This window comes from Amia ocellicauda, chromosome 14 (assembly GCF_036373705.1).
Source record: "Amia ocellicauda isolate fAmiCal2 chromosome 14, fAmiCal2.hap1, whole genome shotgun sequence".
NCBI classification, from domain to species: domain Eukaryota; kingdom Metazoa; phylum Chordata; class Actinopteri; order Amiiformes; family Amiidae; genus Amia; species Amia ocellicauda.
The window spans coordinates 25,528,072-25,599,189 of record NC_089863.1 but is presented as its reverse complement, the minus strand read 5'-3'; the positions used below and the strand labels follow the sequence as shown (position 1 = coordinate 25,599,189).

The window sequence follows — 71,118 nt, the reverse complement described above, 5'->3', positions numbered from 1 at the left end:
TCAGCTCTGGATTTGTCTGTTTTTTTGGTCTACCCCTCCTGGATTGTACACCACAGTACATTACAGCACAGTATAGGACAGTGTAGTACAGCACAGTGTATAGTAAAATGTCTTTGGATGCAGTTTTTGGTTGGCCGACCGGAGACATCAATCTCTACTAAAATCTGATACTAAAATAGGCGGCTCAGCAGATACAATCTCGGCAGCACAGGCTATTCAAAGGGACTTTGATAATATTCAGTTGTGGGCCGACATCTGGCAGATGAAATTCAGTGTGGACAAGTGCAAGGTATTACATGCAGGTAACAAAAATGTCCACAACACATGAGAAAGTCTATGTGGACTCCTCACTTTCTCCATCCAAACAATGTGAGGAAGCAATAAAAAAGACAAACAGGATGTTAGGGTATATTGTCAAAAGTGCAGAATTGAGAACAAGGGCAGTGATGTTCAGACTGTACAATGCGCTAGTTAGAGCTCATCTGGATACTATGTGCAGTTCTGGGCTCCACACTTCAAGAAAGATATCGCTGCTCTAGAGGCAGTTCAGAGGAGAGCAACCAGACTTATTCCAGGTCTGAAGGGAAAGTCCTACTGAGAGACTGAGGAACTAAACCTTTTCACCCTGGAACAGAGGAGACTACGTGGGGACTTGATTCAAGTCTTCAAAATCATGAAAGGCATCGACCACATCAAACCAGAGGAGCTTTTCCAGATCAGCAGGGACACACGGACCCGGGGACACTAATGGAAATTGGGCTTCAAGGCATTCAAAACGGAAAACAGGAGACACTTCTTCACACAGAGAGGCGTCACAATCTGAACAAACTCCCCAGCGATGTGGCTGAAGCTGAAAGTTTGGGAACATTCAAAAACAGACTGGATAGGATCCTTGGATCACTTAGATATTAATGGACACCAAACGAGCACGATGGGGCAAATGGCCTCCTCTATTTTGTAAACTTTCTTAAGTTCTTATGTTCTTATGTTCTAATGGGTGCAAAAGCGAGCCACCAAGATCTCCCCCCGTGGTTAATTCCCCCCCGGCCCATCTTACCCCCGTGTCCTGATCACAAGCCTAATGAATCATCGGTTCACACTCGGTCTGGGACCTCCACAGCACCAACGCTCTCTCGCCCAGCAGACTAAGGGCTGACGGCTGACTCACTCACACAGATGAGTCACTGAGCCATGGTGCCATCTGTGGTCAGGCACCAGCTGCGGTGGTTTTGGTGTTGGTGGCAGGATCTCGGAGTGTCATAATTCAGGTGCTGGGAACTGACTGCTCTTCAATCAGATCAAATGCTTATTGAAGTAGTTCTCAATCCTGGTCCTGGAGGAGCCCCATCTCTGCTGGTTTTTGTTCCAACTGAGCTCTCAATTACTTAATTGAACCCTTAATTGAACTAATAATTTCCTAAATCAGAGCCTTTTAATTATTTTTATCAGTTGGGATTTTAAGTTAAATATAGAATTGTATAAGGACATTATTATCTTACTAAGGAACCAACTTGTTATCAGTTACACTATTTAAAGAGTCAAATGTAATTAAATGACTGCAATTAAGGGTCCAATTAAGTAATTAAAAGCTCAGTTGCAACAAAAACCATCAGGATAAGGGCTCCTCCAGGACCAAGGTTGAGAACCACTGGTTTATTGGATAAAATCTATATCTTTTTAAGAAAAGAGGCTTTAGTAGACATTTAAGATGGATTTAAGTATTGTGTGTCACAGATATGCATTTTTCTTTTGCTGAGATTATTAGTATAAAAGGATATGCAGAATATTTTCAATGATTTGTATGTATGTATTTTTTGATGGGGTATTAATTTATTCATTCATTCATTATCAATAACCAGCTTCACCCAGTACACAGTCTCAATTTTCTTCCAATTTACTCTGAGAAGTGTGTTTTGAATGTCTTGGAGACCAAAGGTGCTCTTTTAATGACAAAAGATGACAGTGACAATGACATACGAGCCCTCTGCCCATGTCTATCCTCCACTTGAACGTCACGGCTACGTCCCTCAACAATGGGGTCACCATCAATCACCAGTAGATGGCCAAGGGCAGGGCAGACTACAATATAGCAGCTCAAACTGTGCCTGTAAAACACTGGACTGCACACAAAAACCAGTGTGATTTCCACTGCATTTTGACACGTGGGCACTGTCTCTTTTCAGCCTCACCACAGCGCTGACACCCGGACAGTCACCATAGTGGGCAGATTCAGAGGGCTGTCATGTCATTGGCTTACCCACAACACCATGGGAAGAATGGCTCTGCTCGGCACCTTGCTCCAGGAAGAGATTTGAAAAAACAATAATCTATACTGTAGATGCACACTGGGTAACGCTGTGTGTGAGGAACACAAGATAAACAAGCCCAAAATAAACAAGCACATGTTCTTTTGTTCGATTGCCGACTGGGCTGCCTAATTTTTCCACCTTGTGTTGTTGGACTTGAGAGTAGTCTTCATTTAAATTTGTGAAATTAGGCCAGGGGAGCAGGGAGGTGAATTAACTGTGACTCTGTCAGGTGCCCAACGGTGGCTTTGTCTCTGGCTCTCCCAGTGTCTTTATTGCACCTGCTGCACATGTTACAACCTGACTGTTGCGTCTGCTGCTGATAACAGGGCGAAAGTGTCCCGTGTAGTCATTATTCCTATTATTCATTCATTTGGCAGAGCCTTTCTCCTGAATATCGTCCAGGGAGAGTGAGATTTGCAAATGATTCACGTTGTCCCATTGGGGTATCTGAACAGAGACGGGGAGCCACAGAGGGCTGCACTGAAACGAACGGAGAGGAAGGAAAAGCGCAACAGTGACCAAAGCTGGACTCAGGGCTGCAGGGTATTCACAAAGCTCTTCGAAAAACGTTTATAATGGCGCTCCCTCCCATCCACCGGGTCCACCCAGCTCTTCGACTGAATTCAGACGGGCCTGGGAGAGAGAAGACCTCCCCTTGACCAACAGGGGGTCTTAAAAGGTCTTTGAAGGACATCGCAAACGCATTTGACTCCAGTCTGACCATGGCCGACACAACAGGGACCCATCCACCATGGCAGGGTGACCCAGGGGACAGAAGCGTTGGGAGAAGATGCCCAGTCCATAACCGATCAAAAGAACAGGACAGGACTAACTAAAGGAGGAAGATGAGCACCGAAGTCCTGTCCTGCGCCGAGTTTCTATTCTGCCTGGCGTGAGAAACCCTGCCCTCGGGTTTTGAACTCTGGTGACTGGGCGAGGCGTGATGCCAGGCTGATACTGCTTTTCCTCCCGTGGGTCAGATTGGCTTTGCATGCCAGTGGTTTCCACTAAGCGCCCAACCCCAAAAAAATCAATGAGGTCTTTAGTTCAAAAAGAGTACAAACAAAAATTAAGCTCAGCTGGCTCACTGGAGGAAGACGGATTTAGCAACGTGACAGACAGGCTCGTGATATCCAGGGGGGCAGGCTTGTGGGCCCGTACCCAGGAGGACACCCTGAGACACACGGCCGCTCTTGTGCCATCGGATCTATGATCGCATACTTCCACGGACGCTCGTGGGTTTTGTGACATGTGACCTCCACAAACGTTGACCTCCATTTCCCAACCACTCTAAGCACATGCTCTTAAAAGCACGGGACTGGCTGTGGATTCGCATCAGTGGGGAGTCAGGGCCATAGAACAGCCTCAGGACCCTGGGCTCGATCCAAAACATTGTCAACTTTCGTCAATCACGACTCACAGACTTGTATCCCGTCGCAGTTTGTGTTCATTAGCGCCAGAAAGTGGCCCCTGACACATAAAATTAACCACGACTGGGTTGAAGTTGGTAATTTTTTGATTGGCGGGGAGGTTTGATACCAGATTTGAGGTGAAGCCCCCCAGCCATGTTCTCAGAATACTTTTAAGACTGTGCTGCCCCCCCTGAAAAGGTCAGAAGCAGGCAAGTTGGAATTGGGTTGATCGAACTGTTAAACTTGCACTTGATAAATAGGGGTGGAACAATCTTAAAAGTATTTTGAACAGCATTGCAAGTGCCTTTGACCTGAAAAACACCAAGCACAAAAAAAGGAGGGAACAGGAACCCAACAGCACGTAAGAGCTGGACATTGGGAAAGCAGAGTATTGCACTTTGGTGTGTCAACAAAACTGAAACAAAGGGAGGTGTGTGCCAAGTTTAAGAGAGTTCAAAAGAGTTGTGTCTTGTGTTTTGTTGTCAGTCAGCAAAAGCTAAAACCGCTTTCTTGTGACAAGATGGAAAACCGAGTGAATCAGTGGGATAACAGCGCAAGAACATTATCTCACTCTTCTGAGCACCAAACAAACGCTGAACGTGTCCAGATCTGTGCGTATTCAAATGACACATTCACAGCCAGGGTGTCCCCACCCCTCCACACTGCAGCGTAGTCTAGACTGGTGTAGCTCGGTGCAGCCCGTTCCCTAGCCTGGGTGACAGACGGGGGTGAAAAAGGACTATTATTATCATTTGATCTTCTAAGAGTCCTAAAGAATTGTTAAAAACTTACAAAAGAGCTCAAAAACACACCACAAAACACAATTACAGACCCATATCCCCTCTCTCTCATAACCTGGTGTATACCTGTATATTTAAATCCAACACAACATTTTCTGCCAACAATTCCAGGACTTCACTGCCCTGAAGCTAATTTTTTTTATTTATTTTTTTATTCCCAGATTAATTTGGGTTTGGGGGGGTCTATTATTCTTGGCTCTGCTCCGTGTGTTACTAGAATGTAAGTCTTTGAACATATCCATTGTATTATTATTATTATTATTATTATTATTATTATTATTATTATACATTGGAGATACAATTGCGGATCATATCCTTGTACTAATACTATTTTAAAGCAATGCATCATTTTGGGGATAATATTTGTGATTCATTGTGGTTGAAAGTGTGTTTAATTTATGAAAAACAAATGTATTAGCCTACATCACCAGAAGAGTTGCTTTGATCAGTCACTAGTACATCATCTTTTTCCCTCACACGTCCCTCTCACCACCTCACCCAAAGAAACTCCGTGACCTCACCCCCCCCCCCCCCCCACACACACACACACACACACACACGCTGCACTCGTCCACCGCAGTGAATAAGCCCTGCGCGGATCTGCCAATGGGGTCGGGAGGATTGTGCAGATCTGCGCAGACGTGCGGAAGTGATCTTTTGACGTCAGCGCCCAGCAGCCGTCCGTGGAACATTTCCAGCACGCGCGGCACGTCCTCCCCGTACGGCGTGACGCAACGGCGCGACGTGCGGCGAGACGCTGCGGTGGTCGGGTGTGTGTGCAGCGCTGCAAGAGCCTGGAAAAACTATTTAACATGGCCCTCAGTGCATGATAATCTTCACCATCACCATAATACTACTACTTTACTACTTTACTTCTAATACTATACTACTACTACTACTACTAATGGTGCTGCAGGAACACGACTCAGCAGGCGGCTCAGTGGTATAATTTTGAGAAATACAACGTCGTTTTGGATAGATGTTTTATTATGATGGCAACCGTATCTTTAGGCTCCTGTGGGGAATCCCCACTCGTGGCTGTAACCACATCATTTCCAATTACCCCCCCAACACAAAATAAAAATAAATAAAACCCAGAGCGTGTTGATAAGCGGGCTCGGCTACAAGGCAGCTGTTTCTTGTTTTGGTTGTTTGCAAAAAGAGGAAGACTGAGCCGTCGTGTGAAGGGAGCCCTTGTCGGCGCGCAACTCGTTACAATTTAATTTTGTGGAGCACATTTTAGGCAAATAAAGGACTGTGCATGCCCTCCTGAAAGGCAAGCGTACAGGACAGCTTTCAGAAGATTTCAGCACAGAAAAAACACAAACATCCTCCTTTCTGGCATGCACTCGCCGTGTCATCGGTTATTTTTTGCAATATGTGGATAAACATGTTTTTTTTCCCAGCAGCCAGCCAAGGCAAAACAAGGGTGGCGGTTTGCAACAGACAGATGGTGGTCATTACAGTAGGTCGTCTCTGCCATCATTCGTTTGCCAGGGCTGCCTTTGGTTTGACTAATAAAGCTGAATAAAGTACAGTGGTTGAATAACGTGCTGCTTAATAATAAAAATGGCTTCGGAAACCTGTCTGTCAGCGTAATTTGGGGCATTGTTGAAGCTCTGGCTACATGTGGGGGTCCCTTCCGCTTCATTAATCCTACCAGACACTGTTTTTTTGTTTTGTAGACTGAAACGAGCAAAAACAATTGCCAAAATGGTCTGTTTTTGTGTCGTATGGACAAAAACATCTGGGTTGCATCACTTCCAAAAAGCAGGGGTTTTCTACACAAGCCCACTAGCCCAACGAATAATTGGAGGGGTGAGTTTGGTAGGCAGCACTGTTTTTGTTTGCAACAGTATGCTTCAGGAACATAACGGTGAAGAAATGGCAAGCAAAAAAAAGCAAGGATGGCTGTTGAAAGTGCAGGGGTGTGGTGGGAGGGGGGGGAGTGTGAAAATACCAGGCAGAGTTAGGCTCAGTTACAGCACTGCACTGCTATTCGGTGTTTGAGGCGAAGGGTCGGTGACGTCAGAACCGGTTTCGAGGAACTAGTACTCTATCTCCAGATCGCCAGCCTCCAGCGAACGTGCAATAAACAACGTATAACACGTTAGAGTAAAAATAATAAACTTGAGCTGCGGGCAGAGCTGTCAGTTCAAGCTGAAGTGTCCGTTTCCTTCCTACAGGCCCGCCAGAAAGCAAACCTCACACTTGTGTGCAGGGAAGCGGTGTGGGGGGGGAAACGAAAGCATCTGTCTCCGTCTCGAGTTTTCGGGGCTTCAATGTAGCAGCGTTTTTGCCCACCCAGTCAGATTTCCATCTGCGCGTTCTATCAGTGCCGGACTCGTGTGCGCTGCGGCTTTCCTGTCTTGCGCAACGTCGACGACGGCACATTTTATTTGCGGCGAGTTTGGCCGCCCGTACGAGTCTCCGCGCCTGCGATGATGCGATGCGCAAACCACATTTTCTGTTCAGGTCTTTGACTCCAATCCGGCGCCCAATCCAAAGCGTCGGATTCGTGTGACGTGGCGTAGTGGCTATATCTGACTCCGCTCTATGACCCCTACGGTGAGGGGGGGGCAAGACATCTTTCCGTAAATAGAAAATTGAGTTCCATTAACTAATGAAGAGCTCAGCTGGGATGAGAAACCCTGTAACGTTGGGCTGAACCATTATCACAAGGTGTTACATAAAGATTCATGAAGTTGTGTAATGGACTCCTTTGATGTAATGTTGAGATTAATGTTGTGCTGTCTCTGTCACTCTGGCCAAGGAGTGTATGTTCCTAACACGAATCCCAAGAACACAACCTGAGTCTTGTAGAGCTACAGTAAATAAATATCTCCACCGTCTTCAGGTACTTATTGCCTTTACCCGGTTGTAATGACCTTTTATACGGCTCTCGAGGCGTCCAAACTGGCGGAACTGGACTGGCATTTCCAGTGTCCATTCTGATGTCCTGCCAAGCCTTTCCTTTGTTTCCCACGCTGGTTTGTTTACCCCATCACAGGCTGGTAAACAGACGCTAGTTCCTTCTGAGAGAACAGGACGTTCTGTCTCCGTGCCGCTGCGTAGTTTCGGCTTGGCGATACGGCACTCTCCAGTACGCAGACTCCCCGTACCAGGTCAGGATTGCCAAGCGGTGTCGGAGACATGCCACTAACCTGGAGATCTAGCTACTCGTTAACTGGCATGTGCTGGATCTCTATATTTATTATTATATAATTATTATTATAAAACACAGAGAAAAGGGAGCATTCTGGGTATTCTTCACTCTATGGGCCTCGACCACACTCAGTCCCCAGCCTGCACTTCCAACACAAAAGGGTTTACCGCCCGCCTGCTCTAACCAGCTCGAACGAGTCCCGGCCGACTGCAGGCTATTCTTACATTCCTCGCAATGCGATCTGCCCAGGATGTGAAACAGCTTGCACAGAGTTCCCACTCCTGCCAGTAAGTGATGTCACTCCGGAAGTCTGCAGACATTCCTCAGTTAGGAATAGAGGACTTGTTTTGCCTTCTTTCTTTTTCATCTCCTTTCTTGAGGGGGAAGGGGAGTCACTGAAATGAAAGGGTAGAAAATGAAGAGTGCCCTTGTACTGAGATAAGGAACCCTCTAACGGCACACAGGCTCAGTGGTCCCTTCCTATGCGGTGGTGTGTTGGGGAATGCTTCCTTTTGTGCTTGGTGGTTTATCAGCTGTATTTCCAGTTTTTACGTTTTACTTTATTTATTAGGAGCACAGAGGCCCTGAAGTGCAAAATGCAAGCAGAATTTTTTTTTGTGCATTTGTGTTTTTTCTATTCCCATTTGTGTTTTTCATTCTGCATTTGTGTTTTTTTCCTTTTGCGAATTTCTTTTCTTTTTGCATTTTCCTTCTTTTTTTTGGTGTTTTTCAGGGCCACTGCAGCATAGGGATCTGCCCCCAGGTCCACCCTTTCTTTCTCTTGTTCCCTTCGAGTACAGCGTCACTAATGGTGTCCACCCTTTGGAAGATTTGCCACAGTCTGTTTTGAGCTCTTGAACAAACAGCACTATTATTATTATTATTATTATTATTATTTGTATTTCTTGGCAGACACCCTTATCCAGGGTGACTTACAACATAAGTGCAATACAAAGTGCAAGAATACAGTTCAGTACAAGGCCTCAAACATTACAAATTCAAATTTACATTAAACAAAGCAATTCAAAGTATAAAACATTTTACAACTTCCAATTTACACAGGTAAGTACAGTAAGTGAGGTCATACATCTTGGACAGTAAAAGCTAAGTGCAAAGGGGAAATCAATCAATAATACAAGTATTAGTAACGCAAGAAGCATGGTAAAAATGCTGTGAAGTGCTATCTTACGGGGATTAAAACGACTAATATTACAAGTACTGTGTGAATACACTATGATTTGCCCTTTGACAATTTGAGGAGCTTCACTGGAAGCGCAAAGTAATTAACAGTCCATTCTCTAGCTGTTCGATTGTTGTTGTTGCTGTTTGAAATCTGTGACATCCCACTCTGGTCCTTGGAAAGCCACCAATCTTGTTAGTCTTACAGGGTCACCCCTAAATCACCATTTTCTATAGCCTGGGAAACACGTGTTGGTCATGAATCAGTGATATAAGCCACCTGTTTCAGTTCAGGGGCATCTGGCATCTGGGGGGCTGTGAAGGGTGACTCAAAAAACTACAGAATTCGCCAGAGCATCTGCTGCAGAGATCAGGATGAAACTGCCTGTATAATAGTTAGCCTTTTGGGGGGCAGAATTAGAGACACTTGCCCACAACAAGCCAACAGATCTAAACAGAGAGAGAGAAAACATGAAAAGGAAAGGTCTTTGCCACATGTTTTGCTGGAGCATTCACAGCCACTCTGGGAAGATCTTCTAAAAGGGCACAGGCTGGCAGGTCTATGACCGATAATAACACAATCGCCCCCCATCTTCCCGGCGTCTGAATGCCTGCATCACTTTCCCACAATCCCGCTGGTGATGTGTCTGTGCAGCCCTGTCTTATACTGTTGCCATTGTGTCCCAGTAATAGCTAGTGTACTGTCTGAGGTATGTCAACCTCCCCAGTCATTATAGTCGTTTCTCATTTTAGTTCTCTCCCCAAAAGTAGACTTGTTTTCGTTCAGCCCTCCCGAAAAAGCACTGCCCAATGTCAAAACAAAACCGTAAGTACGGATTTACAGGCCCAGTCATACCGAAAAATACTTTAATGCGTTTTAATTACTTCCTCGTTATCTCGGTATGCTTTCAAACCCACAATTGACTCCTTTATGCCACTGGAATGGGAATTTCCCATACTGCATTTGTACTTCTTCTTACTTCCTTCAGCTCGACGCTGATGTTGTAACGTGTCACTCTGCCTTTTGGTAAACTCACGGATTGCTTTACTTGCTTTAAAGTAAGGTCTGAGTAGGTGATTTCTGCAGACCATAGCCCATGCTGTGTATATCATAGTGTTATATACAGACGGGGGACACATTTAAGGAAAAACCTGAATGAATGAATGGAGGAACATAACGAATGCAGATGCCTCCAAACAGGTGTACTGCATGATACAATTAAGCAATTAACATCCTGTCATGCTCTGTGGCATGTATACAAATGCTGACCGGCCCAGTTGACCTCGATTTTGGATCAAGATGGCAAGAGGAAAGGATCTCAGTGACTTTGAAAGAGGGGCCATTCTCGTGTTCTGGACAAGCGGGCGAGTGCATGTGTGGGACACCAAGAGAACAGGACAGGCCTGACTGCTGGACCCCTACAGTGAGGGGGTCCGGAGGCTCTGTTATGCTGTGGGGGGCATTATCCTGGCATGGTTTGGGTCCGCTTGTCCCCTTAGAGGGAAGGGTCACTGCAAATCATGACAGAGTTATTCTGAGTGATCACCTTTATCCTATGGTGACACATTTCTCTCCTGATGGGAGTGGTCTCTTCCAGGATGACAATGCACATCCACAGGGCACGAGGGTCACTGAATGGTGTGATGAAGATGACAATGATGTGAATCATATACTGTGGCCTTCACAGTCACCAGATCTCAACCCAATTGAACACCTGTGGGAGATTCTGGAGCGACGTGTCAGACAGCGCTCTCCACCACCATCATCAAAACCCCAAATGAGGGAATATCTTTAGGAAGAATGGTGTTCATCCCTCCAGTAGAGTCCAGACACTCATAGAATCTGTGCCAAGAGCATTGAAACTGGTCTGGCGGCTCGTGGTGCCCAACACCTCACTGAGACACTTTATGTTGGTATTTCCTTTAATGTGTCACCGTCTGTATATATATGCTTATCTGTAGGGCACTCATTCTTCAGTGATAGGAATCTAAGCCGAAGCGAAGGTGGAAGTTTGCCCATGCACAATACAGGATTGGAGTGAGGGTGTTTACTTTCCAAGAAATTATGTAAATACCAATATTTGTTTTTCAATTTGGATTTCGAAGCACCCTTTGTTGCAAAGCACTTGACCAGCCCGGTTCGTGCCTAGTTTCCAAACACGTGCAGTTAAAAAGGTGCCAATCTAGTCATAGATCCTGTGGCTTATGGCGAAGAGAGATGTTTGGGCTTATTTTCAGTCGTTGTTTACATTTTAAACCCGTTTGGAGGCTCGAGTTTGGAGCCGTTGCACTTTTGCACACTTTACCCAGACGCTCTCGTCTCGGTAGTGTCAAACGGGGTGGGGGCGGAGGGGGAGCAGAAACGACACCGTCAGCCGTGCACAAACCGCACGCACTCCACATGAAAAGGCTGTTTGCAGCGTGGGGCCCACATATATTCTGTGCTCCGCTTTCATAGAGGAAGCCTGGGATCGCATTGCACCCTACATTTGCATCAAGCGATTTGCATAAGCAGAGATGAAGGAGATTGCAGGGCAGGAACTCTCGAAATAGACCCCCACAATACACCCATGCACATGTGTTTGTGTGTGTGTGTGTTTGTTGGTGTGGCTGAATGTGCGACTCGCTACCACCGACAGCAATGCAATCACTCGGAGATCTATTACATTTTTAGGCCTGTTGTGAAGCCCATCTTCCAAAATAAACCGCCACCCCCCACCCCCCACCCCCCCACATCGCAAAAGCAAGCTGTCTAGCCTCGTATAGTGTGCTTGCTCTGCAAAGGGAAGTGGGGTTTGACACCTTGCCAAAAACAGAAGCCGAGACGAGAGACTCTGCAAAGCCCTCTCTTTGCTTCCCCGCCGTCAGAGCTCCGAAATAAACCCTGACCCTGTGTGACCGAGGTCTGCAGCGAGATGTGTGTCGGGTTCGGGTTGGAGATGGTGCTAGAGTCTGCCAGGGGCCGCTTGGCAACAGCGTGCAGGAGTACGAACCAATCCAGGAGCTGCGTTCGCCCAACCTGGGTGCTGTCTGGTGTCGGGGGCAAAAAGTGTGAGCCGAAGAGTTGCCAACATTCTGTGACAATCGTAGTTTATTCTTTGCTCATCCTCCTCAAATTCTTTTGGCCCTCAAATGATGACCCCCTTAGTTCAGCTAATGTTTGCGAGCGACGTATCTGTGCGAATCCTCCAATCAGAGTGTGGGATTTGTGGGACTTGGGGGCTCCACAATGCATCTACCCCTCCAACCGGTGGACAAGTCGGGGCTGTAGGGCAGTCTGGGGTTGGCAGCGGGGGAAAATGGTGGTCCCACGCGTGTGTCAAATGTCTTGTGTTCGGCCGAATTCAAACCCCGCGGTTCAATTCCAGTTTGTCGTTTTTTTCTCGTTTCTAATGCAACCGATCGAATCAATGACAATTCAGTCCAATGTTACCCAAGCTCAACCAGGTGCTAGCCTTAATCAGCGGACATCAGAATACTGCGCGACCATAAAATGCCTCCCCCAGCCCCATATCCTTACTAATCTGGCTTTGCAAGCCGAGCCAAGCAGAGCACAAGCAAGGAAACGAGACACAACAGACATCGGCCAAACACCTTGACTGACCCCCAGCGAAGCCAGAGCGGACTGGCACACACAAGACCAACCCCCTCTTCTCAGACCGAGCAGCATGCATGCACCCCAGCCAGGCGCCGACCGAAAGCTTAGTTCAGTGCGCTGCTTTTTTTGCTGACTTTTTTTTTTTTTCTTGCAGGGCCCTCGGTAAAAAAAGCAAACGAGAAAGAGGAAGTCGGAGTTCTCGGTTCAATTAAGGTTATTCCCCCCCTGCCTCCCCCCAGCTGTACAGCTATACAGTAGCAGTACAGTAGCTTGGTGAGACGAGATGCTTGTTTTATTGCTGATGTTTGTTTTGCATTTGTTTGTTTGTGTTGGTTTTTCTGCACGCCGGTTTCCATCGATGAGCAGGAGCGTAAAACAAAACAAAAAAAGGAACATCAAGCAAAGAAACAACTAGTTTCTAGTCAGGAAGTCCCTGCCCTTGAGCACCAGAGGGTCAAGTCCAAAGTCTTGCTTATAAGTGACAACTCTAAGGCGCCTTTAAATAAGGTGCCTCTGTCTTGTCCACGGACCTCATTGGTCAGCTACGGTCCCAGCTCGGCCAATCCGATCTCAGAATGCTGCTCGGTGTGACCTTTTTCCTTCCTTTTGAAGCAGAGTACTCAGCCCCTAGACTTAGAAATGAACTCTCAATCTAGACAGGAGGCTGCAAATATATGAGTTTTAAAGCTCTGGCTGGATACATAATACACTACGACATTTTTGCAGTACTTGATTGATTGATCTGGTTGGATAGGAGTCCATTCGGGTCTTCTGTTGTTTCTGTATCGCGTTCCTTCCTGTGTCCACGCCAGTCTCCCTACAGCATCGGTCTCCAAGGATACCATATGAAAGAAAGGCTGACCGATTCGTCCAGCTCAGTCGCTCAGAGACCATATCAGTTCAAGATCAGGGTACGGCGTAGTGTTTCTCTTCGGCACACCCTGCCGTGACCTCGCTGTGCCCATCTAAACGCATTACTAAGAAGTCTCTCCAGTCGTGACAGGCAGCTAAAAACTCTGTGCGGAAAAGCTGTTTCTGCAGAGCATTTCCAACTTTATTTTCATTGATTTGATTGCCTCTGCAGAACGGGTTTTGAAACGGGGCCCAGAGGCAGCCCGATTTGTTTGCACTCTCCGAGGAGGAAGTTATTTTGCACCTATGCAAACACAAAAAAAGGCCAAACCCAGTTGGTCTCTTTCCCTTGCCATTCTCCTCTGCTTTTTTTTTTTTTTTTTTGCATACAAGCCTGAGGAAGCATGAATGGGCCCAGAGCTCTTTCAAGGGAAGATCAAACCTAACCTGTAGCCAGCAGATAGTTTGTTTTGAATGTATTGGTCTTGGCCTAAGCGATGGGGTACTTGATTACACAACGCACTCAAACAGCTTTTAATAAAGCAATAAGAAAAATCTCTTTTCAGTTTGTCTTCAAGCACAAACATGTTTTTTTAAATGTATAAATATGTATACAGCTGCTCCCTGGATGTAACACTTACGTTGATCCACAATGACTGCATTCGTCCGTTTTAATTCCATCCCTCCTTCAGCGCAGCGGCAACCCGGGTTATCATTTAGCTGACCACAGTGACTGCATTTCCAGTACACCAACTGAATATTATTTAAATATTCCATCTTCCCTTTTTGGCGACATCACAGTGATTTTTGCTTAAATGCAAATTCAAGTGATTTTTCTCTTCTTTTTAGGACTAGTTTTATTTGCCGTCTAGCACATTGGTTCCCAGCCCTGGTCCTGCAGAACCCTCTAGCCTGCTGGTTTTTGTTCCAACCAAGCTCTCAATTTCTTAATTGAACCCTTAATTGAATTAACAATCTGCTTACATTTGACTTTTTAATTTGTGTAATAAAAGATTTGGTTCTTTAATAAGTTCTTTATACATTTCTATACTTAAGTTAAACCCCCTACTGTTTAAAATCAAAAGGCCCCGATTTAGGAAATTAAGAGTTCAATTAAGTAATTGAGAGCTCGGTTGGAACAAAAACCAGCAAGTTTGGGGATGCTCCAGGACCAGGGTTGACATCCTCTGCTCTAGCAGTTGCTGGGCAGTGACATGAATCCTGCCAGCTGTGCCAATACCTTCTTGTCATGCATACTGGTTTGGGAGAGGGTGAAGTTGTGTGTGAGTGTAGCTCTTTACTACACTCCTGCATAGAAGTCACAGTGCCACTTGTAGTACATTGCATGAACTAGAGCTGGGGAGGCTAACCCTGGTCCTGGAGAGACACAGGGCCTAGAGGTTTTTGTTCTATCCAGTTTGTCAATTGCTTAATTGAATCAATTGTGGGTGTAAATTAGACAATGTCCCCGTGTTCAAGGCATCCATTGATTGGTAATTTAGCGAGACCTAGAAAACCTGCAGGACTGCCACCCTGAATTGGTGATGGACGAGGAGGAGAGAGTGGGTCTTGGCCGAGACGCTGGGGCCAAGGAAAGCGCGTCGGTTCAAATGATTCCACAGTCAAACCTTTGCACAAGAACTAGCAGAGTCCATTGTGAAAACACATGGAAATTAGAGGGTTTATTTGCCGAGCTAATTTGCAATTTAAAAGGCCAGCAGGGGGGTGTGGGCAGCCTGCAGATGTGCATTAAATATTTACAATGACAACAATTCTTCTAATAAACATTTAATACAAAAATAATCTTTACATATAATCTATACAATAAGTTAAAAAACAAAAAATTAAGACAGTCAAGCAACACTCCCAACGCAGCTTGCACGTCATTCTCCGCTCCTTCTCAGAGTTCGGGCTCCATTGGGGCCGGATCTTCAATACTGGCGGCTTGGTGTTACATTCACTCTAAGGTCCTCTATAGCTGCAAAGAGTTCACGATCTAAATGTACAGGTTCCTTTTATCAAAAGTGAGAATCTTTCGCCTCAAACTGTAGTGATAAAGAAAAAAAAAAAAAAAAAAAGAAACCGACTAAAAACTGTAAATCAGGAAGCAAAACAAAACCTAAGAAGTCCTGGATTGGCAAACTCAAAGCCACACCATCCAAAACACGCAAAAGAAAAAAAAAAAAAACAACAAAGCCCTCACACTGTTCTCTCTGATCAGCACAATCTTTTGTTAGCGGTTGTCCCCCTCCAAAAAAAATAAAAATTAAATTTCGGGGGGACATGCGTTGAAACCGCTAGCGACAGGGATAGGTTGGCCGTCGTGGGAGGAGCACCGTTGCCCGCCTCTCCTGCTCAGATGAAGCTCTGTGGCAGTTTTCATCGGCGCAGAAGAGGACGGGAATTTCGTTGGAGAAAATAAAATAAAAACACAGCGTCCCTGGCTCGGACTTCCTTTCATCTGATCAAGTAGGCCAGGCTGGCGCCAATTCCCGCCACACCGGCGAAGGCCATCAAAGCTGTTCGGATGGTGGACTCGGGGTCCTCCACGTGGAAGAACTCTACGAAACCCTCCTGTGGGGGGGGACAAAAAGAGAAAGACCTTTAGTACAATAATATGATCATGAGAACAAGGAGGATGATTATGACAAAGACTGCTGGTTTGGCTCTCCCACTCATAAATGCGTTCCTCGGCCGTGCTTGGCAAGATGGCCTAAGGGTAGGCATCGGCCAAGGGTGAGATTGCCACCACGGGAGCCTGCAAAGGTGGTCTCTGGCATGCCGGTGTCAGTAACCGCCTGATAAAGACCCTCTGAATTATGCAGACGGCTCCCATGCCAACTCGACAATTTTAGCAGCAGGGAAGGCAGCCAGGTTTCCAAAACAGAGGCTAGGGTTACAAGCTGCGGACAGATCCGGCTTCTCGGAAGCCATTTACCAGCGGCACTTGGGTGTCTAGAATCTCCCAAGAAGCCAAAAGAGCCCTCGCACACTACGATGCATTTCGTTTATATACGAAAACTAGTACGTACCCACGACTTGTTGTTGAGCAGCCACTCGCGCTGGTCCGCAAGCAGGTAGGACGAGATCTCTTCAGCCACCGCCTCCACACACTGCTCCCGGCCGTCGGCCTGCAGGTGCTTGGACACCACCGCCCCGAAGGCGATCAAACTGGCAATGCGGCCCCAGTTGGTCTTGCCATCGCTGAATATGTTGGTGGCCACGACTCTCATGAAGCTCATGTCCTCTCCTTTCTGGTTCAACTCCACCTTTGCAATCATCCCTGCATGAGAGAGAGAGAGAGAGAGAGAGAGAGAGAGAGAGAGAGAGAGAGAGAGAGAGAGAGAAATGGTCATTCGGTGCTCTGGCTTTTGGAGTACAAAATGCAGTGTGGAGTTCAGTCAAAATGTGTTCATCAGCTCCATAAAATGATTGGCTGTAAAGGGTTGATCACATTCCCACACCCTTAAGACCGCAGGAGCAAGAATCCAAAGGTCTCGTCTAGCTTGGCAGTGACGGGACGACCTTTGAGCTGTGAGGTTGTCACGATAGGACATAAAACCTGCAGGTCTGGTTGACTGCACTGCATTGTGGGAGGAGGGGCTTGGCTATGGTTTCCACCAATAGGATCCAAATCTGGCCAGGTGACACATCAGGATTTAAGACCTAATCACCTTGTGACTTCCTTTATCTGCACTTCCTTGATCAGCTGACCAACCCAGTAAAACACACACACTAAAACCAATTCAAGCTTGTTTGTTTGTCCTGGAACAGGTCTAGGAGAAGCAATCATGCCATTGACAAAGCTTTCGATTCATGACTGTTGCCCTCACACAATTAAGAGATGGCACAAGACTGATATGGGCCAAGAATCAGAGATATTTACCATGGGTGAATCCTACCAACTAGTCAAACGGCTTGAAACGGTAATAAAACTTGATCAAATCAGCAGGCGAATTTCAGTTTGAAATCAAACCGAATTCGGGGCAAAAGGTTCAAGGGTTTTCCCCGATTTAAACCATTTCAGATCCACGCAGGCTTGACCCAGGCCAACTAGACAACACCAACACCCGAATGATGAGTAAACCTTGTGAGGTGAGGAAGAGGAATCCACCCAGAACAGCCTGGGTCTGGTGCCTTTTCCACAACTCTCTCTATGAAGGGATGGGAATTGTTTTGCAGGCAGGAATGCAGTGTTGTGTTTGGAGAAGCAACAGCACAACATTGCACACCCATGAAAGCTCGCTGCAAGCAATCCAAGCCAACACAAGCCAATCCAATGCATGCAAACCGGTTGCTCTAGCTGCAGGCTGCAAGGACGATTAAGGACTTGCAGAGCCGTGCTCAGGCAGCAGTGTGAAAGAGTGGCTTTCAAAACGCAACACATTGCTAGGGACTGATAAGGGGAAGAGCAACTGCGTCCTGGCCATTTCCGAGAATGCTGCCGAGAGGGGGCCGGGTTGCAGTTTCTCAGAACTGCATCCTGTGGTTCAGGAGGTTAACGCATCCACACAGCCTCAGAGCGACAATTAGCACTGTGTCCGATTCACAGAGCCCGAGGATGCTTATGCACACCGCGATGGTGCGGATTCGGACCCCGGCCGAGTTCTAGAGAAATGGCACAGATGGCAAGACAACAGCTCCAGGGGGCAAAGTGTAGCTTACGAGATCAAAGACGCTCTTGTTAGCGACTGTAGGGGGTGGAAGCAGTGCGTAGGCGGCCGAAGCTCAGAGGTATCAGGTATTTTAATGGCAGTAGGTGTCTGGAATCCTACGCCTCCAGTGCGTTGAACCCTTTACACTCACCACCACACAAACACCACAAGGCGATCATGCATATAATGACTAACAATGATTGCTCAAACAGTGAACAGGAATAAAACTATACACTTCCTAAACCTTTTACTCCAGAGACTCAATACTCAAGCAAAAACCTAAATGATCACACGTATACAAGAGTTTATTTTTACTTGTGCAAGACTGCGGTTTCAGGTTTGGCAAAGACGCCTGAGAATCGAGAAGTGGCTCCACGGGTTCTCCGGTGTGCAACGGGGCAAATCTGAGTCAGACACGGAGGCAGGATTGGATTACTCCACCTTGGAAACCGACCCAGTGTGGGATTACTCAATCCCACAACGGCTATTGTACATTAGGGTTTCTGTGGGATTGATTCAAGGCCGAGTGAGTCACAATCACATAGCTCAGATTCCTGCATTACCCAAATTAGACCTTGAATGAGGCCCCTGATCATACATTAACCCCTTAAAAGGCTCAGATGTGGCGGTTTTGGTCTTCTATGAAGAATATTCTCGCTTCTAAGAAGGAGGAGGTGAAGTGACACCCGAGTCTAATGACGTCAAAAAAAGCCCATATCAGCAGACTTTCAACACTGATCTAGATATCGATGAGGCATGCTTGTGTAATCAAAAGAACAAAATCCCCATTGATGCACATCTTTCAACAACTGCATGCACAAAGGGGTTTGTCGATTTTATTTTTTGGTCTATCCCAGCTACTTTAAGCATCAGAATCCAAATACACCCACTGGATCATTGTGCATGAATGCAATGAATAAAACTAGTGTATTTTGGGTTGCTCTCCACCAGTGACAGATTCGCATCTTTGCACGACCTCTGGGGGGAACTGCAACCTGAATCTTCACAAATGCAAGATCTGGGAATAATGCAACAGAGCAAAACACAGCGATCAAGAGCAACAAGTGCATGACATGCAAGCCAGAACGCCTCGGTTTCTGGAATGGGCACACCCGTTTCAGCGCTGGGCGACATCAATGACATCTTTTGTTATATTCTCTCCATTGTTCCCTTTCAAAAGCAAACAATGTTTTGGCCCGAGGAATGAACCAGTAGGGCCATTCAACACATACCAAAAAACGGCCACACAGGGCTTAACAAACCCAGGAGATCAGAAACCCTGCCTTCTTTTCAGAGGATACATTTTATTTTTTGGCTGACAGGTCTCTACCACAGCTGGACAGTTTGCTCCAGAAGGTTCGGGGCAATTCTGCAGCAATGCAAACCAGAGAGATCCAGGAACACACTAATCCCAGGTCCCAGTGATTCGCACCCCAGCTCTATTTGTATACAGCAGATCCACTTTGATCCTCCAGTCAAACAGGTTTGCCCCCATTTAGACTGGGTGGGATATGTACATATAAACAAAGCCCTTTTCCATGTGCACTTTACTGCTACTACAATTGGTGCAAAGGTGGCAGATCTGGGAGCCCATCTGCGCTGCGGAACAGGGCGACCCTCGCTTTTCTCACACAAAGCCCCGGATGTGACGCGCTTCCTTTGTGTGCATTACAGGGCGACCCCCACGTTGTTGCCCCCCCACTAGAATTGCCCTCTCAGTCCATTTCCCGAAAGGCCATCTGACCACACACCATCAGGAAAATCATCTAATCACTCCTCTCATCTCATCGCCTCCGCCAGCAGAGCAGCTCAACGCGGAAACTCCTATTCGAGGAAATAAAATACGGCATCAACACGTCATGGAAAAGAACCGAACCGCACTAAACACACAACACCTATTCATCTGCATGGGATCGTTTTTATGATTAATAAGAGAAATAGCAAACCATTCTCTAAAAAACAGTTAAAATGGCTACTGTACCACCAAGTCATTACACTAACACAATCCATGTGTGTGTGTGAGTATAATCTGTGTGTATAATCTAAATATAGGCCTACATTATAATCTGTTGTGTGTATATTATATACATGCACATTATATAGGCTAGCCTATACACACATACACACACACCTGTACACATGTACAACACTTTTTTATTATTTTATTTTTCTAATCCATGTACAATATATACGAATAGATCGGTGGATACGCACGCAAAAGCGTTTTGTAATATGTGAAGAAAAAGTTAGGCCCAAATGCAAAGCCCCGACCTCTAGTTTATACCAGCGCCGCACAAGGAACACCGACATCGACTTACCGTTATACGCATACTGATGCTTCTCGATCACCGACTCCACCACCCGCGTAAGGGTGGCTAAAGCCTTGTTCCTGCCCCGTCCACAGCTGCGAGATAGTCCACAGTACATCCCCAAAAACCCGTGAATAAGTTCCCGTGTCTCCCGGTCCAGCTGCCCTGAGGACTCCGCGGTGAAGCCGTTCATATTCCCGCAGTCTGTGGTCGGCGTGTCGGGCGAGGAGGGCAGCGAGCCGTCGTCGTTGCTGCTCTCCGGGAAGCGCGTCTCCAAAGCCAGGCCTTTGAACGCCTTGCGGGGCTGCTTGGAGACCCGGGCGGCGACGGCGGCATCCACCTCGTCCACCCAGTTATCCAGCTCCTCCTCGGCGGGGTTTGGGGGCCTCAGCATCGGCGTCTCCACCGCCCCGGTCGGCGTCTCCAGCGAGTGCGCCCTGTATCCGTCCGGGGTGCCTCCATTTTGCGCGCTGGGGTAGCACAAATGCACCACCAGGTTGGCCGACGAGCGCTTAAAGGTTGAGGAGAGAGGATCCATCTTGTCTGGTACGGTGCTGGCTGTGGGTGCGAGAAAGTAAATGGTGCTAAATGCCTGTGTGCGGTAACTTATGCTGCTGTGACCCGTCTCTAAAGCGCTCTTTCCCCCAGTCAGGGCTTTATATGCGATCCGCCCATTCCCTCCGTCATCGCATTAGCGGAAGTGAGGAGTGCACTATAAATTGAAATATTTATACCACAACACATCCCCAGTCCACATTAATTATGATCACGCCTTGTCTAATCTCTATTATACTGTATTTTTTACATGGCTTTCATGGAAATTCCAATTAATTCCCAAATACCTGGAAGTTTCAAATTTTCAGAAAAGGGGCCCCCTGCTTAGGTTGTATACTTATCATCATCATTTCCAATATTGAAATCATTCCATGCTTTGCAATAAACACACATATCTGTGAGTGTGTATTATCACTATATATATGCACTCTATTTATAGTTAACACATTCAAATCACATGGGGACTTTAATTCGCATTGGTCTGTTCTGTTTGGCTTTTTAACACAATGTATACTGTTTTTTAGTATGGTTTAAATGGCTTGTGAAATCCATTTTATTCCAATATACCACCTTGCTAATATTCCTCAGCAAGGCCCCCCAAAGTGACTGAATCCCTTCAAAAAACATATATTGAGTCGCCTTCATATTTCTTGAAAAGTAGATTTTGTGAGAAAACACACTCTGTTGAGATGCAACTACAACAACAAGTATTTAAGTGTATAGCTCTCCGTTTGATGTATCAGTAGCATATTGATATGAAATAAATGAATAAAACGTCCAGTCTGAGCAGATGTGTCTTGAGTAACAATTACCCAAGACACATCTGTTCAGACTGTACCTGTAATATAGCAGCTTATTCTCCATGTTCACACATGTATTATGCTTTATTTGAATTTTATACTGTATTAATGCACTTTTGTATTGCTTGTGTAACCTGGGAGTCATCCTAGATAAGCACCAATACACACATCATCAACATCATAATAATAAGTTACATATTTTTCTAAAAGCCAGATGGGGAAATGTATTGATATAATGGAAGCGATGCTTTATTAGGTTGTGATGGCCAATCAACAACCTTGATCTTGTGCCCACTGTGTTGGGCTTAGATGTGTGGAGGAGTGGGGCGCATTATCCTTCATTTGAATGCTGTGTATGTGGACATTTGTGTAACTACTTGGACAGATATGCCCTTGAAACAGGGGATATATAGAATCATAGTCAATCACTTTAAGTTTTTTTTATTATTATTATTCTTGTTACAATCATGACCTCTAAAAATACATCACGATAATAGAAATAGAAACAATAGGTGTGAGGCAACACTCCTACCATTCCACGGCATTGTCTGCTGCTAATTCACAGTTATGAAACCATTTTAAGTACACACAGGGGTGTTATAAATGCAAACAAATTGGACTGGTCTGTGTGTTGCACCGGCAGGAGTAAACATTACATTAGCACTACATTACACAAATTCACAATGATTTTAAATATATTTTTACTACAGTTTTACTACATTTATATCATAATTTTACCACGCTTCAGCATACTATGCTTGACCATATATTACCATGTTATTACGATGGTTCCCCACACTACACTTTATTGTACATAGCCATATTTTCGACCGTGTTAAACTATACTTTACCACATGCAGACTATTCTACACCACACTATGCTTTGCTGTATTTTTACCACACTACGGTCTTTTAGGAGACACTTGTCCCTGTCTCATAGTTGTCCCACAGTCCCATGTGTCATTTCTTGTTACCTGACATGTGCACTTATGATGTAATATTATATAATATGATGTCATGACACCTCAATTACCCAAATTAATAATACATTTCTTTCGATAGTGAGTGAAGGGGAAGTTAATTAAGACTTCACTCTCCTGTACCTCCCACTGACATTGTTGAAACCCATGTCTGTATTTGAATAGCATTTCTCTCTCTCCCTCTCTCTAAAATCGCATCCCTCACACCCTGTTCCAAACCTCCCCTCTCACCTTTTCCCTCCATTCAACTGCATTCCAAAAGTGCCAATAAGTAACAGGACAAGAGTAATAAACACTAAAATCCCTTTGTCTGAGCAGAAGCATTTGTTAGGCAACCAGCTCGTGATCCACTGGGTTGCTAAATGTACCGTCTCTCAATAATGTGTGTCAAAGGTCACGTTCTCTGTAGAAGTGGCTGTTTGAATTGGGTCATTTTATTGACGCACTAACCTACTGCGACACCAGAACTGCCTCACAGTGCGTGGCATAGTGGTCAGGGCTCCCAGGTGTTGTACCCTTGAACATGGCACTGAACCCAGAATGCACCAGTACAGCTGTGTAAATGACTAATTATGTGAAAAATAATAATAATAATAAGTGTTGAAAGCTATCCACACCCTTGCACAGCTGGAATGCTTTCATGCACAGATCAAGGGTGTAGTCTGACCTCAATCCTGTTAGAACACAGTGGGGATGAACTTGACCGACACTGGAGACTGCTGTTGTGGGAGGGCAGAGAGTTCAACATGCTTTCTATCATTCACGCAAGGGTATATTTAGATCGTGTGTTCTGAAATATATGAGACATGTTTGAGTACTGGCTCTTCTTTGAACCAGTGACAAAGTGCGTTGCTGTGTTGGTAGGCTAACCGTGCCCAGACAAGTTCAGCTGTTTGTATTGTTAGGTGGGGTCAAAGGCATGTTTATTGTATTGTATCTGATCCAATCGAATGATCAGTCAACACCAGTCGATCAACGCTCTTGTTTGATCCACTTTTATTAATCGGGCTTGGCGCGGCCCCAGAATTGCAGCCTCTCAAACCGTCGAGGGCGGGAATCTGATTGGTCGGTCTGATCCGCTCGTAGTCAGAATAAGCGACCTCGTCAAAGCCTGTTAATGGACTGCTGGGATTTCATCAACAACCTTTCATTTGCGTACAGTAGCCTTTGTGAAGGACGCACTATCACTCCTTTATTTGTGTGCGTGTGTCGTGTTATCAAATGTAAAGCTAACATTTTACCCAGAAGCCCCTGCAAATGCTTTTGAGTTGTGGGAAGAGCAGCACACTATTGGACCACACAGAAACACTGAATGGATAAAGATATCGATCAGGATGGCTTGGATGATCAAAGTATTTGCTTCCATATCTTGTCAGCAGCCTGATTGGCTTTCAAAAATGAAATTGGGAAAATATAGTCTTGTCTGTTATCATTTCTTCTTCTTCTGCTTCTTTTGAATTAAATCCCATTCTCTTTTTGCACTGATGCCACAAAGCCATGATTACGAATGCTGGTAGGATCCAAACAGATGCTACACAGGGGGCTGTCGAGGGATTTACTCTGTTGCATGCTAGGGTGTTATTTGTGTGTCGGGGCAACTTGTGAACCGTTGCCAGATCACGATTGAGCTCCTGAGATCTGAAAGCCAGATCCGGGCTCTTATTGTGAGGTTTCGAATGCTGTCTGGCTGTGTCTCCCTGCTGGTCCAGGTCACGATCTACCTCATCGCTTCGGTTATCCGGGATGGACTGTACAAGGCACTCTGTTGTCTTTTTCTGGCTGACACGAAAGGCGTATCATACCTGAGCCGGCAGCACTGACCTCCGTGTGCATTTGTGTGGGTGTACTGGGCCGTACCCACCTCCACACACACACGGGCAGGGAGATAAGACGCTGGCATGGCCAAGCAGGAAGCGCCCCCTGCATATTGCTACATGCCTACCGCCGGTGTGATGATCTCATCCTGAAAGAACGCGGCCTGCCATACAGGGAGACACAGTACGTCCTGTTCTGTGGGACAGGGGCCTGACGCACACACACTCCCAGATGACTCGGCATTCCAATGATCCAGAAGAATGTGGTTCAGAGTGACCAAGTTTTATTCATTTGTGTATTTATTTATTTTTCCACTCACCCAGTTCCTATCTCCTGAACGGATGTTGTCAGATCACGGTACGCCTGCCCGAGAAGCTTCGGCTAGATCCAGGGTTCCAACCGAGCTCTCAATTACTTAATTGAACTAATAATTTCCTAAATCAGAGCCTTTTAATGATTTTAAACAGTAGGGGTATTAAGTTTAAGTACAGAATTGTAAAATAAAACGAATTAAAGAACCAACTATTTTCTTACACAATGTAAAATCTAAGAGGATTGTTACATCAATTAATAATAATAATAATAATAATAATAATAATAATAATAATAATAATAATAATCTTTATTTATAGAGCGCCTTTCATACTACAAGGTTCAAGGCACTGCACAAAAACCAAAAAGAACGTAACAGAACACAAAAATTTTAATCAACATTAATAACACAACATAAATTAATAAATTAAACAAAATGAAAAGCATAAATCACAAAAAGAGAAAAAGACAATTTAAAACAACAATATATAAAATAAAAAATCTAAATTATAAAAATAGGTCTTAAGCCTAGATTTAAAAGTAGCTACTGTAGGTTCAATTAAAGGTTCAATTAAGTAATTGAGAGCTCAGTTGGAACAAAAAACAGCAGGGTAGGGGCTCCTCCAGGACAGGTTTGGGATCCCCTGGGTGAATTAATCGGTAACAACCACAACACAACAACCACAATCAAAACAATGTGGAACAACAATAATATCAAGCACAGTGACCCTGTACTAAATTAAGTGGTTATTGGTTAATAATAATAATAATAATAATAATAATAATAATAATAATAATAATAATAATACTTTTCACATGCATGTACCCGTTTATGATGATTGGAGCACTTTCAACGCAGGTGTTAATTTCGAATAGTCATCAAAAACAGCCCCGCCTACATGTGATCAATGAAGTATTGATGAGAATCACAGTTTTGTCCACAAAAACACCCTTTCAGAAACCGTGACCCAGACTGGGAAACCACAGGGACTTCAACAGCAGTTTTCCGACCCCTTACCAGAAAGTGACCTGACGACACTGCCGGAAGCACGGGTTGATGAGAAATTTGATCTACGCATTTGGCCCAGTAGATGTGAAATGAAACAGAAAGTTTTGTTTTCAGAAGGGAACCTACGTTGATTGACTCTGGGGGAGTTTCCATTGTGAGGGGATTTACAATTGGTTGCCTGTTGAAGAAGAAAATAACTAACTAGTGGTTCAATGAAGTGTCCAAATGAGATGTGAAATCCAACTTGGCTTAATTAGTAACAGTTGAGCACACTGATGTTGAAGATAACCAAGTCAACACAACAATGTCTCTGTGGGTCAACAAGGGGTGGAAACAACATTTATGTCATAGGGTCACTTAAACTTCTCTTTATTCTTTATAATAATCTGGGATAGTTACCAAACTTGTCAAATTTGCCGATGATACTAAATAGGTGGCTCAGCAGATACAATCTTGGCAGCACAGGCTATTCAGAGGGACTTAGATAATATTCAGTTGTGGGCCGAGACCTGGAAGATGAAATTCAATGTGGACAAGTGCAAGGTATTACATGCAGGTAACAAACATGTCCACTATAATGACACTATGGGAGGAACAGAACTAGATGAAGTAACGCATGAGAAAGACCTAGGAGTCTATGTGGACTCCTCACTGTCTCCATCCAAACAATGTGGGGAAGCAATAAAAAAGGCCAACAAAATGTTTGGGTATATTGTCAAAAGTGTAGAATTTAAAACAAGGGAAGTAATTAATGTCTTTATTAGGATGTCACACTGAGACTCTTGTAAGGCAGCCAGTGAGGGTTACATGGAGTCATAGGCACTATGTAAGGGCACCGAGGCTTGCGCAACATGAATATCGTTCCCCCGTCACTTCCTCTTGGTCAGCCTGTGCAACGTGTGGGGAAACTAATTAGCAACGCACATACAGCTCCGACCCTCAGACCCATCTTCAAGCGTTGAAGCCTGTGTCACTACTCACACACACACATGCACACACACACACACACACACACAAACGCACACGCACACACTTCAGCGGAACTCTTCCTCCTGGGAGAGTTAGAAGGAAGCTGCACCGAAACACACAGTAAACTCCCCCAACGCACAGGCTTGAGATTTCTGGTTGGAAACCGAACCTTTGGCTCACAGAATGAGGATGTGAAACACGTTGGGGGGGGGGGGGGGGTAATGGATTATCTAGGTCACAGATAGTTTACTAAGCCACCCATGAATAAGACTACACAACACAGCGGTGTTTGGGAGGGTATCCCCAGTGTCTGTGTGATGGCCATCCTTCTAGCTTAGGACAGGGATTCCCAAACCCCCCTGCCCGGCTCCAACCAACCTCTTAGTTACATAATTGATATTACATTGCATGATTAGTTCAATTAAGGATTCAATTAAGCAATTAAGTTGGAACAAAAACCAGCAGGGCGGGACAAACCCCCAGGACCAGCCCTTGAATCCCTGGCTTCGGCTTCTCTTACCAGGCTAAGCTGTGAGTCCACACCTGCCTGCTGAGTAAATACAATAATCAAATAAATACCTAGGGCTTAGGCTGGTATTTGTTGTTGTTCAGGTTTTCCAGAGGACATTGGCTCCCTCTTCCGAATATTCAGGAAAATTCCCAAATTCCCCAGAGCCACAGTGTGCTGGTATTGGCTTCCCCCCAGCCCCCCACCCCCCCACCCACATGACTTCTGTAATGTAAACGTCCCCCCAGTGGCAGACTCAGAGAAATGATATGATCTTGTATCGCAGCGTCATAAAAATACCACACACAAAAAGGACCAAACACGTCTCGAATTAATGTAAAACTTTATTTCAAATACTGACCCCAAAAAAAAGTTCTTGCAGTACTGCGCCCACACTATTGAAACATTCGCTATACATATACATCTGCACTTCGTTTTGAAATGAAGTTTGTTTTCCTCTTTGTGTGTGTGTCTCAACAATCAGCTTCTTATTACACAACAAGAGCCCAGGAGAGATGTCTCTAGAAATGCCAAGAACACTCTCTCTCTCTCTCTCTCTCTCTCTCTCTCTCTCTCTTGTAACAGTGATACAGGAACAGGGTTATGTGGACAGACCTTTGTTGTTATTGGACATCCTGTCTTACATGGTGTGGACAGTGTGCTCCAGGTCCCGTCCTAGGGGAAACCGGTGCCTTCAGAATTTAGTTCCTCCTCAGTTGACCATCTCAGCCTAACAAAACCCTTTCATTCGACTTTTACATTGATTAAAAGCATTTGATATCAATGATTAAAAGAATCCCATATCAAGTACTGAGTTAGAAGAGCTCGAATTTTGAAGTGCCGTTTCTGTGGGCCGGAGTTTCCTCGGTTTAGCCCGTCCACAATGCTTGGTAGGGGATTGTTTGATACAATATGACTCCCACCGCACCTTCAGACAAGACTCATGGCAGTGTCCGTTTGGCAACTGCACACCCAGAGTGATGAGAGTTTTCTGAAGCCAAATAAAAAATTAAAAACAGAGCAAATGAATTAGTCAATAAAAGCTTGGCAAATTCAGAGAGGTGATGGAGATTGGTGGGAACGAAAGCCTTGGGGGACACAACGTTCCCCCTGTACAAGGATTGGGGGTCAACTTTGTAGAGCGTGCACATGCACACACACACGCATACGCACACTGGACTTTCAGCTCACTAACGCAGGACGAAAGGGGGTTATTCTGTTCCTTCATTACTTTTAACAGCACTGCTAGGGGGATACGGGGACGATGATGTCAAATCTCCCTCAAAACAAAATGAAAGGAAGGGGACGTATTCCAGAGTTGCACCTCTGCTTTGTTCCAGAGTTTCCAGAAAGGGTGCGACACAGTAATAAGTCCCCAATCGGAAGCTAGATATGCAGAATACATCTCTGTCCCACACACACACACACACACACTAATTTTCACAGGTAACACACACCCTGTTCAGTCATACAGCCAGGTGCGTCTGCACCCCTAGGCCCAATCGCCCAGTACGTGTCTTTATTTCCCACCACTACTCTTTCACACTCCCCAGTATGGGGTGCAGCACGTGTCTCTGTAAAATACCCCCAAAACATACGCAAGGGCGTCTCAGTGACGTTCAACTCAAGCCCAGAGGAGGACACGAGAGAGAACGGGGTCTCTGTCTAGGACTGTGAAGGTTATCTAATAAACCAGCAGCATGTACATTTTTTCTTTAATTCTTTTCTTTTTTTGTACATAGTCTCCTACAATCTTCTCCCTGCGACCAAAAAAAAAAGGCAAAACAAAAATGGTGCAGCAGTAGTGTACAAAATCAAATTGTCTATATATATATATATATACACACACACACACACACACACACACACACAACATTGGGATGAATTAAAAGAAAAGAAAATATCCAGGGATTTGTAAGGGGGAAGATGTCGGAAGAGGAACAATCGTTACAAATTAAGAAAAACAAATTATGTAGTTACCTATTTACAAGATGGCTGGGACAGAAAGCACAGTATTTTATGGTATTGTACAAAAGGAAAAAACACACACACACACACACAAAAACACTCCCACACACGCAAACTCCCACACAAAATAGTCAAGTTTCTTTCCCGTCTTTTCAGTCACTCTCCCCACAGGGTGCACAGGGAACAGCATCTGCCTTTCAGAGGAAGGCGAACGCTGCCACCTACTGCTGAGAACGGACACCGCAGGACCGGAAACTCCCCAACAACAAACGGGCCACATCCGTGCTTTGGAGGGTTCGCTCTTGCAGGTTTTAAGGGTGGGAAGATGGCAGTAGTGACTGTTACAGCAGACAATCAGTTTAATTAAGTAGCTAAGTGCACAAAACAAAAAAACAAACAAGCATTGTAAGGAATTGATGATCGGATCCCCCCCAACCCTCCCGAAAAACACAAACTGCTTGGCTTTAGTCATACAATAGCGTGGAGGGAAAAAAAAAACAGATGCACTGAATGTTGACCCCTTCATTGATCTGAAATGCATTCTCTACACCAGCTATCCCACCCCGGTAGCTACAATCCTTTCCGGGTGAGTGCAAAATTACCACACAGGGATCGACGTGTCGGGGGCGTATTAGGGTATAAATCTCGTTTTAAGTCGCTGGCTGCGAGAGAAAGATTCACTGGTGCTGTAGAAACACCGCGTGACTCGTCCTACAGTGCCCACAGCCCTGTGTCACCCACTCCTGCACAAAAAGAACAATTTGTTTGGGATTGGGGAAAACACAGCCATCACTCTCTCAGGTATGCACGCACGTGGATTACGCTAGAGGCCGGTTCTTGGGACTTGAGGCAACACAAGGAGCAGGAACAAAAAAAAAGGCTGCCAGGCTTTTGATATGGCTAGACAACCACTTGACGTTTTCATTTTGGGAATCTGGACTGCACATTCCCCTTTCCCTGCGTACCTAGCAGCTGTACACGGGAACAACTTGAAGCAGAACATCCCCACAACTGCGTACATTTTCGTTTTCTGCGTGCCCAAGTAAAAGAAGAAAACGAAAACCTTTCTCCGGCTGCTCGCAATGCCGGCCTCTTCCGCCCCTACCCTGGCCTCTGCCCGAGGGGGGAAATTGGTTCATTACCAGATTATCCAAAAATTCACGGCCCGACGGAATTACCCGGCTAATTTGAGCGGTTAGCGGATCATGGTGGCATTAACCTATTTTCTCCACAATACGCCAGGAAGGCTTGACCTTCCTGGCCGGGACACGAGACGCAGAAGGGCCTAGAAAGAATGCCGCCCTGAGGGTTTCTCTATTTGTTGTTCTGCATTGTTGTTGGGGTTGGGGTTCAAGTTTCCCAAATCAGTTCTGAACTCTGATTGATTCCTACAGCTTCCCTAAAGGCTCATATCTTTGTTAATAAATGCTGTAATGAAGGGCTGGTTCCCAGTGTCTGGAGGGGGAGTGAAAGCAAGATGATTTCAGATCATCCCCACTAGACCAGATGCAGACATTGCCCTCCCGCCCCCAGCAAAACCACAACCACATTTTACAGTCAGAGGCCACATTCTAGAAACGGACCAATGCCAAGACACGCCCAAGGGCCCAGTTTGTAATCTGTGATGGTCAGGCTGGTCCTAAGGTCTGAATATGTTCCAGGTTCGATTTGAATGGGTCAGGTCAACAATCCATCAGAGGAACCAAAACCCCACCATCCTACTTCACAAACCCCATCAAGAGAGCGCGGTTGTCGAGACCAGAGCTCACTCGACACCAAAACCACCGAAACACCAACTAGCCCTCGTAAGAAGTGCAGAATGGAAACACACACGCACACACGCACACGCTCACACATGCACACAAAGAGAAACGTTGAGTTGATAAGGCAGAGAAATGGGGGAGGGGGATGTTAATGTAAAAAAAGTTGCCAATCCAGGATGGACAACATCAAGTACATCGCAGATCTGTTTCAATCCATGGAAAAAACAGCACAGAAAAAAAAAAAACGAACAACAGGTTTTGTCTTTTTCTCATGTATTCTTATAAACCAGCATTTTTATAGCGTGAAAAAACTCTAGATGTTAAAGTCGACTGGAAAGCCTCGTCCGAGCCATTGGGAGATGGTCTCTGTGGCGACCTCGATCTTGATTTAGACGACACGTACATCTTCCCTCAGGTCAGATAATTCCCAGACACACCTGAATCACATCACACACACCGCCCCCCCCCCACCCAACCCAACACACGAAACAAAATCATGCGGTGAAGGGGGGGAGGGGGGTACACGTTTCCCAGAAGCATTAATTCCATCCGTATTCTCTGTCCTGAGATTTCGGGTAGGGAGAAGCACAAGTCGGGGTCCCAGCTCTGTGCATGGAGGCTCAGCTCTTTAGGACCTTTAGGCGAAACAAACAAACTTGACCATGGTGGTGGGGGGGGTGGGGGTGCGAACGAAACAACAAACAAGCACTGAAATAAAAATACAAAAGCAAAGAAAACAATAAAAACATCACCAAGAAGCTATGGAAATTCAAACAGACCCCGTCCACCACCCCCAAAAACAAAACAAACAACCAACCATCTGGCTCTCCGACACGAATCTGTCCGTTCTTTTGTTCTCCTGCGTCTGTGTGTGTGGCCTTTCCCGTCGCACACCCAGAAACGTGGCACACGCCTTCAACATCACGTCATCTCCAATTTGCATCGTGTGTACAGATCGTAAACTAAACGATAAAAGCCAGATGTAGTAGTAGTAGTAGTAGTAGCAGTAGTAGCAGTAGCAGAATTTATTCAGTTCGTCCCAGCCTTTATAATACAGCGAAACAGTTTTGTTTGTCGCTGCGTTTCGTGTGCAGCGATGCTTCGTGGGTCGAGGGGGCGGGGTGGGGCAGGGGGTTGGAGGGTGTCATGGGAAGGGCAGAGAGAGGGCGGGGTGTTGAGGGACCCCCAGGCTCCGGCGTCTCTCCCCCCCTCTCAAGCATGCAACCTATTCCAATCTTGTTTCCCCCGCAGGCGGACGCGATCGTGTGGGCTACGAGTGCTGCCCGCTTTCTTGCCGATGCCCGATTGGATGCTTGGCGGGCGGTGCTTGCGATTGGCCAGAGCACAGGGGACCGGCGCCCCTTTAGTCCTTGATCTAACAAAATCTGCTCTCTCTCTCACTCTTAAAAGGTCGAAAAAGATATATATATATATATATATATATATATAAAAAAGCTCACCACTACCAGTTCTAGCTCAATGTGTGTCCATCCTCTCTCCTTTAGCTACACGGGAGACTGCAGGCACATGCACAGTGCTGGCTTTGGGTTGACTGAGGTCTAACTACGAACGGGGCGGTGAAAAAGACGACATGGGCCTCTGCTGCCCTTGTCCTCCCAGCCCTCAGTCCCTCGCATCTACAACACCTGCGAGTGTCAGATTGCTGGAACGGGCGGAGGTGGAGGAAAAAGAACGGAGGAATATGAAAAATCTTTGAAAAAGCGTTTCATAAGCGATTTTAATGCCACACTCTCTCTCTCTGACCCTTGACCCCTGTGTTCACTTCTTTCCGATTCAACCCCCGATGCTGAACTCCTTCCTTGGCTACAAAAATCAAGGCTTTGGCAAAGGTGGGACAAAACTGGACGCGCCCCCGGTCGAGGCCAGAACAGTTAGAATCGCGTCACACGAAGTCTAAACAGGTCTCCTCCTGTCTGGAAGCTGCCCAAACCAAACCGAAACACTGTTTTCTGTCGTTTTAGTTGTGTGTGCGAGTGAGAGCGAGTGTGAGAGTGTGTATCGGTAGGACGGGGCTCGGACTTTGGGGAAGCCAAGTCCTGCGTTTAAACGGAAAAGGAAAAAAGCTACCAGACAAAGTCAAGGACGTGGTGGCATAAACGGCGCCCTCTGACCTCCACCTTCTCGTCTGCCTTCCAAAACACACACAAAATAAAATAAAAACAAATTTGTTCACTGCCCTGTGAAGCCTGGGGTTGAGGGTGGGGTTGGGGTGGGTGGTGAGGGAGGGGGGTCTAGGTTGAGGTGCTGTTAGCCGGCCAGTTTGCTGGTGACCAGGGAGGATTTTCTCTGCGGCAGGTCCTGTGGCGTTGGGATGTGGTCTCCCGTCACCAGGTTCTTGTCCGCCCCGGCCGCGGGCAGCTGCTTGTTCTTCATCTTGGCTTTGGCCATGTTGTAGTCGCCCGAGTCGAAGTACTTTTGCTAGGAAGTCCGGCGGGACAGTGCGGGGGGGGAGAGGAGAGAGAAAAAGAAAAGACAGATCCCTTATTTGTCGTGTGCTCAGAACAGCCCTGCCTCTCGATTACAAAAGACGCCGGTCCGTATTCCTATATTAGCCACTTTTGAGAGTCAGCGATTTGCGACCGTCTGCTTCCAGTGATTGTGCTGAGCGAACAAAGCAATCAATTCAGATTCCTAAACCCTGACACAGAATGAAAAAGGTTTCATGGATTCGTATGACTCTGGATGAGTGAGACATCAGGATAAAACGCCAAAATACCCAAGTAGGCCTTTAATATCAGGACAGCCTTTACTCTTTTATTATTATTACTATTACGCCACTGCTTTGCCACTAAACTGCGCCAGTGGGGGGAAGCGTGTGAGTAAACCTGCCTCTCAGCAGAAGTGCGTTATATAACTGTGTGTGGGAAGGGGATTGCAGAGTAAGGGGTGGCCTATTTCGAGCATGGTTTTGGCTCATCCTCCATGCTCGTCCCTGGACATTGCTGACTCATCTCAGTGGGGATCCACTTCCCCCCACCAGCAGCGATTTATACATTTATTTGTACTGGAATAGAAGCGGGGAAAAACAATGGGACGCAAAATACACCACCTTCGCCTGACTTTACCGTCCCCTAACGCCCTGCCTCTCGGGAGTGGGTGCGTCTCTGTGGATTAACCGATCAGAGCGAGGGGGTGGGGCTTACCCCTTTCTGTAGTCTCTTCATGAGGAAGTCAGAGCCTCCCGGCTTCTGGCCCAGGTTGGGGTACTTGGCTTTCAGTTTGGCCTCCTCTGCCTTCACCGGGTTCGAGTCCTTCTCCTGCGAGTCCTGACAGAAAAAGAGACACACTATGAGGCCATGTTAGGTAAGCGTGAGCCGCCCTATAGCAAGAGCAGGGCAGAGCTGGGGTGAGATCAGCCCTCACAAAAATCTCTGGAGGACAGACAGGAGAAACAAATTAAAAAGCAGGTGAACACTTAAAACAGCCAGGTAGCCAGTGAGTAGTCATTGCACAGCCTTGCGTTTGACTCTAATGGACTCTGACGCTTCAAATGCCCAGATGCCAAGTCAGGATTAGTTACATTACAGGATGAAAACAAGCTGACGTTGGCCAGGTGCCCTGGACTCAATCTACACAGGAGCAACACACACTCAGACACATGACCGCGGCTGAGCACCAGAAACATCCCCCCGTGGCCTCCTCGACTTCTTTGTCGCCCGTCTCCGATTAAAGGTGGATCATCACACCCTTGTCCAAAGGGCGGGCAGACTTGTGTAGTGGGAGGAGCAGCTTCACGGCTCAGAGAGTCAGTTCAGCACGGGACAGGACTTTTCCTGCTGGTGCTCATTCGCAAATATGAGGTTTTGTGTCTTCACTGACGTCAGCCATCTTTGAGCTGAATTATATACCCGCTATTAAGCCTTGGCAAGCATGCTGGAGATCTGATTGATTCTGTTTGTTGCTCAGGCAGATGTTGCCCAATACACTTACACAATGGCCCAGAATGCCCCTGGCTGCAATATGCATCGCAATCATTCACTTAAAAAAGGTTGTTTTCTTAGAACTGCAATCTATCTATTTTGAGAGAGGTTTAAGTGGTTGGCTTTGTTCATATCAGTATGACATTCATATCAGTGACATTGTCCCTCGTGTTCGTTGACCTCCTTGGGCTGATCCCTTCCTTTCTCCCTGTCCCAGTTACAGAAATATTCACACCAGCCAGAGGTGCAAACCCAGCGAGCTCACCTCTCACCTTCCCTGCTGCCTGCTGGCGTTTGTATGCGTTTCAATTTCAAACCAAATAAAAATGCAACAAGGAACACACTTCTTACAATGGTAAGAAGCCTCAACACAATTATTGGACATTCTGCCGTTTAAAAAACAAGCCACGGGTATTACTTCTCCAATTAAAGATGACATAAAAGTGTTTTTTTTTCTTTCAGTTTTTCTGCATTATTGCCAACTGCTTCACTGATGTACTGAAAGATGTACTTTACTCCCCTGTAGAAACTTGTTGTATGTATTTTAGTAGTCACAATCTGGAACAAACTCCCCAGCGATGTGGTAGATGCTTAAAGTATAGGAACATTTAAAAATAGACTGGATAGGATCCTTGGACCACTCAGTTATTAATGGACACCAAACCGGCACGATGGGGCGAATGGCCTCCTCTCGATTGCAAACTTTCTTATGTTCTTACTAAAATAAAACAGTTTAATATAGGTGGTATGTATTCATTTATGTTCATGTAAACATGAGACAACATTTTATTCAAACAACTGTGGAAAAAGTGTAATATTTGCTTAATAATAACCACTATGTTAATATTAATAATACTGTTTTTGTTAGCACCATTTAAAAGCAATGCTGACTAAACGATGACAATGTTTTTTCAATGTTTTTTTTGTTTTTCACAGAGATACAAAAGGTAACCAATACATTAACTTACTGCCTTCAAATATCTGTGGGATTCTCCCACACTAGAAATAAATATTTTAAATTAGTTGACAGCTAAAATGGAGCTACTGAAACTAGTAAGCCCTGGCAAAGCACTTTGAGGACAAGCAAGAAAACTTGGCTTGAGAAATACTGCTTAGTAACAGAAAAAATAAAAAATAAAACTTCTAAAATAATCATTCACTCCCTGAAGAGAACAGGACTGCAGCTGTTAATCTAGGACTGAGCTCTGCGGCTTTCACACACTCACCCTCTCTCTCACACTCACATACCCTGAAACACACAATCTCTCTCACACACACACACACACACACACACACACACACACACTCACCCTCTCTCACACTCACACATTCAAACACACACACACACACACACTCTCTCTCTCTCTCTCTCACACACACACACACACGTACACACTCACACATTCAAACACACTCACCCTCTCTTTCACCCTCTCACACTCACTCACGCATTCAAACACACACACACACACACACACACACACACACCATCTCTCTCTCCCTCACACACACACACTTACACACTCTCCACAAATGTCAGTCTCATAAAGTGTCCTCCTCGCACAGCCCCACCGCCAGCCCTCTGCGCTGTTTCTCTCCCAGTCAACCTCCTGTAATGCAACGTTAACTATAATTTCATGGCAGACAATTAAGTTATTGAGTGGGGTAGCGTTTCGGCACTTAACATCTGTGCCCTCCCCGAGTCCACCAGTGGAAGAGACCAGGTATAAATGAATGCATAAGAATGACGACTCAAAGATGAAAGAGGCTGATGGGAACAGAGTGCTTGCTTGGTCGGTGGGAACCCGACACGAAACTTAACTTTCGCCAGCCATTTCCTCAGAGCCTGCCAGCAGACCGGCTTCTATCAGCCTGGTGGATTGGCGGTTTGCAGGTTTTAACCGGCACGGTTATAGACAGGCCTCAGATCTGGCCTGCATGGAATATCACCCCCGCTTCTGCTTTGGGGATCAGGCTGAAGAGAAAGCTGCAGAGAAAGCAGCAAGGCAAAGGGGTACCACCGGGACCAAGGCCAAGAAGCACTGCCCCTGGCGGTGGAGCGGCACCGCGCCGAGTCCTCCAACAATCTTCTTCGGTTCTGTTCTTAATCAATCCGCCGCCCTTGGACCCCTTTACCTGGATTGACCCCTGAAGAAGCCTAGGAGAAGCTCACAATCCCTGATCACATGCACAACCGCCCTGAGCCCTGGACAGTTAGTCAGCACTACTATAAGGGGTTCATCTCTAATGTTGAGCTGGTTGTGTGCGTATGATTGAAGTGTTGCACAACAGACAGGGTGTACCACTCATCCCCAACCCCCCCACCTCCCCAGACAGCAGATGCATTTCAAATTGACCTTGGTTTGAGAGGGTATTTCAGAGCGCAAGGCCGATAAAAAAAAGCGGAGTCCCCGGTTTCTATTGGGGGAGAACAAGACAAGCTGTCAGGGTGATCGGATTTGAGTACATTATATTCAACTGTTAATTATGCTTTCCTATTTTTCCCTGTCCTGGAAAGACGCTTACAGATAAGTCCAATGACACTGCCCTGTATCTGACCGGCCGCAGCTGCAATGTGACGCCACAATCAGGTTGTATATTAAAAAAGTAACTAACTGGGGTTCATTCCGACGTCATTCTATTGGTCAATAAATGAATGAACGGACGGGTTTGTCATTGACGTGTGAGTGTGTTTAGTAATCCAACAGGATCGGCACTAACACGTCAATATCACGTCATTTATTAAGATAAACTGCAGTGATGGCGTTATCAAAGTTGCCACATTTGCAATGTGTTTATCTTTTTTTTTCTGCATAATACTCTATCTTGCCAACCGCGGCGTCTGCTATTCTCCCTACTGATCTATTGATGGAGGTCGGCTGACCTTCCAGTATGCTCTCAAATATATATTTTGCAATCTATATTCTCAATATTATCCTCCGTCGTACATCATATACATTTTCTCTCTCTCTCTTGAAACCCACTCGTTTTAACAATCACAACCGGAAGGACGGTCTCGCACCCCAACAACAGCGTCAGCCAATCAGGTCGCGGGGTTCCAGTGACTGCTGGGCGCGACAGCCAATGGCGACGGGGAAAGCCCGAGAAAGAAGGCGGGATTTCCGCTTCTAACCCCGTAAAGAGAAAAAAGGGGGGAGGCAAGCACGAAATTTCGAGAATTAAAACTGCACTTCATTTGAACGGTTTCGTGCACTGACGCGTTGAACCGGGAACCGTTATTAATAATACAATTAGACCCCGTATCTCACACTGTTATGTAACCTTTAGCGAAAACCAGACAAGAGGCAGGTCTACTGTACCCAAAAATATGCCTTACCTGTTTCTCCTCGCCAGATTCCAGCTGCGTCTCTGATTCCTGGTTTTCTGACATGTTTCTTCTGTACACAAATGCAGCGCTCCTTGTCCCTGGTCTGAAAAAAGGGGCTTCGTGTAATCCCCCTCTCTCCTTAGCCCAATTCGCCTCTGCACAATTTCTCTATCCAGTCCAAAATGGCGAATGACAACGGTGACATCATCGTCCGGGATCGCCAGCTGTGAGTGACAGATACAGTAGCCAATGGGACGGGAGAACGGCTTTGTGGGACCTACAAGGTACCCAATGAAACCCCGGGGCCATCGGGCTCTGCTGCTGATTGACGTGCTCTCGTCCAATGGCAACTAAGGAATAGTCGGAGGCGTTACAAACATAAATAAATAAATAAACAAATAAATAAATAAAAGCATGTGCAGTGAAGTTTACTTCATAGTGGACGTTTATTTGCGATGGATAAACGTGAGGGAGAGGAAAATTCAATACAGTTAGTAGTTTTAAAACGGCGCCTAATAGGTTTGATTAAATTACTAATAGGTTTGATTAAAACATGTCACAATATTGTAGCAAAAGCAAAAAGTGCATGGTGTATATTGCCACAGGTTTCTCTGGCAGCTACCCAATGCCAGAATAAGTCACCCACACTTAATGTACGAAGTTAGAATATTTTCAGATGCATTTTACAATAGAGACCGTTGCCTAAATTCAATATATTAATTGCACAAGTTGCTGAGTAAATATCCCATGTATGCTTATAGTAACCATGTGGCTCTTGCTTTAATATGAAACAGGTTCGAGTTATTAGTAGTATTTATTTACATATATATGTTTTAATGTGTCTATTCTTTGTACTGTCTTGCACAGTGCACCGCCTTTAATTTTAGTCACAGTAATGTACAAGTGAAAATGCATAGGAATGTTATTACCCTGATATTGCAGCATACATGCCTCATATACAATACTGTATGCTACTGTCTGTTAAAGGTGCCGTTGGATAAAGCCGTCAACTAAATCCCTTAACATGAACATGCTAACATGCAAAAATTGTGAAAACATTATCAAGATCTAAACAGTCTATTGTAAATAATCAATCTAATCTACAGTAACAGGACTATTTTACTTATACTGTAGATTTACAAAAGCCCTTGTTGCAACAGGTTTATTCTACTCTGTATTGTATTATACAGTCCCCTACAGCATGCCTTGTACCCTAGCCAGGACACTTTGACTGCTCCTAAATCCCTATTGTAAAAGCATCATTGAACTGTATTGTACTGAATAATGTATTACATTCGGTGTAGGCGATGCAGATATGAAACGTCTACACACACCAAAAGACAAATGAAAATTATGTCATTGTAGCAATCCATGCAAGTATTGCCATATGCATATAATTAAGGATGCCCAACGGGCTCTCAAAAGGCCAGAGACGTCGAGGCATGACATGATTTTAAAGTTGCATTACTTAATTATTTGGGAGTTCACTTATTTTAGTGTGAGTGCAACTTCAAATACCCATCCTGCCTCGCAGTGTCCCAGTTATATTGGAATTGCTGCACTATCCTATCTGTTAGGCGCTTTTAGTCTCATGGGTCGCGTTCTTGTACCGCAGATGTCCGCAGTTTTGCGTAAGTCTGCAGATCTGCGCAGAACTGCGGCCATGGGCCTAGACGTCCTGACGTCATCGCGACGGAGCGGCGCAGCGCGTCGGGCGTGGCGGGAAGCGCTGTGAGGCGTCGCGGAGAGAGGCGAGTCCCGCTCATTTTGAATCGCTTCAATATTGATTTTCGCAGGTATGATACCCAATACATTACAGAGAATATGTTACAAACATTATATGCGGCGTATTTTATAGAATGACATGTTAAGTTTAGCGGAAATCTGGCACTAAAATCCTTTAATACTAAAAAGGGCATCTTGAGGCGAGCGAAGACGTACCGCGATGCTTTGGAGACGTGGCGCTGTTGTATGAAATATATAAGGCTGATCGTACTTATTTTAATGCGGTGTATGATTTTGTTTATTTGGTTCACTTTAATAACGTGGAGGTTGATCTTGAAACTATATTGTTAAAGTATATGCAACGGCCAGGTTTCCCAGCATGCTCTGCGCTGTGCCGCACATGGGCCCCTGCCACTTAAAACTAATCAAGTTGCAGTCTTTAAATCATCCATCCAAAAGCAGGGTTTTCAGTGACAATTATTTTTAAATATAATATGTAGTGTGGGCAGATTGAAGGTTGTTGTTGTGCCCCTGAAAACGTGATCTAAAGCAGGGGTTCTCAACCCTGGTCCTGCTCTCAATTACTTAATTGAACCCTTAATTTAACTAACGATTGATTGATTGATTTTAAACAGTAGGGGTTTTAAGTATATAATTGTTTAAAGAACTTATTAAACAACAAACTCTTTATTACACAATGTAAAAAGGCAAATGTAAGCAGATTGTTACTTTAATTAAGTAATTGAGAGCTCAGTTGGAACAAAAACCAGCAGGGTAGGGGCTCCTCCAGGACCAGGGCTGGGAACCCCTGATTAAAGCTTGAAAAGGTGGGGAAACAATGAGTGACAGCTTTCAGAGATCTAATGTCAATTTTTTCATACCAGATGCAAGACCGAGTGCTTTATTTCAGAAAGTTCCTGTATGACTGATGTCTATAACTGTGAGCAAACGTACCGCAAATCTCAAGTGTAAATAATCGTGATCTTTTTTTCTTTTTTAGGGGAAGGATTAGATCACCATGGCAACTGCTCAGCGGCAAAAGAATCTGACTGTAAGCTCAAAAAAAAGGAAATTAATTTGTGTTGCAAAAATCACATCTTTCAAATTAAAACATGCTAATAATAATGATGATAATACTACTAATAATAAAGGCTCATTTTCATTTCAGGCTAAATACTGCTTTGGTTTAATTTTAGAGAAATATGCATTACAGTGGCTTATGATGAGCTTAACAAAGGTTTTACATAGGATCAATTCATTATATGATTAATAAATATTGTTTTATCATTATAACAATAACAAAACCAAGATCCAGCTTCTTGTATGTGACGTTCACTCTCCTCTCTCTTTTCCTCTCTCTCTCCCTCTCTCCTCTCTCCCTTCCTCTCCATCCCTCCTCTCTCCCTCTCCCTCCCTCCTTCTTGTTCCTCGCCCTCTCTCTCCCTCTCCCCCTCCCTCCCTCTCCTCTCTCCCCCCGCTCTCTCCATCTTTCTCCTCTCTCTCCTCTCCTCCCACTCTCCTCTCTCCTCTCTCCCTCCCTCTCCATCCCTCCTCTCTCCCTCTCCCTCCCTCCTTCTCGTTCCTCTCCCTCCCTCCCTCTCCTCTCTCCCCCTGCTCTCTCCATCTTTCTCCTCTCTCTCCATCTCCTCTCCCTCCCTCTCCCCCTCTCTCCTCTCTCCATCCCTCCTCTGTCTCCCTCTCCCTCCCCCTCCCTCTCCTTCTCGCTCCTCTCCCACCCTCTCCTCTCTCCCCCCTCTCTCTCCATCTCTTTCTCCTCTCCCTCCCTCTCTCTCACTCTCCTCTCTCTCTCTCCCTCTCTCCTCTCTCTCTCCATCTCTCTCACTCTCTCCCTCTCCCTCCCTCTCCTCCCTCTCCATTCTCTCTCTCTTTTCAGAATACCCAGATATTCCCCACTGTCGTCTCTACTGAGCAGCAGTCCCTGGTGTTGGTGAAGAAGCTTCTGGCCATCGCTGTATCGTGCATCACCTACCTCAGGGGGGTTTTCTCAGAGAGAGCCTATGGGACCAAATATGTAGAAGGTAACACACTGGGGAGAGAGAGGTCTGTTCCTCAGCGGGGATTGGGCCCAGTGAATTTCACAGAGTGTGTGTGAGAGTGTGTATGTGCGTGTTGTGTGTGTTTTCTTACCGTAGTTAACATCCTGACACGATAACTCCAGTTCGAATGCAGTTTTAGTTTTAGCATGAAATTGTATGCTCTGTGTCCAGGAGTGCGTGGTGTCCTAAAAAAACACATATTCTGACTGGTGCATATCCTATGACATCGCACGCTGTGTTGCCCAGTTACAGGATATGGGCCGTATCAATAAACCAAAGCAGGTGGTTTTTGTTTTTGATTGTTCTGCAGAAGGAAATGCAATCCCCTCCTGTACTGAAAACAGAAGACATCATAAAAATGGAGGGATAGTCTTATTTTCGCTCTTAGACACACCGCAGTGTTGTAGAGGGAATTGTAGAGTGTATTCACCTGCCAGATTTGCAATTTGATTTCTTTTGGTCCCAACATTAAACAGACTGTGTGGGTGTGTAACAGGAATTACCATGAAAGTTCAGCCAAGTGAACTCCGCAATTACAACATCACTGATTAGATAAAAGCCTTTTGCTTCTAGTCACTTCACATGATCTTATCGGTTGCCTGATTTGCATTGTAAATGTTTTTCTGGGCTGGGCTCCTGCCTCGTCTCAGTTTGACAAAATAACAACAACAACATAAAAAAATACACAGGCTTATTAAAATACACATCAAAAGTTTTAATTTCTGAGCTTTTCGGGTACAAAATGGCTGCCCGCTTTTGGAAGATTAATTGGAAGGGGGAATTCCACCATGTAGGAAGTAAGTGGTCTCTGGACTCTGGAGCAGAGGATTGTGTGTCTAATCCCAGGTGAGGGACACTGCTGTTGTCCCCTTGAGCAAGGCACTGTACCCAGAATGCACCAGTACAACCCCAGCTGTATAAATGGGTCATTGTGTGTATAAATAATATGATGTTAGTCACCCTGGATAAGTGCCTCTGCATAGAAATAAATAATAATAAAAGGCAGCATTTGAATAATGTGTTTGCCAGATTGCCACAAGCAGACTGTGAGTCTCGTGCTTGTTCCCTGAAACAAACAGACAACCCAAGCTCTCCAAAGCCCTTCTAGCCCCAGCACAGCCAGATACAGATTACAAAAAGCACCATCTATTGTCGCTGTCCTGCAAATCAGTGCTAATTCCAATGTTCAGGACATTATTAAATACACCAAATATGAATACCTGCCGAACCACTGATAAGGAAGAGTGTGTAAAGTGTACAATAATGCCCACTCTGACCGCAGAGTGAGCACACAGGGATGGGTGCAGCTTTTGGGCTTTGTCGGCCCCGTGCTTTTATTTCTGTTGTCCAACTGGGAGGGTATAAGCTAATGCAGTCCTTGAGAGGCTGTATGTTGTAGCCAGTTTTTTTATTTGATTGTTTTATGAGGTTAGCGTGTGCGAGGCGGGGCATTGTACGGCTTCATTAAATATGAATTTCAAACAGACAAAGCATTACTCACCGGAAATCACTTTTGAACTTCACGTGACCCTTAATAAACGATGCATAAGGTTTCTTTTAAAGAGAGGTCTTTCACAGTATCTCCCTAATCTAAACCCAACGCAGGTTTGGCCAGTTAGCTAATCCTGTCGTTGGATAGCTAATCCCACCACATGCACACAGACTCACTTTGAAGTACTTTCACACACATTGAGTGTAGTGAGTGTAGTGATTTTTGAGGCTCTCGCTGGGTGTTTTTGCAGCCTACGTTCGCCGCTCTGTGGGTCCCTCCTACACGGCCGTGGGAATGAAGAGACTCTCGGTTCTGCCAATCTCAAGCCCTGTCATCTGCGTTCTCTCTTAGGCCAGTGCATTAAAATCCTGAAGGAGGACCGAAGCTGCCCTGGATCCACTCAGATTGTGAAGTGGTCAGTGTCGGGGGGAGGGGGTGGGTGAGGCTTCACTCTAAGGTTAGGCTCCTGGTTAGGTTTTGTACTGGGAAGACTTGTAATGGCTGAAACATTTCTGTTGTCGTTCTTGTGCAGGATGCAGGGATGCTACGATGCTCTCCAGAGAAAATATGTAAGTGGATGAGCCGGCTAAGTCAGATCTCTATACTACCGTGGTTGTGTTACATGTGTAGTGAAATGTCGAATGGTTGAAAGTGGAAGTCACCGTTTGATATTGCCAAATATATCATGTTAGTAATGCTGTTAGCCATCACACACTTTTGAGCATTTATTTTTCTTGACTTTTGATGTTTAAAATACGCTGGGGGAAGAGGGAAAGTTTGACAAGATGTGTTTCAGAAACATTTCTCTGCAATTCCCACGTTCCTCTCATCGCCTTGAACACATCGATTACAAAAAATGTGAAGCTAGGAAAACCTCCTGAGCAACATGGCTGGGAAAATCTCCCTGTGTGCTGACAGCTCTCTCTCTCCAAAGCAAACCAGCGTGCTGTTTTAAAAACCTTTTGGGGCCAGACAAAATGGTTTAATATCTGACCAGTGTGCTTAACCAGAAATATCGTAGTTTCTCCTGGAAACGTCAAAACAAAGCAAGCTTTCACTGGCCAAGCTTTCACTGCTCCTCCTGCAAGGAAGAACTATGTTACAAAATGTATTCTGTGAAAAACTCTCCCCAATACTAAGCGACTCACAGTCTCCTCCGGTCCAGAAAACATATTTGTCTTGGGGAACAGATACTTCAAATGAACCCCGACTGAATGCACTGATGCTGGTGATCAAAGACTAGAGTGTTTTCACAAGAATGCTTTGGAAACTGTTGTTCCAGTAGTTGAATTGTGTTTTCCATTCATCTTTTTCAGTTGCGAATGGTGGTTCTCTCTGTAAGTACTGTCACAGCCTTTTAGGCAGTTTTTCCTCACCATTCAAAGCCTATTTTTGCAGATAAAGTCCAAGAAAAACAGTATATATGTGTATTATTTATGTATTCTAGATTTACACGGATCAGGACAATCCCCAGGTATGGAAGGCAGTTGTGAACGTACACCGCAGTGGTAGCCGTGGGCTCTCGCTGTGCTTGGATGTGCTGGCATCTAAGGTTGGCTCTCGATGTTTCCTTTCCAGACAGTGACAGAGTGCTATCAGTTTAAAATCAAGTACACCAGGGAGGGCCCACTTCTGGACATCGAGAGGTAGGGCCCCGTCACGGCAGCACTTTGAACACGTCTCTGAGCCCGTGTCATTTTACGCAGTGCCATCTGATGGCCGGTTTTCAAATGTCTTTTGCTGCTTCTCCCAGCGGTGACAAGAAAACCATCAGCCAGGTGTCCTGCGGCGACACGAAGAAAGCCAGCATCCTCCTGGTGCGCAAACTGTACGTGCTGATGCAGAACCTGGGGCCCCTGCCCAGCGACGTCTACCTGAACATGAAGCTCTTCTACTACGATGAAGGTAAGTGGCCCCTGGGAGGCCCCACACAGAACCCAGGAAGGCACCCTTCAGGGTAGACTGGAGGACACACCGGAGACCCTGGGAGCTCAGTTTGCGTCAGGCCTCTGCCGTCTGTGTCCCTCAGTGACCCCGCAAGACTACCAGCCTCCGGGCTTCAAGGAGGGGGACAGCGAGAGCATGATGTTCGAGGGGGAGCCGGTGCACCTGGCCGTGGGGGAGGTGGCCACTCCCTTCCACACCCTGAAGGTCAAGGTGACCACCGAGAGAGAGCGCATGGAACAGGTACTGCCGGCTGACGGCGAAGAGGAGTGCGGGCAGGGCGCCGACTTCACTGTTCTTCCTCTCCTCCTTCTGTCTTTTCCTGCTCCTTCCACCCCTCCTACGCTTTCTTCTTGGCCTTGTCCTTCTGCTTCTCCCCCTCTCCCTTGTTCGTCTCATTCCTCGCCCTGAGGCCGGTGGAGATGTTGGGGAACGGATGAAGCCCCGCGGGCCTGTGTGTCTCACCCCCGCGGCGGTGCTGAGGCGTGTCGTGTGCACAGGTGGACCAGGGGGAGCTGATCTGTGAGAAGGGGAAGCAGGCCGAGGTGCTGGGCCCAGGGGAGGAGACGGACACGCAGGAGAGCAGCATGAATATCATCCAGGTGAGAGACAGGGAGCCGCTAGCTCTCCAACGTGCCTTTCGTTTCATTCAGTTTTCCCCGGCATATTTGTTTTACCTCCATGTTTGGTGGGTAAAAGACAATCCAGCTCTCGGCTGTGCACACGCCCGTGTGACGCTAGACTAACCCGCCTGGCAGCTTTAGGGCCACGCTCGGGCCGTCTCAGTTTACGCATTCTCTTGTTGGTGTGTCTGTTGCGTGTGCATTGTCACGTCAAGGAGCGACTGCCCGCGGAGAGGGACACGGGAACCGGCACGGAGCATGACGGTACGCCAAGATCTTCTCACAACCCACGTTCAATAAGAAGAGCACAAACACACCCCGCCCAACCCTCCTGTTAGAGGAGACTACAATACCAACCTGAAATCAGACTCTTGAATCAGAGGACTTACATTCATTCATTTATTTATCGCTTCAGAAGTCAGGCTGACCTGCCAAGAGGATCTCGGCACCTCTGGGGAGAGACCGGACGCCTCCCAGGTATCAGTGTCGCTCTCTCCTTTCCCCCCTGCCGAAATCCTACCCACAATGCTGAGCGGTGGCAAGAGTTGCAGTCACGGCGTGTCCCTCTTCCAGATGGACCGCCTGGTGTCCAAGGCCTTCGACGTGCAGCTGGCCGTGAGCCGGACCCGGAGCGGCCGAGCGGTCCAGCGCCCACAGGTCAGTCCGGCGGGGGGTCGGCGGCGGCCAGGGGTGGCGGGGGTTTGCGAGCCTGTTTGGGATGGTTGAAGACTCTGTTCCTCTTCCTCATGGCAGTCAGTGGAGGAGAAGGGCAAGGCAGACGTGGGCGTCGTCGGCAAGAGGAGGAAGAAAACGGTGAGTCGCGGTATCCCGACCACAGTTTTATAAGGTCTGACAATGACATCCCTCCCCTTCTGAGCGTGCCTTGACTAAATTGTCCAAAACCGGTGGACCCTGACACAAATATTGGTAGGATGCATATTTACCTGCCACTTTGTTGTGTTTTTAATTTAGTTTTATATTTTACTGTGTTTAGCAGTAGCAACGGGGAACTAGCACCCCTTTGTGGCCGGATGTAGTTGCAGTTGTAAAGCTTTAGACGGAAACCATTGATCAGATCCCTGCTTTTGTAAGTCTTATTGGTTGCATAAGCACTATAAATGTAAATAAACATTGTAGTGTTTTTAAGTAGTGACAAAAGAGGAACACATCTTTCTTTGTGTATCAATCCAGTAACAAAATGAATGCACACAGGACAGCATCCCAAATGTATTCATGTCTGTTGTCTTTGAAAATCAAGGGATGGTGTTTAGCAGCCAAAGTGTGTGTGTGTGTGTGTGTGTGTGTGTGTGTGTGTGTGTGTGTGTGTGGTAAATCCTATTGCTCAAGCTTCAAGCTTCTGTGTCACTTTTGTAAGAAGCCATGCATGTTTGCCTGCTGCAGGTGTCGGAGTTCGAAATCCCCCGCAGTCAGGACGAAACCCCGGCACCCAAAAGACGCAAATTCAGCGAACCCAAGGAATGCTTCTGATTGGACAAGCCCTCGATCAGCTCCCCTGACAAATCTTTAACAGAAGAGTTAAAGAGTTAACTCCTTTTATGAAGAGTTATCAGTAGAGTGAAACTCATGAAATTGTGATGTAGCCACCTTAAGATGACCTGGAGGAGTAACAGTTGTGTTATTTATGTACAGTACACGTATTTATTTATGTTGTGTATCTGAGTTTGTCAAGGAGTCCACATTTGAGATGACTTCCCATCAAATATACATTTGTTTGGCACTTGTTCTATATTTATACCTTTTAGGTTATATGTTCTTAGAGTCATGTAGATCTCTGTCGTTCCAGCGTCTCCTGCTGCAAGAGCGAGTGATTTTGATAAGTAGTTGTGTGTTCATGTTCTACGGTGGTACAGGCTATTGACCAGATTTTATTTAACATGTTGTTATGAAATCTGATGTATATTATGGCCACTGAATAATAATAATTAACAAAGTACCAAATAGCGTCACAACACTCTTGAAATATTGATTCTGCAGGGGGTTTGTTTGAGAAATTAACATTTGGAATAGTTTGAACATACACACCGGTACAATGCTTCAGATTGCTTTTTTGAGGACTACTGTTGTTAAAACTATACACAATAAACAATTCTTAAATATGTAATCATGTGTAAAATTTTCATTTCAAATTTGTCTAAGCCGTTTACCATGAACAAAATTAATTACAAAACCGTACAGTCATTCATTCACACATAAAGCCATTTGTGTGGTTCCCAACTTTGCTCCTGGAGGAGCCCCTACCCTGCTGGATTTTGTTCCAACCCAGCTCTGAATTACTTAATTATTTAATTGAACCCTTAATTGAAGTTATAATTTGCTGACATGTGACTTTCTAAAGTGTGTAACTGATAAAACAGCTGGTTCCTGAATAACATAAGATCCTTATACAAGTGTATAGGTAAAAGCCCTACGGTTTCCAATATTTAAAAGGAAATTAGTTCAATTAAGGGCCCAATTAAGTAATTAAGAACTCAGTTGGAAGAAAAAACAGCAGAGGAGGTAGATCCCCTGGTTCACACTAGCACCTGCCTCTTACTAACTTTTTAGTTGTGGAGTAGAACGGTCTATTGCCTGATTTTTTTAAATCTTTTTTGGGCAACGATGTATTTTTATCACTTCTCAGCCTCTGGGGGGGACGAATATCCAGAAAGAAAAGAATGCAGTTGTTCGCAATTAAGAAAACTCGTCGGTTCGCTTCCTTCCCGGAATCAGCAGGGAGTGAATCATCCTCTCCCTCATTGGCCACTTCCACCGCGCTCCCATTGGTGGAGCCGCCTGTCGCTCTCCTGTGATCCCGGGGACGGGCGGGTCCTCCGCGTCTCCTCGGCCAGTGATTGGCCCGCGTTTGACAGCTCGCCTCCCGATTGGCGGGCGGGCCGGTGCCGCCGCGTCGCTCCGACTTGCAGCAAGTTCGGATGCCCTCGCGTAACAGGAAGTTTTCTGTTTACTTTGTAACTCCAGCAAGTCGGAGGGGAAACAGCTTGGTGCCCGTTGTCATTTTCGCGCTGCCCGAAAAGGACGGCTCCGAGGGGGGGAAAGCGTGCACTTGTAGGAAAGCCACAGCCGACACGACGCCTCGGAGGAAAAGCGCAGCAGTAAGTAGCCGACGAGGACGACGATCGTGTGCGGTTCCGCAGCGCTGCTTCCCTTTACAGTAGGAGGCTTTGGGCAGCGTTTCAGGGGCCACCCGATCTGCTGCTCATTTATTCACCTGGTTGCCCTCGATGGCGTACAGAAAAGACCCCAGGGTTTGGCTGGAAGTTGCGCTGCCCGTCCCTTATCTCTTGAGCACATCCTCTCTGCTATTTACATTACAGCGTCGTCTGATCGGCGACGTCACATGTCCGACACAGCAGAGATTTGCTTATTGATTGATTAGAAGAGAAAACGCGTTTTTCAGGTGGATACACACACTCTCCTGTTTTTTTTCCGGGCGATCCAGTGACGAGACACCCTTGTGCCCACAGTCAGCGTGGCGTTTGATCCGGTTTCGCGTCTAATTGTTAATCACGGACTAATGATTCATAATAACACGACCTTTTCTGACGAATGTGTCCATCTTTGTTGTCACACACGTACCTGGTATTGCACATAAGAGAAGATACAGATATGGGTGCTGTATAGGAGAGCTTGGCAGTGGCAGGGCTGGGTACACCTACATTTAATTTTAAGAGCAGGCCACCCTTCCCAGCACCTGATTCCGGGGAGACTTCCTCGGGCAGATTGCAAAGTCTTCCTAGACTTGTGCAAAAGTCTGTGCATCCCTGTCTGCCCAGCCCAGGGAGAGACACGATCTCCCAATATCTCCTCTATGTAGTGAGATTTAAACTGGCCATGCCTGTGTGTGTAAGCTTAATCTACACATAGTTAGCTACTGGTGGCTTTGCACCTTTATTCTGGTTACAGAAGCCCTTTAAATCTTTTTCTATGTCCGGCCCAATAAAAGGAAATCGATGCCAAGCTTTCACTGCTCCTCCTGCAAGGAAGAACTATGTTACAAAATGTATTCTGTGAAAAACTCTCCCCAATACTAAGCGACTCACAGTTTCCTCCGGTCCAGAAAACATATTTGTCTTGGGGAACAGATACTTCAAATGAACCCCGACTGAATGCACTGATGCTGGTGATCAAAGACTAGAGTGTTTTCACAAGAATGCTTTGGAAACTGTTGTTCCAGTAGTTGAATTGTGTTGTCCATTCATCTTTTTCAGTTGCGAATGGTGGTTCTCTCTGTAAGTACTGTCACAGCCTTTTAGGCAGTTTTTCCTCACCATTCAAAGCCTATTTTTGCAGATAAAGTCCAAGAAATACAGTATATATGTGTATTATTTATGTATTCTAGATTTACACGGATCAGGACAATCCCCAGGTATGGAAGGCAGTTGTGAACCCTTTAAATCGTCTTTGTCCAGCCCAATAAAAGGAAATCGATGCAAAAACGCCTTGGGTTACCTGTGAACGTGGTGCCTCAGATTGGATTATTGGTGTCATTGTATCAGTGGCTTCAAAATCATCTCCTGTTGTTGGTGGTATTGTTACTGTTTTTGTTGTTCATTTGAATTGAAATGGGTTATGTGATCCACAGGGGAAAATCACACACACACACACGCACGCACACACGCGCTGACTCCAGCCAGGATTAAATTGTTACCGTGCAGCTGTTGACCCACGCCACTTGTGCGCTATATAACGTTGGGCACAGGCCTTACATGCTCCAGTGCGCCCTAACTGAGCCGCGCTGATGGGTTGGAGCGTGCTCCGCTTTTGTGCCGCGTGGTGTGTCAGCCCGTTTACGCCCGTTTACATCCGTTTACATCCGTTTACCGTTTGTTTGTCCAACCTGGGATTCCCTGATGTACATCCTGCTCCAGGGAAGGAGTAATCCCACAAACCACACACTCCTTATCCGGACGGCAAATACTGTGTCGCTCGCACACAGTGTAAAAGGGAAAGCGGATCCATTGCATTGTGCACATATGGACGTATTATGTTTTCCTCTTTGATAAGATGAGGGTTATCTGGAAGAGTAAAAGCCACGGCCTTTTTATACTGCATGACTAAATAGCACAATAAAACTTCAAAGCTCTGCAATATTTACATAAATAAGATCTACAAATAAGGTTGCATACAGTGCAACTACACAAATAAAGTATACAGGCCAGCAGAACATATGGGGGGCAAAGCAGCAGCCCGTTGATGCTGGTCAAAGTGTAGGAGGGGAGAGGAATGCAGCCAAGAAGGGAGTGAGAAATCTGAAAGGTATGGAGCATGGCAAAGTGGAAAAATATATTAAAAATAAATAAAAATACAGGATTTTAATGAGAGGCCTCAGGGGGGGATTAAGCCTTATCTTATCTTCAAAAACAGACAGGATAAGATCCTTGGATCACGTGGTTATTAAAGTACACCAAACGAGCACGATGGGGCGAATGGCCTCCTCTCGAATGCACACTTTCTTATGTTCTTATATCTTATGCGCTTATCCATCTATGTCTGTGTCTGGGCTGGGTTGTGTTTCCTCCAGGTGGGCAGCTGGCAGCATGAGCACCTTGACCCATAGGAATCGGCGCTCAGAGGCAGCGGTGCTGGTGAAGAAGGGGTCCAATGAGGAGGAGTCGGGCCGGGGGGGGGACGCCGAGGAGGAGGAGGACTTCGGGGACTCCAAGAACTTGCGGCTGACCCTGATGGAGGAAGTCCTGCTGCTCGGCCTCAAAGACAAGGAGGTACTGTGGGGGGGCGCTGTAGACTCCCGCGCCTGGCATAGCTCTGAGGGGCAGCTGGAGTTACACTCTGTGTTTTGTCCAGCCATGGGTCGTAAGCAACTTTATTTGGGGATTTGTTTGGGTTCGTTTGTGAAAATACAAGCGTGCATCTTTTATATCTTTGCCAGGTTTGTTGGCCACTTTGGTAAGTTCTGGTGAAAAGTGTAAAGATATTGATTGCCATTGATTTGACTGAAATGAGTTCTAGAAATCAATGATGTTCACACAACAAAAAAACAAAGCCATGTCAGGTTGGTTTAAAGAGCAACTTGTATTTATTTAAATAAGGGATTCCCAGCCCTGGTCCTGGAGGAGTCCCTACCCTGCTGGTTTTGGTTCCTAACGAGCTCAATTACTTAATTTAACTCATACTTTCCTAAATCATAGCCTTTTAATGATTTTACACAGTAGGGGTTTTACATTAAATATAGAATTGTATACATAACATATTTAAGAACCAACTTTTATTACACAATTGAAAAAGTCAAATCTAGGCAGATTGTTACTTTAATTAAGGTTCAATTAAGTAATTGAGAGCTCGTTAGGAACAAAATCCAGCAGGGTAGGGGCTCCTCCAGCGCCAGGGTTGAGAACCACTGATCTAAATGAACCTCAGCTTACTCTTGCCTCAACTGAACTGGTGGGAACACATTTGACAAGCAACTGTGTCAATGCTGGACTTCCAGTGTCCCCCTCTGTGTCGTGTCTGGTGTAGACCTATCATGGGGGGGCTTGGGGAGCTTTTCAGTAGCCTTAGACTGCATTCCTCAGAGCAAGGCCAGATTCCCAGGGCCCCTGACAAATGAGATGACCAACTCAGTATTTTGAAAAACGTCCCCCCCCCCCAAAAAAAAGAGAATCCCTGTATAATTGGAGGTTTCAGCTGAGCCATTAGAAGCTGGCTTTGTCACCTCCTGAAAACCAGTAGCACCTGCTGTGAAGGATCTGCTGAGAATCTTGGAGAATTTAACCGATAACACTGAAAACACTGATTTTAATAACCACTTCGACCTGCCATTCTACCTTCTGCCAATAATTGCATAAAGGGAGGCCAGGGCGAGACTTTTAGCTCTGACACGGCCGACGCAATACAAAGGGGGGGATTATTTGAAAGGTTGGATGCATTGTGTGATTTAACAGCTGGGCTTCAGGCTTTGCAAGAGAGCAGAGTATTTTGTCATGGGAATGAACTTTCTCTTTGTGGTGGCACGGCTGCCTTATAACGTATCCATCTGATTCTCGACGTTGTCTTCCTGACGTTTTCAAATCCATAGGAAGACATCCTTTATGCGATTCTTCAACTTAAAGGAAGAAAATGTAAAACAATTGGTGATCCTAAAACTCAGGGGGAGAAAAAATAAATGGCGATTTCCAATTTATTAAATAAAAAGATAAATAAAACTGCTCACTAATGTGTAGTGCAACCGAACCTTCAGCAAATCCGATCGCCTGCTCTGTTCCTCAGCTCCTGCTTTGACTTTTGACCACACGGAAATACAACCAACAAACAAAGCCTGAACAAAAGAACAGAAAACAGAAGAACAGAAACTCACAAAGCCCAAATCCTGTTCGGCTGGTCGGACTGTATTCCACCGGCCAGGAATGCAATTGAAAACTTTTGAACTAGTGCAACCGGTACATGTTTGAGGTTGTGTGTTGTGCCTCGCAGCATGGCAGCCTGCAGTTCAATGTTCTGTGCTGCTGGCTCTCTCCCTTTACGAGCCTGGCTTTCTCCTTTTATGAACTTGAAAGTCTATTTTATTATTATATAAGAGAGCCGAACCAGGGGCTGGTTGCATGAAACTATATTAGACTAGTCTAAACCATTAGACTGGTCTTAATTTGACAGTTAGACTAGTCTAGTGCAAGTTAGACATACAAATTAAGACTGACTAAGACTTAGCCTGGGGATGAGGAGGCTAACTTTTTCTTAGAAGTTGAAACTGACAAGCACGGATTTTCAGTTCACTAGGATCATCGCTGTTTTGGAGAAGCGTCCACCATTTTGTTTTCTTCAAGTGTCTTAAAATTGCCACAATGCCTTGCGTGGTTGACTAAGTAAGACCAGTCTAAGGAAAGACTGTTTTATGCAATTGTTTTAACTGAGTGCCAATCGTTAGTATGAATCAAAATTATACTGAGACAAAGATTAATCTATGTTTATGCAACCGGCCCCAAAATATTTCGGTCAAAAAGGCGGAGTTTAGCAAAACTGTAGCGCTGTTGCTTCCGAGCCGTTTCAGAGTGTCATCGATAAACCTAAAGTAGTGGCAGCTGACGGTTGTGTGACTTCTGGTCGGAGGGGGCAGGCTGGTGCCAGCAGCATCCTGTAAGACAATATCTGTGTCCTGTTTCAGCTCTGGGCACTAGCTCTTGGATTGGTTTTGTTTTGTTTCGCTGGTGGTGTTCTTTTCTTAAGCAAACCTCTTGGAATCCTGTTCGGGGGAAACAAACAAAAAGAGAGACAGAACGCACCCTGCCAGTGTGAAATGAGAACGTATGAATTCAGCCTTTTAGTTTCTAGTCGGGTGTGTCGTGTGATCCAATAGCTCTGCGGTCTCGGGGATGAAGGCCCCACTCACAGACACCTGCTTGTCCTGAAAATGTCAAAGCTGGGCTGGGCTGGGATAATTTGAGGTACTGTAGATCAAGTGTAACCAACAGGACTTGTTACGCAAGTTCCTGTTTACCCAGCGTGTCAGTGCCTTGCCATCAGGGCTTGTGCAATGTTTTTGATCAACAAACATTAAAAAAAAAAAAAAGAACAAGATGAGAGTTGAAAGGGAGAGCAGTGGATTGAAGGAAATGTGTGTTTTTCCTCTCTCTGGTCCTTTCTTTCTCTTCCGGAGCAGAACTTCGCTGTTTAACGGAGTCCGCTTAGTGAAGAGACTAATTTGTTGTCTAGGGTCATGTGATTCCATGTGCTCTCCCTCTGTTTCCTTCCTCCCTCCCTCTTCTATCTCTCTGCCTTCCCTACTCCCTGCCTCCTTCTCCTTCCTCTCTTCCTCCCTCCCTACCTCTTCTTCTTCCTCTCCTTCCTTCTCCTCTGCCTCCCCCTCCTCTCCTTCCTCTCTCCATCTTCCTTCCTCCCTCCCTCCTTCTCCTCTTCCTCTCGCCTTCCCTCCCTTCCTCTTCTTCCTCCCTCTCTCCTTCTCCTCCTCTTCCTCCATCCCTCCTCTATCTCCCCACCTCCCCTACTGCCCTTTCTCCTCCTTCCTCTCCTCCTCCCAGGGCTACACGTCTTTCTGGAACGACTGCATCTCGTCGGGCCTCCGCGGCTGCATCCTCATCGAGCTGGCGCTGAGGGGCCGGATACACCTGGAGCCGCTCACCATGAGGAAAAAGAAGCTGGGGGACCGCAAGGTGAGGCGCCAACCCCCTCGCCACGGCTGGGGGAGGGAGACGAGCCCGATCGCACCCCCCGGAGCTAGTATCCGACAAAAAACAGGTCCTCTCCCAGCATGCATTGCTTCGCCTTCCCCCTCGCCCCCACTGGGACGAGAAATGTGTTTGTTTCTTAAATCGAAAACTGTGCTTAATTCCCTGCGGCTGCGACAGAAACTAAACCAATCTGTGGTGAGAGACAGTGGGCAAGGTGTCAAAGCATCATTTCCAAAGCAACTCTCTCAGAACGAACGTCATTGAAAGAGTATCACCTGCAGATAGTTAAAAAACGACTTATTTTTATTCAACGCATCGATAAATATATAAAACATATATGGGTAAAGCTTTTTCTGTCAAATACACAAATTGGGATGTGTAATTAGGGTCGTTCCATGAGCATGTGCTGTGAAAATAAAGTGTCTTTGACTCCTTGTAGCCCATTGAAGCGATTTACGATCATTTTGTCTTTCGGCACACCTAGTTCAGAGGTGGTTAGAGTGGTGGTGATCATGTTTATTTTGCACTTTATTTTAATTTTAATTGAAATTATGTATTATAATTGGTTCAGCAAATGTTGCTTCCAGGATGCATACCTAGAAATTAGTTCCCGAGATATTTGTGGGGGAGTTTTTATTTTGTTTTTGCAATATAGACCTGTTTAAATTAAAATAAACCAAAAAAAAAAAAAGTCCAAGGAGACATTGTTTTCCACTGTGTCTTCATGTGGCGTAGAGGGTTAGTCTGTCACCAGTGTGAAAGTAACAGCTGGACTTTCTGACTTGGATAGGATCCTTGGATCACTTAGATATTAATGGACACCAAACGAGCACGATGGGGCGAATGGCCTCCTCTCGATTGTAAACTTTCTTATGTTCTTATTTGTCTGCTGTAAAGGCTTGGTCACCTCCATGGTTTGAAGCAGGCCAGGAATTTAAGAGCTCTTTAAGTTGTGCTCATGGACAGCTGGAGGATTAATACCCTTCCTTCCCTCTCCATTTCTCCCCACTCTTCCCCTTGGCCTCCTACTCCGCCCCTCATGTCTTCCCTCTCCCTTCTTGTGCTCCTCTCCCTCTCACATCCTCGCCACTCTCCCTCCCCGCACCCACTTCGCTTCCCCAGGTGATCCTGAAGTCCGACGCCCCCACGGGGGACGTGCTCCTGGACGAGGCCCTGAAGCACATAAAGGCCACCGAGCCCGCCGAGACGGTGCAGAGCTGGATTGAGCTCCTCACCGGTAACCGCGCCTGCCCCGCCCTCCTCACACGCACACGCCCCCCCCCGCTGAGTTCACCCGCCTCTAAAGAGCTCTCCCTGTCCCTCCTCCCTCCTCCCACTCTCCCTCCCTTCCCTTCATTGCCCCCTCTCCTGTCTCACCCTTCCTCCGTCCCTCCCCCACCCCCGTCTCTCTCAACCACCCTCTCTCCCTTTTCGCTGTTCCCCTCCTCCCCCTCAACCTGCCATTCACTCACTCACTCACTCACTCCCTCCCTTCTTCCTTCTCCCTCTTGCCCTTCCATCTCTCTCTCTCTCCCTTCTTCCTTCCTCACCTTCATTCCCTCTCTCCCTCCCACTCCTGTTCCTCCCTCCCTCGCTCTTCCCCTCTCCCCCACCCTCCATCTCTCTCAACCACCCTCTCTCCCTCTTCCCCGTTCCCCTCCTCCCCCTCAACCTCCCATTCACTCCCTCCCTCCAGGCGAGACGTGGAACCCCCTGAAGCTGCACTACCAGCTGCGCAACGTGCGGGAGCGGCTGGCCAAGAACCTGGTGGAGAAGGGCATCCTGACCACAGAGAAGCAGAACTTCCTGCTGTTCGACATGACCACACACCCGGTGACCAACACCACGGAGAAGCAGCGGCTGGTGAAGCGGGTGCAGGGCAGCCTGCTGGAGCGCTGGGTGAACGACACGCAGCGCATGGACCGGCGCATGCTGGCGCTCATCGTGCTGGCCAATGCCTCGGACGTGCTGGAGAATGTGTTCACGGCGCTGTCGGACGAGCAGTACGAAACGGCCACGGCGCGCTCCAAGGCCCTGCTCGACAGCGACCCCGAGGTGGAGGGGGCCAAGGCGCGGGCCTGCGAGATGATCTGGGCCGTCATGGCCGCCTTCAACAAAGCCTGAGCACAACAGAATGATCCGGAAACGGACACAAAGACTTTTTTTTTGGGGAGGGGGCGGGGTCTCTTTTTTTTTTTTTTTTTCGGTTTTGTTTCTTCGATTTATCCGTGTTATTCTGTGGATCGGTTTGTCCCCACCTTCTCCAGAGACAGAAACCTTAACGTTTTGTGGCTTCCGTGAGCTCGCTGGCACGTCTGCGGCCTTCCGTGTTCTAGCACACGGTCACCCCCCTCCCGTGAAACCCGATTCCGTTCTTTTACACGTATACGTATATATATATATTTTCTTTGTTTTTCGTTTTGTCGGTTTTGCCCTCGACCTATCCCCCCAAAAGACTGAAATGAAAAGACCTTTGACCTAGAGTTCCTGTGACCTGGCGAAGATTCGGGTGGGGGGTGCAGGGCGGGCACTTGGGGGGCAATTGTAACGATCTAGCTGGCCAAACCTTCAATAAAACCTGATTCTGCTTTTATGTTCATGATTTTTGTTTGCCCTCCCCCCCCACCCGTCTTCTCCAGAACTGTCGTTTCTGATCGCCAGATTGACATTTCTTTTCATTCGCAAGATGAAAAACATTAACTTTCTAATTGTAAATATGTCTGAGCACTGCTGCCTAAACCCAGTCCTCGAGGACCCCTATCTGACCTTTTAATTATCAATTTCTTCACGCCTGGAACTGTTTAAATGCAATCAGTGAAGCAGCTGATTTGTGAAAAAGTTCTGTAGAGTTTTGATACAAAGAAAATAAATGACCCTTTTCAGCCCAGACAAGAATTCCCTAGTTAATTGCAAGTTAATTGCTTAATTGGTCAGTTACTTCTGTGTGGTCTGTTGAAATAAATGATTTAGGCTGAGAAAACATACTGGATAGGGGCTCCCAGGACCGTGTTTTGGCACCACTGTGTCAAAGTGACCATTTATCCTCTAGTAGATACTTAAAAATCTGCAATCACAGCTTCCAATCAGAGCAGGCAGACTAATCGGCTCTGACGGGGACAAGAAATGCAAGACAGCTGATTGGCCCACTTGGATTTTCATGTGCTGCAATTGGCCTTCTCCGATTGGTCTTGGCAAATGTGTAACAATTTTGCACATTAATATCTTTCAAATGAAGTATTAACCCCCCTCCTTGTTCTGTCTCCAAGTGTCCAAGGGATTATGGGATATGTTCACCCTAGTCATGGGTCAAGAGTGCTAAGCCCCATCTTTATCCTGAACTGATCATTGTTGTTGTTTTGTTTAAAGTGCGTCCAAGTATGGCATTGGGCTGGCGTGTGGAAAGAAAGCTGATTTGGGTGCCGCTTTTGCATCCCCATCAGACATTGGCGTCAGATACCCACCTCACTGTGCCCAAAAGAGGGATGCCGGTTTGCCGTTGTGCCACACGGTGGATGCCTGAGTTGTGATCGGTTGTTTGCCTGTTAGTACGTTATACGTACTCGGGGGCACATCTGAGAGTTTTGGCTCCAGTGCCACCCCCTTCATTCAATATCTTTTGAAAGTGTCTTTGAGGATTGCTTTGACGCACTTTGTCCTTCCTCAGCCACCGTCCGCATGTGATCAAGGATGCTTTGTTTTGTTGTTTTTGTTTCCCACCCCCCATTATTATAATCTTTTCTTTTCCCCTCTCTTCCTGTTCTGCTCGGGTAAAGGCTGACCGCTGTCTCCGCTTTTATTCCCTATGTGAAACTGAATTTCTTTCACGCGGGTGCAGACGTCCCTGTCTGAGTCAAAGAATACCTTCCAGGTTTCCTATTGGAGCCAAAACAGACACGCATGCCCCAAAGGAACCGGCGTTACACCCGAAAGCTTCCTACTGGAGCCTGTTTTCTCCGAAGTGATTCCTACTGGGGACACAACGCCTGTGTTGTGAATAAACAACGGCGCACAAACGGATTAATTTCTAATGAACAAAAGGAAACTCGCAAAAGGTGCGAGACTGACACAGGAGCACTGACAGTAGCTCCCTCTAGTGTTCCGTGCCACTGGTAAACACTTGAACCCGGGGCCGAGACTCTGGTGTGAAAAATCCCCACCGTGTCTTTGGAAAGGGCACCTTCCAACGCCTTCCCTGGACTGTGGAAGTTTCCTCTCATTTACTGTTTTCACTCTTTCTCAAACCTGTGGGGGCTGTTTCTGGGAAATATATATGGTTATCTGGCTGCTTTAGCTTGATAGGCTGGTGTTCAGGTCTAAGGGGCTGTTGGGATTGTTGGGCTGTTGTGAGTTTTCCTCAGTTTCTTCACCAGCTGGGACTCACAGGAGCTGTACTGGGTCACAGGATAGTTTGAATAAAATGTGTTTATACTCCTTGCGTGCGTGACGAGCCTCTCTCCCCTGCGAATGGATGCTTACAGTGAGGGGGAAAAAAGTATTTGATCCCCTGCTGATTTTGTACGTTTGCCCACTGACAAAGAAATGATCAGTCTATACTTTTAATGGTAGGTGTATTTTAACAGTGAGAGACAGAATAACAACAAAAAAATCCAGAAAAACGCATTTAAAAAAAGTTATAAATTGATTTGTATGTTAATGAGGGTAATAAGTATTTGATCCCCTATCAATCAGCAAGATTTCTGGCTCCCAGGTGTCTTTTATACAGGTAACGAGCTGAGATTAGGAGCACTCTCTTAAAGGGAGTGCTCCTAATCTCAGCTCGTTACCTGTATAAAAGACACCTGTCCACAGAAGCAATCAATCAATCTGATTCCAAACTCTCCACCATGGCCAAGACCAAAGAGCTGTCCAAGGATGTCAGGGACAAGATTGTAGACCTACACAAGGCTGGAATGGGCTACAAGACCATCGCCAAGCAGCTTGGTGAGAAGGTGACAACAGTTGGTGCGATTATTGGCAAATGGAAGAAACACAAAATAACTGTCAGTCTCCCTCGGTCTGGGGCTCCATGCAAGATCTCACCTCGTGGAGTTTCAATGATCATGAGAACGGTGAGGAATCAGACCAGAACTACACGAGAGGATCTTGTTAATGATCTCAAGGCAGCTGGGACCATAGTCACCAAGAAAACAATTGGTAACACACTACGCCGTGAAGGACTGAAATCCTGCAGCGCCCGCAAGGTCCCCCTGCTCAAGAAAGCACATGTACAGGCCCGTCTGAAGTTTGCCAATGAACATCTGAATGATTCAGAGGAGAACTGGGTGAAAGTGTTGTGGTCAGATGAGACCAAAATCGAGCTCTTTGGCATCAACTCAACTCACCGTGTTTGGAGGAGGAGGAATGACCCCAAGAACACCATCCCCACCGTCAAACATGGAGGTGGAAACATTATGCTTTGGGGGTGTTTTTCTGCTAAGGGGACAGGACAACTGCACCGCATCAAAGGGACGATGGACGGGGCCATGTACCGTCAAATCTTGGGTGAGAACCTCCTTCCCTCAGCCAGGGCATTGAAAATGGGTCGTGGATGGGTATTCCAGCATGACAATGACCCAAAACACACAGCCAAGGCAACAAAGGAGTGGCTCAAGAAGAAGCACATTAAGGTCCTGGAGTGGCCTAGCCAGTCTCCAGACCTTAATCCCATAGAAAATCTGTGGAGGGAGCTGAAGGTTCGAGTTGCCAAACGTCAGCCTCGAAACCTTAATGACTTGGAGAGGATCTGCAAAGAGGAGTGGGACAAAATCCCTCCTGAGATGTGTGCAAACCTGGTGGCCAACTACAAGAAACGTCTGACCTCTGTGATTGCCAACAAGGGTTTTGCCACCAAGTACTAAGTCGAAGGGGTCCAATACTTATTTCCCTCATTAACATGCAAATCAATGTATAACTTTTTTGAAATGCGTTTTTCTGGATTTTTTTGCTGTTATTCTGTCTCTCACTGTTAAAATACACCTACCATTAAAATTATAGACTGATCATTTCTTTGTGAGTGGGCAAACGTATAAAATCAGCAGGGGATCAAATACTTTTTTCCCCCACTGTATATACAGTGAGAGACCTTTTGGGCAGGGGCACCCCTATCTGGAATAAACACATTTTTAATTTCGGGCAGAAGCGTGTGAGCCTCACCTCTCCGAGATGCCGAAGTCTTGTGAAAAAACACGGGCTGTGTTTCGAAACGGTTTCAGTTTTTTTTTAAGTTTGAAACCAGGTGGTGAGATTAGTTTCTGTGACCTAGTTGAAACCTGCAGTGGACATTGGAGACTGAAATCTGTTTTAAGTACTGCCCAGCTTTGTTAAATGTGCTCAACAGGCGCCAGTTGCATAGGCTCATGCATTTCTATCACAGGTTATAAATATTGTAGCGTTGGCTCTGGCTGGCTGCATTCATCGGCTATGGAAAACAGTCGGGGGTGGATGCAACAGATTTATTTCTCTCCAGAGCAACGCAGCCTTTACAGACAACAGACGAATGGATTTGGGATATATTGCATACCTGCTATTTTACTACAGCTCCAACCTTACTTTTATATACTATTACTGATGCATACTCTTAACCTAAATTATTTTATTACTACTGTGCTTCGATTACAGTCACTCATATTGACCTGCATACTACCGTATAAATAATACAAATCATGCAAAAAGTACTGTCACACGTAATGCATCTTCAGATACTTTCAGTGCGTCTTTTTACTAATTTCGCATGGTGTAGTATAGCTTTTTCTCCGTTGGGAGGCGCCATTTACACATTAGAGGGGGGTTTTATCACCGTGAAATTGACAACACGCTTCTAAACGTAAACGCGCACTGAGAGATGTAAATAGCAAAGCAGAAAACGGGAAATAAATGAATACATACATATTGAAATGAATGAATACATGTTGAAATAAATTACCATGCATTAATGTCATGTATTCATTTATTCGTGTATTTATTCAATGTATATATTTATTTTCTCTGTGTAGTTATTTTACATTGTATCATGCATAGTCCTCCATATATCCTATCGATCACATTATGATTTGAAAAACGATTTAGTCAAGCATGCGTTATAAAACGATTTAAATATGTACAAAATGTATTTTAAAATCAGGGAAAGTCCGTACAAAGTTGCACCTCATAAAGTAAAATAGTTATAAAATAGTTACCCAGAGATGAGAATAGAGCAGGTTTTACACACACACGTATTCAAAGAATGGAGCCTATTTAGTATATTTCTAAATTTATTTTCAGTTTTATATGCTGCTTATAGGGAATATATAGAAGATGCTCGCTATAAGAGTGCCCCGGTTTAATACGCAACACGCATTTGTTTTCTTCAAACTTGTCGCTATATTTTTTGCAACTGCTTTAATCTCACTTATTGCATCGGTGAAGAAAAACATATTTTTACATCCAATAAACGGGTAGGATGCTCCTCACACTGCGACCCCGCTGGTGAAATACCGAGCGCATCCGCTAGGGGGGCGACACGCACAAAAACCGCATCTGCCCTTCTGGTCAAATTACTTCCAGTTGACAGCTACTGTCCAGCCCACGCTTTAGTCTCTCTCCTCATCCCCCCCCCCCCCCCCCACAGTTAAATATTTCTATCTACCGCGTATACCGTAACACAATTTCCACTTGGAGTAAACCTTACACTCCCAAAATATCCCAAATCACCCCTCCACCTCCTCTCTAGCCCGCGTTGCCACCCCAGTGAATTAATAACCCCTCTAATCCGTTAATGAATTGGCTTGACCTTATCGGTTCTCCTTAGGCCACGGTTCCTTGCCGCTCCTTTCTAGTCGGGCACCTTCGGCTTCTTGGCTATTGACAAATGACGGGAGGGGGTCGAGCAATTATCCCGGCCCGGGGGTCACCGTGACAGACCGGAGGCGATGATAAATGGGTTAGCGAGTCACTGCTGGACCTTGGGTGTCATGTTGTTGTTATTATTATTATTATTATTATTATTATTATTATTATTATTATTATTATTATTAGCGCATCATCATACCATATCTGATTGCAGACCATATTGCAAAGCCACCAAAAAGGCGTTTGTAGGTTAATTAATAAATGAGCCTTCAGTTATAATAACATTTAACAATAACAAGCAACACACTTCAGAATGCAATACATTATGCATACATGTATTATTATTACTATTAATAATAATAATAATAATAATAATAATATATAGGCAGTAACTTGACCCCCACCATGACGCCCTGTTAGCTTTCTGAGGTTGCCGTTTCCTCTGTGAAAAAGAAAGAAGGAAAAAATGAAAGAAACAAACGAGTCCCTCTGGACGCTTCGGTGTGCTCCTTTGATCGCCATTAATTACTATACGGGGAGGTTGATAGACAGGCGGAAACGTGTGTGTGTGTGTGTGTGCGTGCTTTTACATGCATGCAATCCTGCAGGTTATACCCCCAAGTCTCTGCAAACGACCACCTGCCTTCAACGAGATCTGTTTTTATATCAAAGAAAAAGTTGCCAATTAAGTCTCACTAAGGGAATTATTTCGCTTCACGTTTTAGTAACTGAGGGTGGAATAGCACCCCCAAACGAACAAACCGCATTCCAATAATCATAATACACTTATAATTGCATTTCCAATACATATTCTGCAATGAAATCTGCTCTGCTTATTTATTTATTCAATTTTTCATATGAAAAGCAGCGTGTGCGCCTGGCAGCCGCTCTGCAAAGGCCGGCTCATTCGTCACCATTACCGCAGGTACCTCCCGCAGTCCTCCTCTCTGTCCGATTAACTTGTCCACTGACCCCGGCTGCCCTTTCAACTGATTGGAATAGAAATTACTCTCGCTTTCTTCTTGCCAATGTAAGTTATTTATTTAATTTCTCCTCCTCCCTCCTTAGCTTGGGATATATACATATATGTGAAATATGGAACGTGTTTTAACTAGGGACTGGGATGGGGGATGTGAATATTCATACACGTTAATAATAATGTTCATAGGAGCGGATTGGCAGGCAAAGAGACAATGTCAAACTGTAAAAATAATGTTCACTAAATGTGGTCCTGCTATATATATGTATTGATAACCTTTCTTTTTCCGGCCTATATATCTTAAAACAGAAAACTTTGGTGCAATGAAGATTCAAATGGCGTCTTAAAAAATAAACCAATTAACTAATTAATTAAAATACAATTAATAACACAGTTGATAACAAACCTCACACGTTCTGACCTGGCGTGAAAGTCAACCCGGGTCTTAAAGTCATAGACTGAGACCGCGCCACCCTTGTCAGAGACCCAGCTTGTGGCACCTCTCCCCTGGGCATTGCTGCCCTCCCCGGCTCGGCGCGGTGGATGTCCTGATTAGGCCTTGAGGGGCTCCTCCCCGGGGATAGCGAATGGGGGGCGGGGGGTAGTGGACATTTAGCGAGGGACCGTAACCCACCCCCCGACCTTGCCAGAAGGACAATGAATGTTTAGCAGCTGATTAGGGCGCCGGGCAGCGCTGCGCTCTTGAGGTTAACCTCTTAGGTGCCGTCTGTCCCAGCAGAACCGGTCACTGCTGCCGTGGTGGGAAGCGAGATGTAAGATATATATATATATATATAGGCCAGCGTCACTTGAGAGTCAGTAGTCAGCTGCAAGATGGACATTGCATGCGCTTGTATAAAAGCACCCTACCGTACGCTTTACCGTGTTTTTACCGCAGTATACCACACTTTTCTCTGATTTTACTATTGCCCAACACACAACACTTGACACGCTATACTTCACAGTTCTTTTCAAGGTAACTAGGTACACTTTTAGTGTCATTTGGGACAAACGTGGCCCATTATATTGGGTTTGCAAATCAATCATTTTCGATATGGGGGCATAACGTGTATGGGACAGAGCTTTGCCACAATTGGATCCGTGTGATGCTCATATGCAGGCTTAGACAACTGAATAATATGCGATGTAAGACTTTTTAGCCGCCAGTAATGTGTAAACTACTGATAAACCACTTCATCGGAGCTAACACAAATCCAAACAGCAGCAGTAGTGTATATAGCGCCTTGCATATTACATTAATGAGATATTTACGGAATTCCTGCTAATCTTATTATTTATGTATGTTTATTTCTGCGACCTTCCCAGTATTAAAACCGTATCCTCTTAATTTATACCATTCCCCAATTTAAATCACCTTCATTAGGGCTACATTATATAATGTACACTTAGAGCTGTGGTCAAATGTTTAGTGAAAGGAGTATATTGTGACAACTGTACTTTGTCCCTTGAGCTAATCCATTAATAACGATGTGTTATTTTCTGTTGAACATGGAAACTGAATGATTATGGCAGGAAAAAGCGCACGAACGAATACAAACAAACGCAAAAAGACGTTTCCTGCGACTTTATGAATGAGATGTGGGAGTCACCACTCGCGTCCCAACAGACGGCCAGGCGTTTACAAACGGATTTCTCTTTTAGAAACAGCAGGTATGTGGGAGATGTCCTGGATTAGGGTTTCTGTATTAATGCCCCTCTTCCTCCCGTGTTAAGCAAATTGCCGGTTTTCCAGAAGGGACGCGTGTGCCCCCTTTGAAGATCAGTTTATTGGGTTTCTTTGTATTTCCTTCCGAGACATTTGGCCCTTTTTACTTCCCTTCTTCTCCGCTCACAATAGGCGTGTGCCGACATTGAAGATGGTGCATTGTCCTGTGGGCAAGCAGCTGACAGATTTCTTCACTTCACAGGAGCTTTCGCCACTCCCCTTCTCTTTACAAACACACACACACTCACACACACAGACAGACACGCACTCACACACACACACACACACACACACACAGACAGACAGACAGACACACACACACACTCACACACACAGACAGACACGCACTCACACTCACACTCACACTCACACACACACACAGACAGACACGCACTCACACTCACACACTCACACAGACAGACAGACACGCACTCACACACTCACACACTCACACAGACGGACAGACTCACACACACACACTCACACACACAGACAGACACGCACTCACACTCACACACTCACACAGACAGACAGACTCACACTCACACACACACTCACACACTCAAACACACAGACAGACACGCACTCACACTCACACTCACACACTCACACACACAGACAGACACGCACTCACACTCACACTCACACACTCACACACACAGACAGACAGACATGCACTCACACAGACAGACACACACACAGACAGACAGACACGCACTCACTCACACACACAGACAGACACGCACTCACACACACACACACTCATACACACAGACAGACAGACTCACACTGACATACACACACTCACACACACACACACACACACACACTCACACTCACAGACAGACACACACTCACACAGACAGACAGACTCACACTCACACACACACACTCACTCACACACTCACACAGACACACACGCACACACACACGCACACGCACACACACACACTGGGCTGGAGGGGGCAGCGAGGTGTAAGTGTCAGCCTTAACGACCACAAAGCCGGCCGGCCCTGTGTCTCAAGGGGAGCGGGCAGGGGGCAGAAGAGTGACCCCAGTTATTGTCCACCTCGCTTTGGTTGGAGAGGAGGACTGACCCTTAGTAATCCTGTCCAACCCCCTACTGACAGGCCGGCTGTCTGACTCCTCGCTGTTCGGAAGCAGGGAGAGAAAAACACAAACAAATAAACACACACACACACGCACACACACACACTTCAGATATAAATACACAGATAGACAGAGTGCAAACATAACCTCAATGGAGGTATGGATATCTACTACTACAAATTAATAATATTATAATTGTTATTATTGAGTGACTGGAGTTTTTATTGCCACAGTATAGTCCAGATGACAGCCCTCGACATTAGCAATAAGGATTCGCTCATTAAAGGTTGTCAGGGTGTTTTTGAATTGCACATTTACCAAATGGAAAGGGGTTGATTTTACTTTATTGCTTGAACTGTAAACTGTAATAGGTGGGGGAAATTGTCTGAATGATTTTCTAGGTAGGTCGGGGCGAGGAGAATCTGGTCTTGATCATACAGTGGAAATAGCCCCCAAGACTTATGCCTATAGAAAGTCTACACCCCCTTGAACTTTTTTCACATTCTGTTGTGTGCATTTTGATTTCATAACTGAAATATCATAATTGGATAAGACTCCACCCCCCCCCCCCCACCTTCATTGGTTGAAACACCTTCGGTAGCAATTTTAACTGTGAGTCTGCTGAGATAGGTCTCTACCGACTTTGCACAGCTATTGGTAAATATTCGACCATTCTTTACAAAACTGCTTGGGATCTGTCCAGTTCCTTGGGCAGTGTCGATGGACAGCAATCTTCATGTCATGCCACAGATATTTATTTGGATTTCAAGGACATGTGCATGTGAGGGCAGCAGTTTTCCCTCAAAGACCTTTCTGTACTTCGCTCCATTGTGGAGTGCTGGGGATATTGCTGTCAGATGCACACTTTGACCAGTCTTGGCCATAAAAGCCTGTAGCTCTTGCAAAGTTGCCATTCACTCTAAGAAGTAAAGGTTCTAATAAGAACTTTTTTGGGTTCCTGGGGTTGATACTGTGGAGGAACCCTTAAAGGTTCTTATTAGAACCTTTTACCAAGGTTCCTTGCAAACAAGGATCCTTAAAGAACCTTAAATGGATCTTAAATCAACCACGATCATGATGAAAAAGGGTTCTTAAATGAGCCATTGTGTTTACGACGGACCTCGCGGTTCTTAAATGAACTCTTTAATTAAAATAAACTCACGAAGAACCCAAAGGTTTTAAATAGAACCTAAAGAACCTTTACTTTTTAGAATGTTGGCCTCTTGATAGCCTCTCTGATCAGTCTCCTTCTTGCTTGCTTATCCAGTTTGGAGGGGTGGTCTGATCTAGGCAGGGTCTTGGTGGTGCCATACACCTACTTCTTAATAATCATCTTGACTGTGCTCCAAGGGCTAGTCAAGGGACAATTCTACACAGGTGGAGGTCACTTAACTTGGTGTGTGCCTTTGGAGACAATCGTTCACACCTGAGCTAATTTAGGATTGCTATTACAAGGGGGGTGGACACAAGCTATTTCAGTTTTAATTTTGAATAGATGTTCTCATATTTTTCAGAATATGTATTCACTGGGAAAATGTGGGCTAGGATGCAGACTTTCTATAGCCATTATACATTATTTCTCCTTCAAAAGGAAAAGTCAGTGCGACACACTGTACAAGACCAAAACATTGCATCCTGGAACAAGCAAAGCTATTTGTGATTTGAAGTATCATACGGGACCAAAACATGCAACATGGGACTTAAAAAGTTCAAAGACTGAAAGGTGATATACCTGACCCAATGCTGCGTTTTAGGGGACAGAGATGTGTTGTAGGGGCCGGGACCATGTTGTGGGATAGGGACGTGTTGAAGGAGACATGGGTGTATCGTAGGGGACAAGAGCATGTTGTGGGGGAGAGGGGTGTGTTGTAGGGGACAGGAGTGTGTTGTATGGGATAGGAGTGTGTTGCAGTGGACAGGAGCAGGTTATATGGGACAGGGGTATGTTGTAGGGGACAGGGCGTGTTGTTGGGGACAGGGGCGTGTTGTTGGGGACAGGGGTGTGTTGCAGTGGACAGGAGCAGGTTATATGGGATGGGGACATGTCTTAGGGGACAGTGGGGCGTGTTGTATTGGAGAAAAGTGTTGCAGCCTTGTCATTGGCCCATAACTGCTGGCACCATGTATCTTTCTTTTTTATGTATGTATGTATGTATTTATATTTATTTTAGTATTTAAAAATGCAAACATCTACTCACATAATATAATATAATGAAATTCCTCCTCTGTAATTATTAGAACGGTTGCACAAAACCTAAGATAGAAACATCTCGGTAAAAGTTTCGAATATAAAAACAGGTTTGGGGGTGGGGTGGGGGGGGGTTGTATATATTAAAATTAAACACCGAAGATAAACACACGGCTATACTGATAACCGCCTCCGGGTGGGAAACTTTTCCTCTCTTTAGCTGGGCTTCGCAGCAGCGGAAGCGCACTGTGGGGCCCCAAGCGACTGACTTCTGGCCCTGTAGGGGCTCCTCATGTCGGAGCTGAAGGATTTTAATCTCGGCAGGACGCTGGAGGGGGGGGGGGGTTGCTGTGCTCGTCCGCCCCCGCCCGCGCTGAGACACCTCCGGGCAAAGCGCCAGTTTCTCTCGCACGGCCTCCATACAGAACACATGCGGTGCTTCAGAAGTACCCTGCGGTCAGGACTGTACGCCCCCCAAGCCCCCTCCAAAGTCCTCCCACCTCCTCCATCATTGCGCATTGTGTACCTGGCAATAGCTCCGAATGCACTTCCAATGTGCAGCCCTGTATGCAAAACGCGGGTGCAGCCCCTCCTCTCATCAGCTTTAAATGAAGGTGGGATAAGACTCTTGCACTTACTGCTTAAGCGCTTAAATCCACCCCCCCCGCACCCCGGTCCTCGCATCTCAGATTATATCTATTGATTTTGCTCAGTGTGGGATCTGGGCGACTCCATTGGACGCACACTGTACACGCACTTAATAGGCGAAGACATTTAATCATGTATTTATTCCTCGACGCATCCGTGGGACTCAAAAAAATGGGTGATTATAGCCGGTGACGATCAAATTCTTGAGGAGCCCCTACCCTGCTGGTTTTTGTTCCACCCGAGCTCTCCATTTCTTAATTTAACGAATAATTTCCCAATTTAGAGCATTCATTATTTTAAACACTATATGGGGTTTATGTTAATAAGGAGCTTGTAATCTTATTAAGCAACCACCTTTTTTTGTTTGATCAGTTACGCAATTTAAATGTTACTTCAATTAAGGGTTCAATTAAGATTGGAACAAAACAAGGAGGGGTAAGGGATCCTCCAGGACCGAGAACCACTGTAGAAGGCATCACATAATAATTGGTTATCAATGCCACAGATCACGCCCTCGGACACTATGGATTGGGGGAGGGGTGTGTGTGTGCGTGTGTAAAATACATCAAATCACCTTTTCTGAGCTGCCAATATAGTGCAGTATTATAGATGCTGGGATGCAGTTGTACTGACGTGCTATTAATCTCAGAGATGCAGACCCTGACCACAAGCGCAAGAGGAGTCCTAAAGCCAAAAGGTCTGATATGATGGAGTAAGAATGAATGCAGATGTGGATTATGGATCAAATATTCCAACCGGTTCCAATGTAATTTAAAATCACTTTAATTTTCATCAATGTCACTGAAAAAAAAGAAATGTAGAGGATCCCTTCATTATTGAAGGCGAAACCACATTTTGTCTTAACGGTTATGCATGTGGACCAGAACCATATAGGTCTGGTAGCTACGAGGCTTATAAACCCCTGTCCCGTTATAGTTCTGTATAGTAAGACCCATATGTTTAATATCCACTCATTGTATTTATTTCTACAGTCACTTTAAACATGTGACGTGCCGTGGTTTTGGCACAACCTATCGATATCATCCATTCCCAAGAGTCACATAATTAATTACATTATCGTCTTATATATTTTACATTATTATTATTATTATTAATAATCAGAAACATGAACCTTGTATAGGATGCTACTGTTAAGCATTGCAATTGATGCTTTAGCAGCAAAGCATGTAAACCGTGCTGATTCAAAGGGGCATCATCCCCCCCAGCACACTCTCAGGAGAGGGGCATCTGTTTCTGTCCAAACGCGGCAAAATGTGGGAGCCCGGCGAGGCGTGCGGCTGCATATTTCAGGCCGGCTGCCCTCGCCCCTGTGCCCGCCGCTCGCCGCGCCCCCTCCCCGGCCCGCGGTGGTACCCAGCTCGGTTTCCACGGAGACGCCACTCGGCCGAC

At 45.8% G+C, this 71,118-nt stretch overlaps 4 protein-coding genes across 4 annotated transcripts; 2 read left to right on the top strand and 2 right to left on the bottom strand.

Moving 5' to 3' along the window:
* Positions 1–15,088: 15,088 nt before the first annotated feature.
* Positions 15,089–20,926, bottom strand: mcl1b (MCL1 apoptosis regulator, BCL2 family member b). Its single transcript, XM_066721379.1, has 3 exons — positions 20,290–20,926; positions 16,349–16,599; positions 15,089–15,890 (listed from the first exon to the last, which is right to left on the bottom strand). The coding sequence occupies exons 1-3, from the start codon at positions 20,816–20,818 to the stop codon at positions 15,774–15,776; spliced, it is 897 nt and encodes a 298-aa protein (XP_066577476.1). The 5' UTR covers positions 20,819–20,926; the 3' UTR covers positions 15,089–15,773.
* Positions 20,927–27,554: 6,628 nt separating this feature from the next.
* ensab (endosulfine alpha b) lies at positions 27,555–38,425 on the bottom strand. The gene is made up of 3 exons (XM_066721378.1): positions 38,238–38,425; positions 34,124–34,246; positions 27,555–33,398 (listed from the first exon to the last, which is right to left on the bottom strand). The coding sequence occupies exons 1-3, from the start codon at positions 38,289–38,291 to the stop codon at positions 33,228–33,230; spliced, it is 348 nt and encodes a 115-aa protein (XP_066577475.1). The 5' UTR covers positions 38,292–38,425; the 3' UTR covers positions 27,555–33,227.
* A 1,523-nt stretch (positions 38,426–39,948) lies between these two features.
* hormad1 (HORMA domain containing 1) lies at positions 39,949–48,191 on the top strand. Its single transcript, XM_066721129.1, has 15 exons — positions 39,949–40,024; positions 40,954–41,004; positions 41,848–41,992; positions 43,854–43,917; positions 44,035–44,071; positions 44,819–44,839; positions 44,950–44,976; positions 45,081–45,148; positions 45,256–45,407; positions 45,532–45,855; positions 45,930–46,048; positions 46,285–46,333; positions 46,485–46,726; positions 46,823–46,882; positions 47,471–48,191. The coding sequence occupies exons 2-15, from the start codon at positions 40,972–40,974 to the stop codon at positions 47,555–47,557; spliced, it is 1,428 nt and encodes a 475-aa protein (XP_066577226.1). The 5' UTR covers positions 39,949–40,024; positions 40,954–40,971; the 3' UTR covers positions 47,558–48,191.
* A 797-nt stretch (positions 48,192–48,988) lies between these two features.
* Positions 48,989–57,823, top strand: LOC136767533 (Golgi phosphoprotein 3-like). Its single transcript, XM_066721376.1, has 5 exons — positions 48,989–49,182; positions 51,612–51,810; positions 55,081–55,212; positions 56,353–56,467; positions 56,927–57,823. Exons 2-5 carry the CDS (start codon positions 51,628–51,630, stop codon positions 57,352–57,354), a joined length of 858 nt encoding a protein of 285 aa, XP_066577473.1. The 5' UTR covers positions 48,989–49,182; positions 51,612–51,627; the 3' UTR covers positions 57,355–57,823.
* Positions 57,824–71,118: the final 13,295 nt, after the last annotated feature.

Excerpts from the sequence above, each read along its gene's own strand:
- mcl1b (XM_066721379.1), bottom strand. The coding sequence starts at position 20,818 with ATGGATCCTCTCTCCTCAACCTTTAAGCGCTCGTCGGCCAACCTGGTG. Across the intron at positions 16,600-20,289 it reads GCATCAGTATGCGTATAACG|GGATGATTGCAAAGGTGGAG; the intron begins GTAAGTCGATGT and ends TCTCTCATGCAG. Across the intron at positions 15,891-16,348 it reads TGCTCAACAACAAGTCGTGG|GAGGGTTTCGTAGAGTTCTT; the intron begins GTACGTACTAGT and ends CCCCCCCCACAG.
- ensab (XM_066721378.1), bottom strand. The coding sequence starts at position 38,291 with ATGTCAGAAAACCAGGAATCAGAGACGCAGCTGGAATCTGGCGAGGAG. Across the intron at positions 34,247-38,237 it reads AATCTGGCGAGGAGAAACAG|GACTCGCAGGAGAAGGACTC; the intron begins GTAAGGCATATT and ends TTTTTCTGTCAG. Across the intron at positions 33,399-34,123 it reads TGAAGAGACTACAGAAAGGG|CAAAAGTACTTCGACTCGGG; the intron begins GTAAGCCCCACC and ends CGGACTTCCTAG.
- hormad1 (XM_066721129.1), top strand. The coding sequence starts at position 40,972 with ATGGCAACTGCTCAGCGGCAAAAGAATCTGACT. Across the intron at positions 44,840-44,949 it reads TGCGAATGGTGGTTCTCTCT|ATTTACACGGATCAGGACAA; the intron begins GTAAGTACTGTC and ends TATGTATTCTAG. Across the intron at positions 45,856-45,929 it reads TTCGTCTCATTCCTCGCCCT|GCGTGTCGTGTGCACAGGTG; the intron begins GAGGCCGGTGGA and ends GGCGGTGCTGAG.
- LOC136767533 (XM_066721376.1), top strand. The coding sequence starts at position 51,628 with ATGAGCACCTTGACCCATAGGAATCGGCGCTCAGAGGCAGCGGTGCTG. Across the intron at positions 55,213-56,352 it reads AGAAGCTGGGGGACCGCAAG|GTGATCCTGAAGTCCGACGC; the intron begins GTGAGGCGCCAA and ends TCGCTTCCCCAG. Across the intron at positions 56,468-56,926 it reads CTGGATTGAGCTCCTCACCG|GCGAGACGTGGAACCCCCTG; the intron begins GTAACCGCGCCT and ends CCCTCCCTCCAG.